At 36.9% G+C, this 72089-nt stretch overlaps 4 protein-coding genes across 5 annotated transcripts; 2 read left to right on the top strand and 2 right to left on the bottom strand.

The window, feature by feature from the left end:
- The first annotated feature begins 32923 nt into the window (after positions 1–32923).
- Positions 32924–35388, top strand: LOC104222835 (large ribosomal subunit protein uL16). Its single transcript, XM_009774152.2, has 4 exons — positions 32924–33286; positions 34010–34511; positions 34962–35043; positions 35183–35388. The coding sequence occupies exons 1-4, from the start codon at positions 33277–33279 to the stop codon at positions 35246–35248; spliced, it is 660 nt and encodes a 219-aa protein (XP_009772454.1). The 5' UTR covers positions 32924–33276; the 3' UTR covers positions 35249–35388.
- A 1253-nt stretch (positions 35389–36641) lies between these two features.
- LOC138873610 (uncharacterized) lies at positions 36642–38855 on the top strand. Its single transcript, XM_070152081.1, has 4 exons — positions 36642–36964; positions 37209–37440; positions 38613–38669; positions 38796–38855. The coding sequence occupies exons 1-4, from the start codon at positions 36642–36644 to the stop codon at positions 38853–38855; spliced, it is 672 nt and encodes a 223-aa protein (XP_070008182.1).
- Positions 38856–53563: 14708 nt separating this feature from the next.
- Positions 53564–57195, bottom strand: LOC104222837 (uncharacterized). The gene is made up of 10 exons (XM_009774153.1): positions 57117–57195; positions 56014–56283; positions 55845–55941; positions 55636–55760; positions 55475–55547; positions 55256–55391; positions 54908–55064; positions 54442–54814; positions 54155–54343; positions 53564–53810 (listed from the first exon to the last, which is right to left on the bottom strand). The coding sequence occupies exons 2-8, from the start codon at positions 56201–56203 to the stop codon at positions 54711–54713; spliced, it is 882 nt and encodes a 293-aa protein (XP_009772455.1). The 5' UTR covers positions 56204–56283; positions 57117–57195; the 3' UTR covers positions 53564–53810; positions 54155–54343; positions 54442–54710.
- A 2794-nt stretch (positions 57196–59989) lies between these two features.
- On the bottom strand, positions 59990–64528 carry LOC104222838 (KH domain-containing protein At3g08620-like). Of its 2 annotated transcripts, none has more exons than XM_009774155.2 (7): positions 64317–64528; positions 64137–64225; positions 63770–63933; positions 61642–61761; positions 61227–61343; positions 60918–61061; positions 59990–60494 (listed from the first exon to the last, which is right to left on the bottom strand). In XM_009774155.2, exons 1-7 carry the CDS (start codon positions 64400–64402, stop codon positions 60348–60350), a joined length of 867 nt encoding a protein of 288 aa, XP_009772457.1. In that variant the 5' UTR covers positions 64403–64528; the 3' UTR covers positions 59990–60347. The 2 variants fall into 2 exon arrangements, with proteins under 2 accessions (XP_009772457.1, XP_009772459.1); XM_009774157.2 differs by having other exon boundaries at positions 64137–64211; positions 64317–64443.
- Between the last annotated feature and the right edge of the window lie 7561 nt (positions 64529–72089).

Below are 72089 nucleotides of genomic sequence, written 5' to 3'. Positions count from 1 at the left end.
ATGCTCACTCCAAATATCTGTAGTTGTTAACGCCCAGATCTGCACAAAAATATGCAAAAGCATAGTATCAGTACAGGATATCGTATACTCGGTAAGTATCAAGACTAACTTTGATTAAGTAGTGTAATAGTTCGGCCGGTCATTTTGAGTATTTTAGTTTTTTCCTCCTATTAGGTGCTTTACATATGTGTGTTTGTGGTCATGTGACTTGCGGGTTGATTGGTTTAGTTTCGGGAGAGTTTTAGATTGATTTGGGACACTTAGTCCCTTGGTTGGAAGTTTAAGTTGTAAGAGTCGACCGAAGTTTAATTTTTGTGTAGACGCCTCCGGATTAGTATTTTGATAGTTCCAATAGTTTCGTATGATGTTTTGGACTTAGGCGTATGTCCAGATTTGGATTTAGAGTTTCTTAGGTTGTTTTGGCTTGAAATTGCGAAAGTTAAAAAGTTGAAGGTTTGGAAGGTTGATAGGTGTTGACATTGTTGATATCGGGTTCGAATTACGGTTTTGTTGGTATTGGTCCATTGTGTCATTTGGGACTTACATGCAAAATTTGAGGTCATTCCCAGTTGATTTGGTAAGGTTCGACATAAGTTTTGAAATGTGAAAGCTTATTAGTTCATAGCTTGAATTGAGGTGCAATTCGTAGTTTTGATGTTGTTTGGCATGATTTGAGGCCTCGAGTAGGTTCATGTTATGTTTTGAGATTAGTTAGTGTAATTGGATGGGGTCTCGAGGCCTCGGGTGTGTTCGGATGGGTTTCAAAACATTCCACCTTGTTTTGGACTGCTGTTTTTCTCAGCTCCAGTTTCCTTCTTCACGATCGCGACATGGAGGTCACGTTCGCGGAAGGTTAGAGAGGGCTGGGCAGTCTCCCTTATCCGCATTCGCGAAGCAGCTAGGAGTAGTTTGGACTACGCGTTTGCAAGGTCCAGGCCGTGTTTGATGTGATTCTTCGAGTTAACAAAGAACCAACTGTAAGCACGTGATTTTTGCCCTATGAAAGAATTACTCCAAAAAAATTCAAAATAAAACGATTTTCCTTTGTGTGCAATTTTGAGAATTTTCGCGGCATTCTAGGATAATTATTTGTATTTGTCCATGCATGTTTATTTGTTAAATTAATAAAAAAATACAAAAATATGTCACATTTGCATTTAGGATTTAATTCTACAATTAGGAGTAATTAAGTTTGCTTTACAAGAATGAAAATTACAAAAAATATGCATCGTTTACATTTTTAGCATTCAATGTCAAATTGTGCAATTTTGTTTTAATTGGTGTTTAATTATGTATGATAAATGTTGCTAGGAATTAGTTAGTATTTTTGATAAGTTAATTTAGTTTATAACTTAATTAGAATTTTAGTTTTATTAATTAGAAAGTAAAAGAAAAGAGAGCAAAAAATAAAGAAAAATCGGAATTGGGCCTCTACCCAAACTAAATAACCCCTTATCCAACCCAAAGACCCACCGGGTCGACCCGACCCGGTCCGCCCCATAACTCCAAATGAACTAACCCCTCTTATCTTCATTTCATTTTTTTCTAACCCTAAAACTAAACCCATCCGCCCCCTCTCTTTCTCTCCATCTTCTCCAAGCTTCCAAGCTCCCAACCATGGCTGCCACTTCTCCTTCACCATCTCCAAAACTCCAAAACACACATACACACTCACACCTCGCGACCAAACGACCACCTGAAGCAGCCACCTGCTGCCACTGCTTCGTTTTCGCCACACCAGCCAGCCACCATCGTCTTCATCGTTGACCACCAACAGGCCAAGAACCCATCGTCTTCATCGTCGACTGCTTGTGGAGTGTGTGTTGGTTCGAAGGAGCTCCAGTTGTCCAGCTCCAGTCATCGACATCCCTGCTCCTCCCATGAACGACGTGAGCTCCAAGCTCGACTGTGTGTCGCACGCACACACACAGTCGTTGGCCAGCCTTCACCGGCTGCTTCGTCGACGTCCAGCTCCGCCAACAAACCTTCCCAGCTCGCTTCTGCTGCTTCTGCTACGTCCAACCATGTCCATCACGTCCAAACAAACCCCATCGCTACTGCTTCACCTTTGTTCGTCGCCTTCAGTCCAAAAACGAGACCTCACCATCTCGTTTGTTCGAGCTTTGGTCGGGGTCGTCAAAACAGTTCATACGCAGTCGAGGTCCGGATTGTTAGAGGTTTTTAAGGTACACAGTTGTAACCTTGGTCATTTGTAAGCCGAAAATATAAGCATGAATATACATGAAGATTTGAAGCTTTAAGTTTGATCTAGTTTTTCTACTGATTTGTATATTAGGATGTCTCATTCATTAATATCGCGCAAATGCTCGCCGAATGCATAAAATGGACTGTTGAATCTATTTCTACAAACATGTGAATAATGTTAGTAACTAATATTCTCGAATGTTAGTGATTGAAGTTAGCCTAATGTCGGTTTTTAAGCATTGACGCATTTCTTCGACAAGTCGTAAAAAGAGAAGAAAAGAAAAAAAATGGTTTTGTCACACACATAGTCAACTCCAATAGTTCAAGCCATCTAATAATGTTAGTTTAAATTAATCAAAGAATAGTTAATTTGTTTTTGATATTATTGTGCGTCAATCTCACGTTCTAGTGTTATTAAATAATAGAATATAGAACGAAAGCAATCTCTCTTTGTACAAACTCGATTGCAATTTTCCATTTTGCATTTGTCTTAGACTAATAACTAATAAGTCACGTCCCCTTTTTTAAAAGCATGTAATTAATTTGGAGATTTTATTTTAGAGACAAACTTAATAAAATGTAGTCACTTTAGGATTGTCCTTTTAAAATAAATGAGATGAGCCTCGCTGGATAAACACATAAATGGCGGGGCCCTCGTTAAATGTATGTATTAAATACTTAGATTCCGGGACGGGCCGTTTAGCAAATTTCACGGCCCTACCCAAAATAATGATACGCTAGTCGCTTTAGGCGCGTATTTAATAGTGTTATCTTCCTAAACTCGAGTGCGCATTTATGTGACCCAAATCCAAATCTCAACGGAGTCGAAATGTGTCGCTAACCACGGGTGCATTGATTGTGACGCGGTTCGAGATGCATGTCCATGACGTTGAAAATTCCTTTAAAAAATAATGAATGAGACGAGACGCGACGAACAAGAAAACACAAATTGCGGGGCCCTCAACGGATAGTTATTTCGAATGTTTAGATTTCGAGACAGGCCGCATAACGAACTTTACGGTTTTTCTCAAAATAACAACGCGTTAGTCTTTAGGCGTGTATTTAATAATGTTACCTTCTTAAACTCGGGTGCACATTTATGTGACCCAAATCCAAATCTCAACGGAGTTGAAATGTGCCAACAACCACGGGTGCATTGATGTGACGTGGTTCGAGCTGTATTTCCACGATGTTGCAATTCTTGATAAAAATAATAATAATGATAAAAGCGGTTAAAAGTTAAAATTCGCACATAGGTTCAAAATGTATTAAATCAGATAATCAAGCCGAATATGACAGTTGAGCGACCGTGCTAGAACCACGGAACTCGTGAATGCCTAACACCTTCTCCCGGGTTAACAGAATTCCTTATCCGGATTTCTGGTTCGCGGACTGTTAAACAGAGTCATTCTTTTCCTCGATTCGGGATTAAACCGGTGACTTGGGACACCCTAAATCTCCCAAGTGGCGACTCTGAAATAAATAAATAAATCCCGTTTCGATTGTTCTTTAATTGGAAAAACTCCTTCACCCCTTGCGGGGACGGAAAAAGGAGGTGTGACAGCTCTGGTAACTCTACTGGGGACGACAACCCAGGACCACTGGTTCAGGGTTAGAAATTCGAGCTTAGAATAATTGTTTTATTTGGCTTTGTTTATTATCTGATATTGTCATGAGATATGTGCTTCATATGCAAATGATGTGTGTTACCGCTTTGATATTATTTGACTGTATATATAAACTGTGTCGAACCCTTCTCTTCTTACCTCCGGGGATGCTGCTCACTGGTTTGAGACTCCCTATTCTGTTAGTGTCATACCCAAGTAGAAAGAGGCTCGGATAAGCTACGAAGCCGGACGATCTCGCAGGTCCTCGGTAAGTTGCCCCCTCCTCGACTCGAGTTGTCCGCTCGGGTAAGCCAGGTCTAGAACAAAACCCAGTTTTGAAACTTAGTAAAACATGACTTCATGCCGGATCCCTAGTAGGAACGTTTGTTTGCATCACGTGCATTTGACTTTGGAGGCTCAATATAGGGGTTGGGTCTGTCTAGGACAGGTGTACCAAAAAATGAAAATGACCATCCCGATGCATCTTACTTGCTTCTACTTGTGCATTTATTTGATTCGGACTTGTGTGTTGACCGGCTTTTGAATATTTTGAGGAAAGAGAGATAGAGGTATGAGGGTTAAAAACGTTAAATATGCCTATTTTGAAAACTAGTGTCCAAATAGTATCGGAACTCTGCTGAATTTTTTAGAAAAAGAAAACAAAAAAAAAAGGATTTTTGTTTATGAAAAATAGTTTTATTTGCCAATAAAAAAAAACAAAAAAGAGTCTTGTTTCAAAAGAAGTTTGTTTTTATCGGCCCGAACTACGCGGGTCTGATTCTCACCGGATGTGAGACACGTAGGCAAACCTCTTCAGTTCCGGCCCACCATATTCCAAACAAATCCAAAAAATATTTTCCATTACTCAGTCTTTTAGACCTCAATTAAAAAATAATAAAAAAATATTTCCTTTTAATCTCTCTCAAAATCCAAAATATTTGTTTAAAAATTCAAAAGAAAATTCAAAATTCAAAAATATTTTTTCTTTTCTTTTGTAGTATTTCTTTCAGAAATTCAGAGTAATAGTCCAAAAATATTTCCTTTTTCTTTAGAAGATTTTTCGAACTTCCCAAAAAAGAAAAAAAGAAGTTAAAATCCAAATAAAAAAATATTTCTTTAGTCGTCGTTTCTTTTCAAAAATAATAAAAAATAATAATAAAAAAAAATCGAAATTCAAAAATATTTTCTCTTTTCTTTGTAAGTATTTTTATTCGAAAAAAAAAGAGTTAGTTTATTTCCTTTATTTCTGATGCCCGAACTACGCGGGTTTGATTCTCACCCGATGTGAGATACGTAGGCAACCCTCATCGGGTCCAACCTCCCCTTTTGCTAAAATAGCCAAAAACAAATAAATAAAAAAGAACATGTCAAAATTTTAATTTTGTCATAAATAAGTCGGGTGATGTCCAACCTCCCCTTTTGCAAAAAATAGCAAAAAAAATAATAAATATATGTCAAATTTTAATTTCATCACAAAGAAGTCGGGTGACGCTGTTTTGTCAGAACATAGCCGAATGTTCCCGAAAGGGACGTCGGAAGGCTGACTTTGCATAAACAACCACATTTGGGTCATTTTTTAGATTTGGTCCAGTTGACCCACACAGCCTTAAAAATCTTCGTCCCCGAGGCGTTGAAAGGCCGTGTTTGCAATATTGAGTTTTCTATTTTGAAAAACAAGAAAAGGTCATAAATATGTCGGTTGACGCTGTTTTGTCAAAACATAGCCGAATGTTCCCGAAAGGGACGCCGGAAGGCTGACTTTGCATAAACAGCCACTTTTGGGATCATTTTTTAGATTTTGACCGATTGACCCTCACAGCCTTAAACATTTACGTCCCCGAGGCGTTGAAAGGTCGTGTGTGTAATATCGGGTCTTCTATTTTGAAAAACAATAAAAAGAGTCATAAATAATCCGGGTGATGCTGTTTTTGTCAAAAATAGCCGAATATTCCCGAAAGGGACGCCGGAAGGCTGACTTTGTATAAACAGCCACCTTGGGTCATTTTTTAGGATTTTGGCCGGTTAGCTAACGCAGCCTTAAAATCTCTGTCCCCGAGACGCTGAAAGGCTGTTTTTGCAACACCAGGTCTTTTATTTTATTTTATTTTATTTTATTTTTAAAAAGAAACAAAGAGCCAACGGCCAGGTGAATACTGTTTGGATTTTTAGTCAAAATAAGCCGAGCCAGCTTCGGCAGTGTCTTAAACCGTTCTTGCCGAAATAGCCTTAGAGTATCTTTCAGTTGTCGAAAGGCTATTTTCGTAAAAGAACGGACCAGTTTGTAAAGTGTCATAAAATAATCCTATCGGCCTCAAAATTCATGTGAAATTTGGAAGGGGCCACATTTGCAAAAATAACCGTTTGGTTGCATTTGTCAAACGGAGAAAGGAAGCTGACCATTTGTTTTTGAGTTTGTAAATCTTTTGATTAGAATATGTGGGTTGTTTGATTTTCGAGTTTGTAGGTCATCTTTAAACCTTTGAAACCCAGTTTGTTTTATTATGAAAATTGATAATTCCAAAAAAAATGTTTCATTGTTGTTACCCAGTCTATTTGGCCGAACTACGCAAGGTCTGATTCATGCGGGGTCATGATACGTAGGAAATCTCCATAAGATTCGACCACCATTGAAAAAAGGAATAATAGAAAAAAAGGGAAAGAAAAATAAAGGAAAGCGCGGGAGATTTTCAAAGGGGCACAATTACAAGAAGTCGGAACGACGCATGTAACTGAAGTGAATGCATGATAGAACGGTTTAACTGCTTAGGTGCATTGCATCTCTAATATATGATTATCTATCAAATGCCCTAACACTAACGTGACGGCTTCACTTTGCTGTGTTCATATATAGAAAAGTGGTTGGTTGTAGTAACTCCTCCCTGCAAAGCAAAAAAAGGACAATGAAACAGAACCTCAGAACCGAGTGGGTCGGTACCGATGACCGAAAACAACTGGTCGAACGAAACAACGGGTTGGTAGAAGAAGTGAAAATGCTGAGACAGCATGTGGCAGACATGTATCGGGCGTGGATGGCTCGAAAAGCACCACCCCCGCCACCACCTAGCTTCCTGGAATATGTCCTTACCCAAGCACCTAACACCATAACGGATGATCCCCCATACTCTCCATCCCAACCCACTTACGATAGCTTTCCCAGCCACCCGAGTAGCTCCATCACTCGTCAACGCTACTCCCCTCCCCAATGATACTTCTCTCCACGAGACGCCCAAAGACATGCTTCGCTTTCCCAATACCCAGCTCCAAAAAATGCCTATCCACCCTCACAAGCCTACCAAAAGCCATCTGGATCAGGTTTCCGGCCCAATCAAGCATTCAAGAATGAGAGGTTGCTGGAAAAAAAGAAAGGCTTTCACCCCTATTGGAGGATCATATGCCGGTTTGTTCCAAAAGTTGAAGCAATTGGACATGTTGAAGCCGATTCATATAAACATGCCAAACCCTCTGTCAAAGAAGCTTGATTTTTCTAGAAGGTGCGCATATTGCTCAGATGCACCGGGGCATGACACAGAGAAGTGTTGGAGGCTGAAGGAAGCAATTCAGAAGCTTATTGATGCAGGTGACATTGTCGTGCAAAATCCAGATGCAACAGACACTAGCCAAAGTCCATCGCCTATTCGAAGTGAGATGCATAGGTTGAATATGACTTGTTTTGAAAAAGAGTATGAGAATTCTTCTGAGATCCTCGGAGGTCCGCGCATGGCAAAGTTTTCAGTGCTATCAGAGGTTGTTCTTAAAAACGAGGCCGCAAAGGGAACCCAAAAGCAATTTGTTAAGAACGGTGAGACGAAAGTCGGTGGAGATCCCAGTAAGGTTGACGCCGAATTCAGTGGCTAAGATGTCGAGCTTGGCAATTGGAAAGACGCTCCATTCCTTGGTCTGCCGGAGTAGAGTTTTGGTGGTTCATTTTGTTATCATTTCTGTTGTCCGGGTTATTTGTAGGGTTGTAGTCCGGACATTGTCTTGTGTCAAATCCTCTTATCTTTCCATTTTTGTCATAGCGGTTTGTGTAGTTTTGTCCAGGTTTGTTTTAGGATTTTATTCTGGTTTATTTTGTTTGTTTTGTTATTCAAACCATTTCACCGTTAGTCTAATGCAAAATCCGGTCTTTTATTATTTCCAGTCATCTTCTTTGTTTAATTCTTTTTATCCTTTTGTTTTGTCCTCATTCAGCGCCGACTCTAGTGACATGACATGTGCACACAATTTGGGCCTAATCTTAAAAGTTAATCATAAAGCCCTGGAAAGGTGATCAGAACATTTAAAGGAAATAAGGACGGTTTGAGAATATTCGGAGCTCGAGTCATGTGGAACTAGGGCAAGTAAAACACAAAGAAAACCGTTAAAAGCAAGATTTGCCAAAATGACATGAGGGTCGTTCATGATAATGAGAGTGAGAGTGTCGCCCAACGGTGCTTTAGAGATGACAAATGAAAAAGTAAATGTGTGAATATAATTGTCAAGTCCAGCACAATCAGAAGAGGCTACAAATCTTTATTTAATTGTGTTGTTTGCACTTGGCATGTTTTGAAGACTGGAATGACGAAGACATTTTGTTCTGCTACCTAAACATTTTATCCTTCGTTACCCCTTTTGAGCCTTATTTATTTTTCTTTTCATACCCCTCATTCGGAATCGGTAACAACAGGTTAGAAACACAAACATGGAAGATAAAGAGAAAGAAAAAAAAAGAGAAAGAAAGAAAACAACAAAACGACAAAAGAGAAAGGAGAAATGAGAAAAAAAAAAGAGAAAAGAAAAATGATAACAAAAACAAAAGAAAGTCAGAAGAAAACAGAGGAATTGGGAACTACGTTTGACTTGATTCCTCAAAGAGGATACGTAGGCGCTTCACGGCTCGGTCATAGTGTGCATAGTGTGCATAAGTGTGCATAGTGTGCATAGTGTAAAATAAAAATAAAAATCCCCAAGCAAGAAACTGGGGCAGAAGTTGTGCTTGATGTAGAGAAAGCCGGTTCCGAAGGTTGTAAATTTTGAACCCAAATTGATTCGTTTTGAGCCGCTAATACCCTTTCTTTCTAACCCTATCCAAAACCCCACATTACGGTCCAAAGAAAGACCTTTTGACCAGTCTTCGAATGATGCCAAGCCATACAAACGGAAGTCGGGGATAGCACCCCGATTCCCAACAGAGAAGAGGATCATGGACTGGAAATGAATTGATAGCCAAAAAGAATCCCCAGCAGAGAGAGTCATATCGGCAACACTCCAAATCCCCAGCTGGAAAGTGATACAAATGAGAGAGTCTTATTGGTGAAAATCTTCACGGACACCATAAGGCGATAAAAACTGAGAGGAAAACCAAAATGAGAGAGGCTTGATAGTGAAAACCCTTTGGGCACTACAAGTCGAATAAGATTAAGAATCAGATGGGGAATCGCCAAATGAAGATCTTGAAAGACGATTGACGGCAGAGGATAGGCCACATGTGCATGTCATGACCATTAGAGTCGGTATCTGCGTTTGATAGGTTTTTATTTATAGTTTCTTTTGTTAAAGAGTCATCTTTTTCCTTTGTCTTTTATTCGGTTCCTTTTTTGTTTATCTTTCTCCTTTCATAGAAAAATTCCCCAGTAGAGTCTGTTTGGTCAGAACAAGCGAGAAATGATTTCAAAATTTGCCATCAACTTTCCAATTATGCAAGACCAGATCTGATTGGAACATCCAAATGGTCTAAGTCGGGAAGGAACAAGTGTGAGGCTAGTGTCAAGAAAGATATCTCCAGCAAAAGGAGATTGACAAAAGGATGGACGAGTGTCAAGAGGGATATCTCCGCCAAAATCAAAGGTTATAGACCTCAAGGCCAAGGCCCGTGGACAAATCAAGAAAGAACGACGCGGAGAGCAATAGGCATGATTTGGGAAATTCATATGAGACTAAAAGGTCGTGGAAATGCTAGTTTCCGAGCTATGCCACAAAAGAAGAGGGATATCCCCAACACAAAAGGTTGTTTTCAGTGACACGAATAAACAAAGAAAGTGGTTAATCAATGAACATGCAAGATCTGCAAGTGAGGTCAGATAAGGAGACTAGGAAAATGGTCAAGAGGTTTGGGAATAAGGAATCGTCAAGAAGGTCGAAAGGTATCAACCTAAGCTTCAAGATGGACAGACAACGCATAGATGGAGAATGGTTGATGACATCCCCAACAGGAGTATCACAACCAACCACCACGTTTTAAACTGACCAAATTTTCTTTGATTTGAAGCAGGGACAGGGAATGCTACTGATGACAGAAAGATGCGCCACAAGAAAGATTGTCAAACTGGGGCAGAAAATTTTCGTTCATTTCGAAAATTTTCGGGAAGTATAACACAAGTTTGGTGAAAAGCGGTATCCCCAGCAGTTTTTCGGGGAAAGGCAAAACGAGTTTTAAGGGAGGTAGTCTTCGAAGGAAGAAGATAACAAAACAAAGAAATAATAATAATAAAAAAAAAGAGAGAAAAACCAGTTTTGCAAAAAGAAACAGTTTGCAGAGGAATGAAACATCCTACTTAAAGGAGGTAGTTTTGGAAGGAGTAAGATAACATATTTTACTCATCAGAGTTATCCTCAGTAGTGTTATCCCCAGCAGATCATCGAGATGTAGAAGCATCCTCGACATATTTTCGACCAAGTTCCAAGAGGGTCGGACAACCCAGAGCGGGGAAGGAAGAAAAGGAAAACTCATCCCCAGCAAATTTTGATAGCGTAATGAAACACAGAGCGGGGAGGGGAGAAAGGGAAAAACCATCCCCAGCAGGAGTGGCACGACCACTCACCATGTTTTAAAACTAACAAATTTTCTTTGATTTGAAGCAGGAAAAGGAAAACTTATTAATGGAGAAAAGCATGCCACAAGGAAAAGCACCAAAACTGGGGCAGAAAATTTTCTGCCATTGTCGAAAATTTTCTCGGAGGAACAAGGAAATCAATTCAAGTTGTAAGGGATAGCAAGACAGCACGATTTTAAGAAAAATGGCCGGAGGTAAGACAATTTCAAGTTTTGAGGATATTTTGGGTTCATCCGCCCTCGAATAGGATATTTTGGGTTCATCCGCCCTCGAATAGGATATTTTTGGGTCCATCCGCCCTCGAATAGGATACTTTGGGTCCATCCGCCCTCGAATAGGATATTTTAGGTCCATCCGCCCTCGAATAGGATATTTTGGGTCCATCCGCCCTCGAATAGGATATTTTGGGTCCATCCACCCTCGAACAGGATATTTTGGGTCCATCCGCCCTCGAACAGGATATTTTGGGTCCATCCGCCCTCGAACAGGATATTTTGGGTCCATCCGCCCTCGAACAGGATATTTTGGGTCCATCCGCCCTCGAACAGGATATTTTGGGTTCATCCGCCCTCGAACAGGATATTTTGGGTCCATCCGCCCTCGAACAGGATATTTTGGGTCCATCCGCCCTCGAATAGGATATTTTGGGTTCATCCGCCCTCGAATAGGATATTTTGGGTTCATCCGCCCTCGAATAGGATATTTTGGGTTCATCCGCCCTCGAATAGGATATTTTGGGTCCATCCGCCCTCGAATAGGATATTTTGGGTTCATCCGCCCTCGAATAGGATATTTTGGGTCCATCCGCCCTCGAATAGGATATTTTTGGTTCATCCGCCCTCGAATAGGATATTTTGGGTTCATCTGCCCTCGAGTAAGGATATTTTTGGGTCTATCCGCCCTCGAATAGGATATGATGGGTCTATCCGCCCTCGAACATGATATTGAATCTATTCAACCCGAGTGACCTGGCTGGTATAAACATTGCCAAAATATATATTTTCATAAAGCATTGCCAAATGGCATTTTATTTTCAAAGTTGTTGTTGAGGTCAGGAGCCCCCCCTGAAGAACAGAATGGCGTTTTATTTATAAAAAAAAAAGTTGTTGAAATCTCGCCAACCTAAAGAAAGGAATGACATTTTATTTTCCAAGTTGTTGTTGAGGTCAGGAGCCCCCCCTGAAGAACAGAATGGCATTTTATTTTAAAAGTTGTTGAAATCTCGCCAGCCTAAAGAAAGGAATGTCATTTATTTTTTTAAGAAAAAAAAAAAGTTGTTGTTGAGGTCAGGAGCCCCCCTGAAGAACAGAATGGCGGCTTTATTTTCAAAGTTGTTGGTTGAGATAGGCGCCCACCTATATAACTAGAGGAATACATTTCATGTCTTAGATAGATAGGCGCCCACCTGTATAACTAGAGGAATACTTTTCATGCTTAGATAAATAGGCGCCCACTTGTATAATGAGAGGAATACTTTCATGTTTTAGATAAATAGGCGCCCACCTGTATAACTAGAGGAATACTTTCATGTCTTAGATAGATCGGCGCCCACCTGTATAACTAGAGGAATACTTTTCATGTCTTAGATAGATAGGCGCCCACCTGTATAACGAGAGGAATAATTTCATGTCTTAGATAAATAGACGCCCACCTGCATAACTAGAGGAATACTTTTTCATGTCTTAGATAGATAGGCTCCCACCTGTACAACTAGAGGAATACTTTCATGTTTTTAGATAGATAGGCGCCCACCTGTATAACGAGAGGAATACTTTTCATGTTTTAGATAAATAGGCGCTCACCTGTATAACTAGAGGAATACTTTTCATGTCTTAGATAAATAGGCGTCCACCTGTATAACGAGAGGAATACTTTCATGTCTTAGATAAATAGGCGTTCACCTGTATAACGAGAGGAATACTTTCATGTCTTAGATAGATAGGCGCCCACCTGTATAACGAGAGGAATACTTTCATGTCTTAGATAGATAGGTGCCCACCTGTATAACTAGAGGAATATTTTTCATGTTTTTTAGATAAATAGGCACCCACCTGTATAACGAGAGGAATACTTTTATGTTTTTAGATAAATAGGCGCCCACCTGTATAACGAGAGGAATACTTTTCATGTTTTTAGATAAATAGGCTCCCACCTGTATAACTAGAGGAATACTTTTCATGTTTTTTAGATAAATAGGCGCCCACCTGTATAACGAGAGGAATACTTTTATGTTTTTAGATAAATAGGCGCCCACCTGTATAATGAAAGGAATACTTTCATGTTTTTAGATAAATATGCGCCCACCTGTATAACAAGCGGAATATTTTTCAGTCCTTACATTTCAGGTCTTGAAACCAACAACTCACCGGAAAGCAGAAGGTTGCAACAAGAGATCCCAGCGCAAATTCAAGTGCATGAACCAAAAAGAAGATAAGACAAATCACGAGAGAAGCGGCCTTTTAACATCAAATTATGCCCAGCATAACAAATCTGATGAAGAAAGCCATATCCCCAGAGGAACTACCAAAAAGCTTAATGAAGGAAGCCATATCCCCAGCGGACCGAACCAGATAGTGAGAACTGGCATTCAGAAAAGCAAAAGGCCAGCACCATCCCCAAGTCTATGAAAAGGAAAAGCGGTGGAAGATGCACAAGCCGACAAGAAAGCAAGGCATCAAGAACAAATGGAAGATAGATGGGATCTTGTAATCCGTAGTCTAGCCTAGCTTCTTGATTATTCTTTTAAGCACGGTGTAATAAGGAGATCGGTAAGCAGTAATAACAGCATGCAACAGCAGTAACATTGCAGTCCCATGGTAGTCCCAGCTACCAAAACTTCCCGAACTACATTAACCTGATTCCCTTCTAGCCAGGGATATGTAGGAAACCTTTGAAGCAAAGGTTCGGTTAAATCTTTTTCAAAAAATGTTTCACACGGAGTACTCGGATGGGCAAAAATCGCTCACTTTATCTTTGCACGAAAACCCTTCGTGTCTTCGGACAAAGAGGGGCAGCTGTAAGCACGTGATTTTTGCCCTATGAAAGAATTACTCCCAAAAAATTCAAAATAAAATGATTTTCCATTGTGTGCAATTTTCAGAATTTTCGCGGCATTCTAAGATAATTATTTGTATTTATTCATGCATGTTTATTTGTTAAATTAATAAAAAATACAAAAATATGTCACATTTGCATTTAGGATTTAATTCTACAATTAGGAGTAATTAAGTTTGCTTTACAAGAATGAAAACTACAAAAATATGCATCGTTTGCATTTTTAGCATTCAATGTCAAATTGTGCAATTTTGTTTTAATTGATGTTTAATTATGTATGATAAATGTTGCTAGGAATTAGTTAGTATTTTTGATAAGTTAATTTAGTTTATAACTTAATTAGAATTTAGTTTTATTAATTAGAAAGTAAAAGAAAAGAGAGCAAAAAATAAAGAAAAATCGGAATTGGGCCTCTACCCAAACTAAATAACCCCTTATCCAACCCAAAGACCCACCGGGTCGACCCGACCCGGTCCGCCCCATAACCCCAAATGAACTAACCCCTCCTATCTTCATTTCATTTTTTTCTAACCCTAAAACTAAACCCATCCGCCCCCCTCTCTTTCTCTCCATCTTCTCCAAGCTTCCAAGCTCCCAACCATGGCTGCCACTTCTCCTTCACCATCTCCATGTGTGACTCTAGTGAGAATGTTTGCGGTACTAATGAAAATGATGGTGAGCATAATGATGTCACGACTCAAAATTTCACCAAAGATTGTGATGACACCTAACCTCCAAGATTAGGTAAGCCAACATGCAATAGAGATTCAAAATAACAAAAAATGATATAATATATCTTAAGTAACATAAATAGCAGAATAAAGTTTTCACAATAGCTAATATAAAGATACAAGAATATCAAAAAATTTCAAAACCAGGTGGTACAGAGTCATGAGCTCTAAATCTGAATATAAGAAGATATTTCAATAGTATAATATTGTCTGAACATACAAATAACAATATGAAAATAATGGAAGGGGACTCCAAGGGTCTGCATCGATCATGCAACACTACCTTGAATCCTCTCTATCAACAACCAATGCTTACTCCAAATATCTGTAGTTGTTAACGCCCAGATCTGCACAAAAATATGCAAAAGCATAGTATCAGTACAGGATATCGTGTACTCGGTAAGTATCAAGACTAACTTTGATTAAGTAGTGTAATAATTCGGCCGGTCATTTTGAGTATTTTAGTTTTTTCCTCCTATTAGGTGCTTTACATATGTGTGTTTGTGGTCATGTGACTTGCGGGGTTGATTGGTTTAGTTTCGGGAGAGTTTTAGATTGATTTGGGACACTTAGTCCCTTGGTTGGAAGTTTAAGTTGTAAGAGTCGACCGAAGTTTAATTTTTGTGTAGACGCCTCCGGATTAGTATTTTGATAGTTCCAATAGTTTCATATGATGTTCTGGACTTAGGCGTATGTCCAGATTTGGATTTGGAGTTTCTTAGGTTGTTTTGGCTTGAAATTGCGAAAGTTAAAAAGTTGAAGGTTTGGAAGGTTGATAGGTGTTGACATTGTTGATATCGGGTTCGAATTACAGTTTTGTTGGTATTGGTCCATTGTGTCATTTGGGACTTACATGCAAAATTTGAGGTCATTCCCAATTGATTTGGTAAGGTTCGACATAAGTTTTGAAATGTGAAAGCTTATTAGTTCATAGCTTGAATTGAGGTGCAATTCGTAGTTTTGATGTTGTTTGGCATGATTTGAGGCCTCGAGTAGGTTCATGTTATGTTTTGAGATTAGTTAGTGTAATTGGATGGGGTCTCGAGGCCTCGGGTGTGTTCGGATGGGTTTCAAAACATTTCACCTTATTTTGGACTGCTGTTTTTCTCAGCTCCAGTTTCCTTCTTCACGATCGCGACATGGAGGTCACATTCGCGGAAGGTTAGAGGGGGCTGGGCAGTCTCCCTTATCCGCATTCGCGAAGCAGCTAGGAGTAGTTTGGACTACGCATTTGCAAGGTCCAGGCCGTGTTTGATGTGATTCTTCGAGTTAACAAAGAACCAACTGTAAGCACGTGATTTTTGCCCTATGAAAGAATTACTCCCAAAAAATTCAAAATAAAACGATTTTCCTTTGTGTGCAATTTTGAGAATTTTTGCGGCATTCTAGGATAATTATTTGTATTTGTCCATGCATGTTTATTTGTTAAATTAATAAAAAATACAAAAATATGTCACATTTGCATTTAGGATTTAAATCTACAATTAGGAGTAATTAAGTTTGCTTTACAAGAATGAAAATTACAAAAAATATGCATCGTTTGCATTTTTAGCATTCAATGTCAAATTGTGCAATTTTGTTTTAATTGGTGTTTAATTATGTATGATAAATGTTGCTAGGAATTAGTTAGTATTTTTGATAAGTTAATTTAGTTTATAACTTAATTAGAATTTTAGTTTTATTAATTAGAAAGTAAAAGAAAAGAGAGCAAAAAATAAAGAAAAATCGGAATTGGGCCTCTACCCAAACTAAATAACCCTTTATCCAACCCCAAAGACCCACCGGGTTGACCCGACCCGGTCCGCCCCATAACTCCAAATGAACTAACCCCTCCTATCTTCATTTCATTTTTTTCTAACCCTAAAACTAAACCCATCCGCCCCCTCTCTTTCTCTCCATCTTCTCCAAGCTTCCAAGCTCCCAACCATGGCTGCCACTTCTCCTTCACCATCTCCAAAACTCCAAAACACACATACACACTCACACCTCGCGACCAAACGACCACCTGAAGCAGCCACCTGCTGCCACTGCTTCGTTTTTGCTACCCCAGCCAGCCACCATCGTCTTCATCGTCGACCACCAACAGGCCAAGAACCCATCGTCTTCATCGTCGACTGCTTGTGGAGTGTGTGTTGGTTCGAAGGAGCTCCAGTTGTCCAGCTCCAGTCATCGACATCCCTGCTCCTCCCATGAACGACGTGAGCTCCAAGCTCGACTGTGTGTCGCACGCACACACACAGTCGTTGGCCAGCCTTCACCGGCTACTTCGTCGACGTCCAGCTCCGCCAACAAACCTTCCCAGCTCGCTTCTGCTGCTTCTGCTACGTCCAACCATGTCCATCACGTCCAAACAAACCCCATCGCTACTGCTTCACCTTTGTTCGTCGCCTTCAGTCCAAAAACGAGACCTCACCATCTCGTTTGTTCGAGCTTTGGTCGGGGTCGTCAAAACAGTTCATACACAGTCGAGGTCCGGATTGTTAGAGGTTTTTAAGGTACACAGCTGTAACCTTGGTCATTTGTAAGCCGAAAATATAAGCATGAATATACATGAAGATTTGAAGCTTTAAGTTTGATCTAGTTTTTCTACTGATTTGTATATTAGGATGTCTCATTCATTAATATCGCGCAAATGCTCGCCGAATGCATAAAATGGACTGTTGAATCTATTTCTACAAACATGTGAATAATGCTAGTAACTAATATTCTCGAATGTTAGTGATTGAAGTTAGCCTAATGTCGGTTTTTAAGCATTGACGCATTTCTTCGACAAGTCGTAAAAAGAGAAGAAAAGAAAAAAAATGGTTTTGTCACACACATAGTCAACTCCAATAGTTCAAGCCATCTAATAATGTTAGTTTAAATTAATCAAAGAATAGTTAATTTGTTTTTGATATTATTGTGCGTCAATCTCACGTTCTAGTGTTATTAAATAATAGAATATAGAACGAAAGCAATCTCTCTTTGTACAAACTCGATTGCAATTTTCCATTTTGCATTTGTCTTAGACTAATAACTAATAAGTCACGTCCCCTTTTTTAAAAGCATGTAATTAATTTGGAGATTTTATTTTAGAGACAAACTTAATAAAATGTAGTCACTTTAGGATTGTCCTTTTAAAATAAATGAGATGAGCCTCGCTGGATAAACACATAAATGGCGGGGCCCTCGTTAAATGTATGTATTAAATACTTAGATTCCGGGACGGGCCGTTTAGCAAATTTCACGGCCCTACCCAAAATAATGATACGCTAGTCGCTTTAGGTGCGTATTTAATAATGTTATCTTCCTAAACTCGGGTGCGCATTTATGTGACCCAAATCCAAATCTCAACGAAGTCAAAATGTGTCGCTAACCACGGGTGCATTGATTGTGACGCGGTTCGAGATGCATGTCCATAACGTTGCAAATTCCTTTAAAAAATAATGAATGAGACGAGACGCGACGAACAAGAATACACAAATTGCGAGGCCCTCAACGGATAGTTATTTCGAATGTTTAGATTTCGAGACAGGCCGCATAACGAACTTTACGGCTTTTCTCAAAATAACAACGCGATAGTCTTTAGGCGTGTATTTAATAATGTTATCTTCTTAAACTCGGGTGCACATTTATGTGACCCAAATCCAAATCTCAACGGAGTTGAAATGTGCCAACAACCACGGGTGCATTGATGTGACGTGGTTCGAGCTGTATTTCCACGATGTTGTAATTCTTGATAAAAATAATAATAATGATAAAAGCGGTTAAAAGTTAAAATTCGCACATAGGTTCAATATGTATTAAATCAGATAATCAAGCCGAATATGACAGTTGAGCGACCGTGCTAGAACTACGGAACTCGAGAATGCCTTACACCTTCTCCCGGGTTAATAGAATTCCTTATCCGGATTTCTGGTTCGCGGACTGTTAAACAGAGTCGTTCTTTTCCTCGATTCGGGATTAAACTGGTGACTTGGGACACCCTAAATCTCCCAAGTGGCGACTCTGAAATAAATAAATAAATCCCGTTTCGATGGTCCATTAATTGGAAAAACTCCTTCACCCCTTGCGGGGACGGAAAAAGGAGGTGTGACACCAACCGACCGGGACAAGATATTGAAACTAAAGCGTGGTTTATGGGCTGATTTCAAGAAACAACATATCTCAAGTTTTAGGGCTCGGAATCTGATGATTTAAAATGAGGTGAAAGATGACGATCTGAAATATAAGAAAGACTATTTACTCATTCAAAACAAGTAAATATTGATATTGCACCAGTTCGATGAAAGTTATGATTCTATGACATCAAAAGAACGAATTAGATCAAGAAATGTGTTCTTGGAAGATCAAGAACTAAACAAGTTCCTAAAGTCATCACTTGGAATCAATTAACATGATAAAGAAACACCACATTCAATTGAAAACAAGATAAAGACTATCACCACCTTTCTTGGAACAAAAAAAAGGATTGAGAAGATAAAATAGAGAAAACACTCTATTGCAAATTAAGGTAAACCTCCAAAAACGTGAATTGCATTCTACAAGGAAAGAGAACCCTTTATACAGGCCTAGAGTCTCTTCTTTGATGACTACAATTCCTATTCTTATAAGGACATAATATAACTAAAGACAAGAAAAATAAAATCTCTATTCTATAAGGAAAAGAAACTAGAATCCTACCAAAAGGAAAATCCTTTGTCTAAAAAGAATAAAATAAATTCTATTTTAAGAAGGAAAGAGTCTTTGCTTCTTGAAATCAATCTTGAGCTTTTTGTACTTGTTGCGCTTCTTGAAAATAAGTCCATATGTTTGGACTTGAGCTCTAAAATATTATCTTGGCCAAAATTAATAAAATTTAACATAGATTCTTCTTTTACATCATTTTCCCCTGGTTGAGATAGACTCGTCCTCGAGTCTAAAGGCTCCACAAATAGCACAATATTGGAAATTTCCATGATTTGATGAACTCATATTCACCAGGCTCTAAGCTGTATTTTTCTAACTTGTCAAAGAGCTTCATCTTATTGTAACAAAGCTTAGCATGTGGCCGAACTAAATCCCACTTTCTCAATAGTAACTTTGTACCAATATTTCTGCAATAAATCCTCCTAAATAGATTTTCAAACCCTAATCCACAATCATGAGTTATTTTCTTTTTATCTTCAAGAATCTTGAACTTCTCCATGTCAATGTGGTGCTTATGGGATATGCACAAAAAGTCGATTTAGTACCCTAAAAACCCTTAGAAGAATCAAATTCAAGTACCTTGGATCTATCTTGGTAATCGAAGTATATCTTTGTGAAAATTCATCAGCAACAACGCTCTCATATTCACTAGATCATATCCATTAATGGAATTTGTTTTGAGATCTCCTGTTCCAACATATTCTTGAAAATATTCATCCTTTGGGGGTAAGAAAAAAATTGGAACAAAATATAAACTCAAACCCTCCATTATGGACTCTTTTTTAAGCAACCCTTCCCGTTGTGTTTGCAAAATTTCATGGACTTTTAGATTAATGCAATATGTTGCCTCGTTTGAAAGGATAGAATCAACAATCAAACTAATATTATATTGAGCATCTCTATTAGGTGAAAAGTTAATCTCACATATGGGATGCTCCAACGAATCATCATCAAACTTCGGAGGTAAATCCTCAACTTGCAGATCTACTTCATACTCCTTCTTAATTGGACCAACGTTCAAAGGATTTTCTCTATTGATTGGACCAGTTATTTGTAATTTGGTCAGAAAAGAATCATCATTGAGCTTCAGATTTTTAGCAATTTCTTCTGAATTCAATGGTACTAAAATAATCTTATGTCCATCCTTTGTAAAAGAATAGGTATTAAGGTATTCGTCATATTTACCACACCTATCAAACACCCACGGTCTTTCAAGTAATAAGTGACAAGCATTCATCTTCACTACGTCACATCAAATCTGCTATTTATAGATCTTATCAATAGAAAAAGATATTAGGCATTGACAAGTTACCTTTAAAGCACCATCATCTTGAACTTTGATGTTGTAAGGATATGGGTGAAGTTTAGTTGACAAGCCGAGTTTAGAAACCATATCTTCAGAAATGATATTTATGTAACTCCCATGATCAATGATCGATGTGACGATCCGGCCAGTCGTCTCATGAGTTACCATTCTGTTTTCCCCATTTCTGCTTCTTTATGTTTCGTTATCTGTGTTTTATGGTATCGGGTTGGTCGGATCGAATCTAGAATGATTTTGGTAAGGTTTGAGATACTTAGTCTCTTTTAAGGGAGTTTGAGTTGGAAAAGTCAACCGGATATTGACTTATCTGTTAGAGGACTCGGATGTGAGTTCTGATGGTTCGGTTATCTTCGAGAGATGATTCGTGACTTAGGAGTGTGATCGGAACGGGTTTTGAAGGTTCGGAGTAGAATTAGGCTTGAATTGGTGAAGTTGATATTTTGGCGATTTCCAGTTGATAGGCGAGATTTTGATATAGGGGTCGGAATGGAATTCTGAGAGTTGCAATAGCTTCTTTGTGTAATTTGGGATGTGTTTGTAAAATTTCAGGTCATTTGGATGTGGTTTGGTCGGGTTTTTGATCAAAAGCGGAATTTGGAAGATTTTAGAAACTTAGGCTTGAATCCGAGGTATTTTGGTTGTTTTGGTGCTGTTTGAAGTGTTTTGATGATTGGACCAAGTTTGAATAATGTAAAGGGGTTATGTTTGTACTTTTGGTTGAGGTCCCGGGGGCCTCGGGGTGATTTTGAATGGTTGACGGAGGAGTTGAGAAGTTATTGCAGCTGCTGAAGTTTTGCTGCTTTTGGTGTTTTCGCACTTGCGGTTTAGGGATCGCAGGTGCGGCGCCGCATTAGCGGAGATTTGGCCGCATAAGAGGGAGAGGCTTGAGGAATAGAAAACCACAAAAGCAGCTAATGGGATCGCATATGCGGAATCGCACATGCGTAGGAAGGCTCGCAGATGCAGAATGGTGAGGTAGAGTTAGGAACCGCAGATGCGGTAGAGGGACCACACCTGTGGAGTCGCAGATGCGGCAAGTGGACCGCAGATGCGATATTTGGTCCGGTAAGTGAATTCCATATAAGCGGAGGATTAGTTTGCAGAAGCGGGTTTTGGACCACAGATGCGGAAAGGCTTGGGCAGAACATATCAGTCATTTCATTTCGCGAAATTGAGCTATTCCACCATTTTTGACTTCATCCTTGGAGCTTTTTGGGCGATTTGAAAGAGGGATTTCAAGGGAACTTCATTGAGGTAAGGAATTCGGACCTAAAACTCGTTCCTATGCTATTATTTCATGGATTAGATCTAGAAATTGTGGAAAATCAAAGGTTAAAATTGGGGAAACTAGGGCTTGGAAACTTAGGCCTTTAATTATGGATTTGAAGGACCATTTGGGGTCGGATTTAAGAACTTTTGATATGTATGAACTCGTGGGGAGATGGGGATTCCATTGATGTTAATTTTATCAGATTCCGAAACGTGGGCCGGGTTTGAGCAATTTCAGAATTTTGACGTAAAATTGGATATTTTCGATTGGGCTTCATTCCCTTTGCATATTTTAATAATTATGTACTGATTGTGGCTAGATTTGGAGCATCTGGAGGTCGATTCGTGTGGGCACGGCATCGCGGGCTAGAGTTTAGACCAGATCGAGGTGAGTAATGATTGTAAATGATGTTCTGAGGGTTTGAAACCCCGGATTGCACATCGTAGTGCTATATTGAGTTGAGGCACACGCTTGATGACAAGAGTGGGGTCGTGCACTATTGGGGATTGTGACCTGGTCCATCCCGATTGATGATTTTACTGTATATTTGACTGAAATCTATTTGCTATCATCATTATTTGGGCTGAATGCCATATTTGGGCTTCGTGCCAACTATTTGAACCCTTCGGGGATTTTTGTTGATATTGCCTCACTATTTTGACTTTATACTTGAACTCAGTCATGTTATTTTTCACTGTTTTTCAAAACTCAGCCAGGTTCACTCAGTTTTAATACTCAAATGATATTTAAATGATGTTTTGGGATGAGAAACATTGTTTTACTGTTGCCCGAGAGGCTTATGTGATTTTTGACTAAGTAAGGCCGAGGGCCTGTGTTGTGAGGATATCTTCTAGGTCGGGCTGCACGCCGCAGCGATGATACACTGATTTGATTAAGAGGCCGAAGGCCTGAGATATGTACGCTACGAGGTGGCTTGTTGATATTAATATGAGGCCGAGAGCCTATTTATGATGTCACGAGGTGGTTTGATATTGCGCTTAGGCCGTAAGGCGTCCCTCTAGGAGTCTGCACACCCTCAGTGAGAGCGGGTACCCATTGTGATGTGAGATATATCCTGAGGGGCTGGTATTGTTCTATGTGATTGCCCGAGGGGCTGGTATTGTTCTGAGATATTGCCCGAGGGGTGGATTGTTGACACTGTGCCCGAGGGGCGAACCTTATGTGCTTATCTTTCTTATTTGCCTGTCATATACCTGTTTAATTGTGTATTTGTGCCCGAGGGGCAGATTTTCTATGCTTATCTGCACTAATTGTTTGACATTCATTTGCGTAACTGTTGAAAAGTCATTTTAAAAGAAGTTAAACTGAGCTAAGATGTTTTTAAGAGATTTTTCAGCTTCATTGCTTTTTTTACTGGTTTTGTACTGCTTCTATACAACATGTTGATGCACTTTTCGTGATTTCTTACCATTCAGACTTTAGTTATGATTATTACTCACTGAGTTGGAGTACTCACTGAGTTGGAGTACTCACTTTACTCCTTGCACCTTGTGTGCAGATTCAGGTATTTCTGAACCCGGTAACGGGTATTGGCTGACCGAAGGCAGAGTCATTGGAGTTTAGCAGGGTAGCTGCCAGCGTTCGCAATACTGTTTTTCTCCCACTTTATTTCATTAGTCTGTATTTTGTACATTTCAGACTTTTCAGTTGTATTTAGACCCTAGTATATGCTCGTGACTTGTGACACCCCGGTTAGGGCTGTGTTGGGTTGTACTTCCATATTTTTATCGATATTATCTGCTACTTCGTGTTATTAATCATGTCTTAGACTGTTTTACTGCTATTTTAACTGTTTAACATCGAATTGGGAATAGTTAGCTGGCCTTGTCTTCACGAGAGGTGTCATCACGACCGGGTACGAATTAGGGTCGTGACAATCAACTAACAAACTTTTCCATGGGAGGTACATCTAGTGTGAAAAAAAAGATTCATGTTGTCTCTTTTCTTCATCTTCTTGAACCAAGAATCTTCCTCTTGGTTGAATTTTGGCCATGATAAATTTGTCAAACTGGGACCTGTGGATTATAGATCTGATACCAAATTGATGTGATTCTTCTAGATAACAAAGAACTAAGCGACCAAGATCAAGATCTTGAAACGAAAGCGTAGTTTATGGGTTGATTTCAAGAAACAACGTATCTCAAGTTTTAGGACTCGGAATCTGATGATCCAAACAAGGAGAAAGATGACGATCTGAACTATAAGAAAGACTATTTACTCATTCAAAACAAGTAAATATTGATGTTGCACCAGTTCGATGAAAGTTATGATTCTATGACATCAAAAGAACGAATTAGATCAAGAAATGTGTTCTTGGAAGATCAAGAACTAAACAAGTTCCTAAAGTCATCACTTGGAATCAGTTAACATGATAAAGAAATACCACAGTCAATTGAAAATAAGATAAAGATTATCACCACCTTTCTTGGAACAAAAAAAAGGATTAAGAAGATAAAATAGAGAAAACACTCTATTGCAAATTAGGGTAAACCTCCAAAAACGTGAATTGCATTCTACAAGGCAAGAGAACCCTTTATACAGGCCTAGAGTCTCTTCTTTAATGACTACAATTCTATTCTAATAAGGACATAAAATAACTAAAGACAAGAAAAATAAAATCTCTATTCTATAAGGAAAAGAAACTAGAATCCTACCAAAAGGAAAATCCTTATTCTAAAAGGAATAAAATAAATCATATTTTAAGAAGGAAAGAATCTTTGCTTCTTGTACTTCTTACGCTTCTTGAAAATAAGTCCATATGTTCGGACTTAAGCTCTAAAATATTATCTTGGCCAAAATTGATAAAATTTAACATAGATTCTTCTTTTACATCAGCGTTCGTGAAGGTTGAGGTGTTTTATTCATCGCGTTCGTGATAGGGCAAACGCGAAAGCGAAGGCCTTTTCTGGGCAGATATTTTTTTGGTCGTCGCAAACGCGATGAGGGTCTCCCATTCGTGATGCATATGCCTGGACAGAATATTTAAATACTCTATTTCGATGATTTTGATTATTTTGTTACATTTTGAGTTATAGAGCTCGAATTTGGGCAATTTTGGAGGGGATTTTCATGATTTGAATTGGGGTAAGTATTTTTGACTTGGATTTATTTATATTTCATGATGCAAACCTCGAATTTAGCAACTTTTGATGAATCAACTTGAAGAAATTGGGGGTTTTATTTAAAACTATTCTAAAACATAAATTGACGATTTGAGGTCGAATTTGGATGAAACACATATATTTGGATTCGTATTGGAATGAGTGTTCAAAATTTGTGAGTTTTGTCCGGTTCCAAGATGCGAGTCCGAGGTTGGCTTTTGGGTTACTTTGCATAATTGAACCAAGATCATAGTTTTATCGTTTGGGCTTGTTTCTTACGGTTTTTATTTAAGTTGTTTTAGCTAGATTTGAGCCATTCGAAAGTTTATTTGCACGGGAAGGGCTTCTTAAAGTATTGATTTAGCTTATTCGAGATAAGTATCTTGCCTAACTTTGTGTGGAAAAAATTTTCCTTAGGATTTGGTCTAATTTGCAATATTTGTGCTATGTGAAACGACATGTACATAATATGACGAGTGTGTACACGGGCGTATGTGTTGGTTATGATTGGATTAGACCGTAAGCTATTAATATGGCTTAATTTGGAGTTGTTTGTTATATGAAACATGCTTTTACTATGTTGTTCACTCCACACACCCTTATAGTATTGTTATAACTCTTGTACACATTGTTGTTGAGCCGTAGGCTATATCTTGTTATGACATTTGTATTGCTTTTATGGTGATGTTGTGGCACATGTGTACGTGTGGTGCGGGTGATGGTTATTGTTGTGTTGTGATTGAGATGTGCATGTGGCGACATAAGGGTGACATGTATATTGATGCACATGCGGAGAGACGAGGGGGCTTATGCGCGTGTTGCAAGTAAGAGAAAATACTAGATTGTGATGCATACGCGGCGAGGTAAGGGGGCTTATGCGCGTGAAGCTATTTAGGAAAAATATTTTAAAATGTGAAGCTCACGCAGCGTCATAAGGGGTATTTGTGATTATGATTTATGGTTCTTCGGGATGATTTTTGATGTTACTCTTATGTTGGAACGACTTGATGTATTGAGCATATCATTATTTTTCCCTTAAATGATTTCACTTTGTGTTTTACATACTTTGGTTAATTGTATCTTGTTTTCACTTACCTGTTCTTAGTTGCTATTTAATTGGCTATAATTATCGTTGTTTGTTTTATGTTGATATTCTGCACTGGTTATGGTCTAGTGGTGTCTTGATTTGAACCTCGTCACTACTCCATCGAGGTTAGTCTTGATACTTATTTACTACCGATTGTTGTGTACTCATACTACGCTTCTACACATTTTTGTACAGATCCAGGTACCTCGGATCATGCGGGTCGCTAGAGTTTTGAGCTGAGTTGTGGAGACTTCAAGGTATACTTGTTGTTCTGCTCGCAAGCCTCAGAGTCACATTCTATTAATTCATTCTTAATGTTTATTGTATTTCCAAACAGTGTTGTATTTTGAGATTTCTAGTGTACTCTCAGTGGAGCTTATGACTCCGTACCATCGGTTTTGGGATGTATGACTATTGATTGTTATGGCTATGTTATGGCATGTTTCAGTTTTCACTAAATAGTTATATTGTTATTTCTGTTGTTATCATCATGTGTTAGGCTTACCTAGTCTTAGAGACTAGGTGTCATCACGATCCTCAATGTGAGATTTTGGATCGTGACAAGTAATGGCGAGGTTCAAGTCATGTTATACTTGCTAATCAAAGAACCCATGTAGTTTAATACTCCCGGCAAGAATATAAAAAGGTACAATATCAACCATTATCTAATCAAGAGATATCAACTCAATAAGGATAATTCAATCTTGGCTAATGAGTCATCAACAAATAACAGAGACATGGAATAGCATGTAAAAGTTTCACACAAATAACAAGGCATAATGCATTCACTTTCATGGCCAAGCTTCCACCCTTATACTCAAACTCACCATCATCGGAGTGTATATCAAAATCCACCAACATCACTCAACTTAACATAATCTGCATGTACGCCATCAAGAGAGAAATAGGAGAGGACAATTCTAGGGGATGGATCCAAATTTGTATGCTGCACAGTATAATATATTTATGCAAAAACAATAACAATGTCATCATAGCTGCACGACAAAGACCACTTACCACAATATCATTAATCCAAAATATTTGTACAGAAGAGACCTCGTGCCAATACCAAAATTATTTCACTCAATATGTCCATACGCACCGTAATCATAACAATACAACATTCCAATTTATTCATAAAAGAGATATAAGCTCACAATACATCAATAAGGTGCACAAGGTCATAATAATAATAATAATAAAGTCCGGATATATGCTCAAAATGTTAAATATGACTATAGGTAAATCAATTATAACAATAATTTCACAATATCCTACCTTGGCCAATCAAGAGCTAATAATAGTCCTAAGCATGATCTCAAGCATGAAAGGATAAGCACACGTAGTAATACAAATGATTAAACATGAATTATATAAAGCACACAATCCAAACAAGGCGCAATATAAGCCTAAAGTCTAATTCGGTCATAAATCACACATAGCACCTGCATATAATCTCGACACCTTGCGTACACGTCACTTTTGACATATTATTACTAAACAATAAGGTCAAAACCTAAGGGTTATTTCCTCATACAAGTTTAGTGAAGATACTTACCTTAACAAGCCTAGATCAATCTCCCAAACCCTCCTTTTCCTTAGAAACCACCTCCAACCGGCTCGGATCTAGTCAAATACAACTGAAAAACATCAAAAAGGCTAAAGGAATTAATTCTAAACAATAGAGTTACAATCTTTAATCAATTTCTAAAAAGTCAATCTAAGTCATCCCAGGCCCAAATGGTCAAAACCTAAGTCAAGGGATAGATCCCGACTACCCATAACCCTACGATTCCAAATGTGTTATTGGTTTTCAAATCCAAGTCAAAATCTTAGCTCAAAACCTTAATTTTTACTATCTTAGATGTAGGAACCCACCCCCTCCCCTCCCACCCCCTTTAAAAAAAATTTACCTTGAAATTCCATGTTTTGGGTGTTATTAATCCATGTAGATTCTTGAAATAATACCAAAAAGGAGTATAAACTTACCCCAAATCCTTGTGTGAATTTTCTAAGCAAAATTGGCATTCTCCAAGTCTAGGATTAAAAATATAAGAGAATGAGCTAAAAATCTTGAAATACCATTTAATACCCAACTGCAGATATCGCATTTGCAACCATGGGTTCGCAAATGTGACCCTCGCAAACATGAATTGAACCCCTGAGCAGCAAACGTCGCGAATGCGGCCAAGTCCCTCGCAAATGCAACAGTACGATTACCAATGCGGAGCATCCATCGCAAATGCGATGGCTGCACATGCGACACCAGCTTCGCAATTGCGAAACTGGCCTTCCCATCCTTTTATTTTTTAGATTTAGACCTCGAGTTGAGTCGGATCTCGAAACAAATCACATATTTAGACTGAGGGATGAATAGGTAATCAAAATTTGGTCTTAATTTCGGATTTCAACCATGTGAGCTTGGGCTGACTTTTCTAAATGTGATAAAGATCGAATCTTTCTGATATTAGGATAGTTTCTAAATTTTGTTTTGACTTATTGAACAGTATTTGACTAGATTCGAGTTATTTGGAGGCTTGTGCTAAAGGGAAAGCGGTATTGAATTGTCGATTTGATTCCAGAAAGAGGTAAATATCGTGGTTAACCTTAATTTAAGAGAATTAAGTATGATTGGTCTAATTGCTATATGTTCTACATATTGGCGACCGTGTATATCAAGGTGACGAGTGCATGAGGGTGGGACTAAATTATTCATGGTTTTACATATTTCATGTTATTATTTGTTAAATGCATTTGGTTATTTCATGATTTTATTCGTTAAATATTTTATTTGATTTATGCATTTACCTGCTACATGCTCTTACATAATTTTATGCTTTTACTGTTATATGCATTTATATATTACATGACTTTATTTGTTACTTGCCTTACTTGTCGCATGCCTTCATTTGTTTTATACTTTGTTCTTCTATGCGGTATTGGTTGTGTAGCTATTTGATCATGCATGTTAATAACCTTATTTAGATCCTTATTCCATTACATGAGTAAGATTAACTCAAAAATATGGAATTTTCCATTTTTTCTTGTTCGTGTCCATCTTTTCCTTAGTGAATTATGCTATTTCATTCTCCTCGATAGTTAATATGGATTTTGCTATATTTGGATGTTTTGTTGGATAATTTCGTGTGAATTTATATGTTAGATCGGGTTGCCGCTACAAAAATATTATGATAAGAACCGGGTTGCTTGTCGCAACAATAGTATGGCCGTGAGATTGAGTTGCCGCCGCAATAATATATTTTGTGAATCAGATCGGGTTGTGCGCCGCAACGTACATGATATATTCTGGTGTTGGTATGATTTTTTCCTCTATGTGAGTTATAGTTATGCGGTTCTCGAATATTGTTTGTCCCTGTTGTTGAGCTACTAAAAGGGGGTTTGGTTAAGTACTTCAAGAGATTTGATCATTACTTGCGATATTGGGTTCTTTTGGTATTTCTGCCCTTATTTATGCTATTATCGTTGTTATCTCTATTTCAATTTTCGTTGTTTATTATCTGTACATGTCTTCACAGTAAAAGTCTTGTCATAGCTCTGTCACTATCTCATCGAGGTTAGGATCGATACTTATTGAGTACAAGAGATCGATTGTACTTATACTACACTTCTGCACTTCTTGTGCAGATTTAGATATTGGTACTAGTGGAGTCCCTAGAGGTGATTAGCGGATACCAAATTATGTACAGTTCGCAAGTCTTAGAGTCATCTTTCCATCTCTTCTTTACTGTTTATTTTACCATACAATATTGTCTTTCTTTCAGATATCATAGTTGGTTTTTAGACTTATTATGTACGTTTCTAAGTTGCTTTTGTTCGATATTATCATTATATTGTTAAACGTTAGTTTCCTTCTTATTTATCGCTACGTATCGGCTTGCCTAGTAAGCGGTGTTAGGCTCCATTACAATCCCGTTGGTTGGGATTTTGGGCCGTGACACATGTATTGCAAGAAAAAAATTGAACTCAGTTTTAACTACAAAATTTGACTCCAGACTAGTCCAATCACCTCCAAACTTCCTCAAAATTTATATATTGCATTGTCTATGCGTTTTTAACGAATTCGAGTCACATCCATTGAAATTTCTTTTTTCCTAAGGTTCTTTTAACGATGTAAATTATTGATAATTTTTGGTGGCCAAAATGTTTAAATGCTTATTTTCCTTAAAATAGCAAAAATATTTAAATCCCCCCCCCCCCCATAGAAACCATCATCCAAGAAATTAGGTTCAATTTCTTTCAATAGTATCCGAAAATTTCCCAAATTTTTCTAAATTATATTCTAGTTTTCTTTTACTTGTTTATCCAAATATATATAACACAATAATAATTATATTATTTGTATATCAAAGTGTATAACATACTCATAATGTTTATGTCAAAATTATACAAAATTTTATTTTTCTTTTGTATAACACATTTCAGATTGAAAACTCAAGTTTCAAGATGACTCCACCTGTGTATCCCCTATTGTATCCCAAGTATATCTTCATGTACGTCGGTGGTATCTCATATATATTTGTATATATCCATGAAAATCTGTGTTATACATGATACACACAGACGTCGGTAAAAAATCTTGTGCTATATACACGATATACAATATGATATACACATGTCCACCAAAACCAGTGTGTGATATACAGGATATACAATGTTATATACACATGTAGCATTTGGATTTTTAGGTATGATTTTTTATCGGAAACAAGTCTAAATTACTTCTAATCTTGCTCAAATTTTGTATATAACCTCGTTTAGGTATTTTCAATCAATTTCAATCACACCCACTCATTCAATCTAACACAAAAAAGTGAGAGAAGAAAAACAAAGTTGAACTCTATATTTTCCTATTTTCTCTCTTAGTTTTTGCTTCTAATTTTCTCTGATGTGAGATAAACCTTACCTTTTCACCAACTGATTTAATTGCAATAATTTTCGCTAAATTGTGAGAGAGAAAGGGAAGAGATAGAAGAAGAAATATAAGGAGAGAAAGGAAAAAAGAAATGAAAAAGATACGTAAATAAGGGGTTATAGAGAGAGAACATAAATAGGAAGTAGTTTTTTTTTTTTTGTAGAGATTTGGCTATACAATGCAAAAATTTTTGAGACTGCATTTGCAAACATAATTTAAGGTCAACAATTTGCCATTTCCTCTTGTATGTTGTTACCCGGTCTCAAATTTTTCCTTTTTAAAGGGAATTTAATAGGTTTACTCATAAAAACTAAACTAATGACCCTTGACTACCCATTTATTTTTCTACCCATTAAACTAACTGTATTTCCTACCCATTGTAGCTGTTGTGGCCAATTGGCTATTTTTTTCTCCCTTTTCTTTAGTTTTTCCCTTTTTTCTCCTTTTCAATTCTTTTTTTAAAAATCATATTATTCTTTATTTTATTATTTCAAATAATCAGATTCCATACTCAATTTGGCTCCTTTCTTTTGTTTTATTTTTTTTTTCTTTTTTCTTTCCTTTTGTTCGTTTTCTTTATTTCGTCTTCCTTTTCTAATTAATTTAGCTCTTTTTTCCTTTTACTTTTTTTTAATACATAATCTAATTACATTCACTTTTTTTCTCCATTTCTTTATTCTTTTTTTTATACAATAATAAAAGATAACTGATATAGTAAATATTTATTCACCCTTTTTAATATAATTGATAGTATAATATACTATTTGTCTTTCTTTTTTATCTTTTTCTTCTCTTCTTTAAATCAACTATTATAACAACTTATACATTATACATGTTTTCTCTTCTTCTTCTTTTTCATTGTATTTTCTTTTTTTCTTTTTTTTTTTGTTGAAAATATATGTATTACTGTAAATATTTTTCGCACATAAGATCCAAAATGATGTATCATTATAATAAAATGGTATATTAGTATAATAAAATGGCATATTGTAAAATACTTATCACAATAGTATATCAAAACTGCATATAAATATACCGAATACGTATATTGCTATTTTATCTGTTCCGACACCTACTTATTATACAATAAATATTATTTTCATGCAACTCCATCAAAAAACTCAATTTAAGAAAACATGTGCAAGGACCTAGTTGAAACAATTAAAAAAAATAAAAAATACTTATTTATTACGATATACTGTTATATTTTATTGTATACTATAACAATATAATGTTACTATAGCTATGACTTTAATTTTGCACAATAGCATCTAGATGTATTGCATATTATTACAATATATCATTACATTATATGATATACTATAATAGTATATTGTTGCAGTATTGCTATATACTCCTACAGTATATTGTATACCATAGCAGCATACTATTAGGTAACTTTGTTCTTCTTTTATTATTCTAGTATACCGTTGTAGTATATTGTATACTTTAACAATATACTATTGCAGCTATATACTCCTACAGTATATTGTATACCATAGCGATATACTATTGTGCAACTGTGTTCTTCTTCGATTTTTTGCGGAAAAATTCGATATCAATCACCTCAAATCAGCGCCAAATGCGATCAAATTTCAGTATGAACTTCCAGAAAGTACTATAAGCCATATTTAATAACACCCACTTTGAATCAAGCAAGAAATATTTAAAATAAAATTTTTAAATTCAAGAGCTTCAAGCCCAACAATGGTAGATATTGAAATGCACACAAAAATTCAGATTCGGGAAGCATCCTTAAAGGTACTATAAGCAATATTTTATCGCACTCACATCGAATCAAATAATAAAACTTCAAAATAAAATTGCAAATTCAGGAGCTTCAAGCTCAATAATGGTGGGTCTTCATACGCACACAAAAGTTAGATTTGGGAAACTTAATATATAACCACAACAACACATGGATTCAAAAATACAAAAAATACACAAAAAAATATACTAATATAAAAAAATAATTTTGGAGTGAAACTCATGTACAATAATATGTAAACTTGTCTTTTAAAATTTATATAGAAAAATTCTATTGTTTTTTTTTTTGGAAAATATATGGGCTTGTACTGGATTTTCATCATCCACTAAAAAGACTAAGTTATGAATGGCTTTTGAAAGAGAAAAGGATCGTTTGGAGTGTGAGACTCTGTTTGTTTAGGAGAAATTTACAAGGAAAAGGAGATTGGGTAGGCGAGTAAATAGTTTAGATCGTATAGGTAGGAAATTAAATTTTTTGGGCTTGAATATTAAAGGATAAACAGTTTGGACTTAATGGGTATACAACGAGAATTTTCCCGTTTTAAAACTTTTGCCCATTTCGGTCCAGCTAGATATACCTGACGCAAGCCCAAACAATTTTTAGCTTACTTGCAGTTTCGTATATAGAGAACGTCAACTAGGGCATTATTGCAGTAGCATTCCTCTAAGCCGCAGGTCTTAAACGGGGACGAAGCCATGGGAAGAAGTAAGCTTAGAATTCTCTTTGATTATATTAATTCTCATCTTTCCGTACAATTTTTTTCCGTATAAGTATTCTAATCTGATAAAAATGGTGCTGATTTATGCCCCTTGTATTGTCGCATGTGTATATGATGTTCTTTATACAATCTCCAGTATATGGATAAATTTATTTCTCTGTTTTATAGAGTAGATTAATCTTTTTTGTTTTCTTTGAGCTTTTCGCTGTTGACTTAAGTGAAGTATTTGTTTAAATCTTTTGTGTGTAGTGGTCATACTATAGTAATCAAATGTGGGGTTCATTTGATTTAGTTTTCTTTATACCGTTTTTTTTGTTCGTGTGTCTGATAGGAGTTAAAAGAACTTTTAGTTTCAATCTCTAATACACTTAATCTAAAATTACACTTAGCCTAGTTGATATTCAACTGAGGGGCAAGATTTTAAGCGGTCATCCAACAAAATTGAGGCTTTTTGTTAGGGGGTTTGGTATATACTACAGTACGTTTTTTGCAGTATTTTCGAGATTTTCGGGTGTGGTGTTTGCACATCTATCCAAAATGCAGTCTGGATGGTAGCTAGTATTGGCTTGTTATATATCACCATTGACCTCGGCATTGCTAGTATCAGCTCATTTTATGTCAACACTGACCCTTGCCAGAGTGTACTTGCATTTGCATTCTTTCTTTACATCATCGGTGAGTTGTAGAATGTTTTCAATTATGTTGCACAGGACCTGCAAGATGTTACCGTCAGATTAAGAACAAGCCATACCCAAAGTCACGGTTTTGCCGTGGTGTCCCAGATCCAAAAATCAGGATCTATGATGTAGGTATGAAGAAAAAGGGAGTCGATGAGTTTCCATTCTGTGTTCACTTGGTCAGTTGGGAGAAGGAGAATGTCTCCAGTGAGGCGCTTGAAGCTGCCCGTATTGCTTGCAACAAGTACATGACCAAGTCTGCTGGGAAAGATGCTTTCCACTTGAGGGTCAGAGTTCATCCCTTCCATGTTTTGCGTATTAATAAGATGTTGTCGTGTGCTGGAGCTGATAGGCTCCAAACTGGAATGAGGGGAGCTTTTGGTAAGCCCCAGGGTGTTTGTGCTCGTGTTGCTATTGGTCAGGTTCTTCTCTCAGTTCGCTGCAAAGATGGCAACAGCAACCACGCCCAAGAGGCTCTGCGCCGTGCTAAGTTCAAGTTCCCTGGTCGACAAAAGATCATTGTCAGCAGGAAGTGGTATGCCCTAACTTTTTGATTTTCTTTTTATGTATTGCTTTGTGCATTTCCATTCTTTTATTATTCATCAGTTTTTTAAAGATTGGTGTATAGGGTGCTGCTTTACTTCATTAGCTTGGTTAACTTTAGGAAGGTACATTTTAAAGCAGATATGAATTTCTGTGTGTTGATAACTTTTTCCAAACCAATTCTTGGAGTGCGTGTTCCATCCGAGATTTATTAAGTACCAAAAATCCTGGTTGTTTCTTTGAGCTGAATTCACCCATTCTTCATACAGAAAGGCACTCAACATGAATGTGAGTGTTGACATATCTACTTTTTCTTAGTTTCTAAAGGCGGAGGATTAAACATTGTGTGATTTTAGGTAGACAATTGGAGAAAGTCATTTGTTTCAGAAGTTTGTTGATCAAACATGTTTGTATTTCATCTGTGCTGTCTTTTTAATTTCAGGGGGTTCACCAAGTTCAGCCGTACTGATTATCTGAAATACAAGTCAGAAAACCGTATCGTCCCAGATGGTGTGAATGCTAAGGTTTGTTTCCTTATTGTATAATGTTCACATCTCAAAGCTAATAAAACATACAAATCATGGCTTGTTTCCAGTGATAGTTTGCACTGGTTTGCAGATGAGAACTTACAATTTCTTTTTCTTTTGGTGGTTGCTTTTGCAGCTTCTTGGGTGCCATGGTCGACTTGCTGCACGACAACCTGGAAGGGCTTTTCTTGAAGCAGTTTAGGAATTGGAGCACATTTACTTTTCTGCATCCGACTGAATGAAATTTGTGGCTTGACCTTCTCTCTACGTGTGAACTATTATTGGAGTTGTTATCAAGTTGAAAATTTGAGCGTATCGAGAGGATTTACTGTTCTTGATTAATTTTTGTTATTCTTGTGCTGTCCCTTTCCAGTTTCCATCTCTGCTTTAGCTGTAGAAGGTCAATTTCGTTTGCTACTTATTTTAACTTCACCAACCACATTAACGTTGTGCTTTTATTGATGTATAGATTTTTCTCTGCACTCTAGATTTAGGAGTAGGAACTTAGCATAAGCGTTCATTTATCTTGAAAAATATTAGTCTGGGAGAATTGGTTTTACTCTTAGGTGGGATATTTCTGTTGGTTGGATTTTGTTCTTTATTTTTTCAATTACTTTTTAGTTTAAACGGTCGGGTGGAAGGGATTTGGGGTAATTCTTCTTCATAAAATTGTGAGTCTCCCAACTAGATTGGTCTTAGCTTAATATCCAATAATTGGTGATTTTTAATAAACTCTGCTTTGCCACTTCAGTTTCTTCTCTATCTCTTCTACTTTACCAAGTACACCATAATTTTTCAATTTTTGAAGCTTAAAATTCTTTTTAGGGATTGATTATTTGAAGTTAATGGTTAATTACTGTTATAATCGTTTAAGTGTTGATTATTTGTGCTTATACTTTTTGTTTAAACACTATTTAGTTATTTGTTTTAAAATTTGAAAACCCCATTATTGGTCTTTAGAAGGTGTTCAAAAAGACAGCGTGTGTTTCTTGATTTGGTGCTATTTGATTAAATTGGTGACTGGGGATCATTTGTGCAGGTATTTGGAGGTTTTATTTCAAATTTGAGATCATATGGAACAGATTCGAGGTGGTTCGATCAAAATTGGAATTACTAATTCGAAGAATATTTTGTTGAACAACACATAAAAATTATGCCAACCAGTAGACTTTGATGAATAATTTAATAGATAAGTCGATTGCAGATAATACAAAATTACACCAATCTGGTAGTTTGATGAACAATTTTAACAAGCACGAAATTGTGCTAGTGCATAGAGTTTGTGAATAATTAATAATAGGTAGAGTAAATATAACATAAACTCTATCGACTCCGATAGAGAAATCCCTGCAAAATTTGCATGGGTTTGGAGGTCATTTATTCAAAAACAAGAATAATATTTAAAGACCAGCTTTTATAGGGCCATTCCTGGCGACCATCCCTCACCAGCGAGTTGGACGGGTCAAATAATTATGAGTTAAATTTGACGCCACTACTTTTAGCTTGCCAACATCAACCTCAATCAAAATATTGATCTTAGTATTCATGATCCGTTCCTAGCACCTAATAAAATTAGTTCATACCCACGGTATTGCATGGAGAGGTATAAGAGGGCTAAGAAGGAGACGAAGTTAGCGGTTGCTGCGACTAAGGCTGCGGCGTTTGGGCGTTTGTATGAAGAGCTTGGGACCAAAGGCGGGGACAAGCAGCTATACAGACTAGCCAAGATGAGAGAGAGGAAGGCCCATGATCTAGATCAAGTTAAGTGTATCAAAGATGAGGAAGGTAAAGTTTTAATGGAAGAGGCTCAAATTAGACGAAGATGGCAGATGTATTTCCATAAACTCCTAAATGAAGAGGGTGATAGGGACATTGTGCTGGGCGACTTGGAGCACTCCGAGATGCGCAGGGATTTCGGGTATTGTAGCCCCGCATAAGAGTAGAAGAGCTTCGAGGAGGCTATGTGTAAGATGCACAGGGGTAGAGCTACCGGGCTAGATGAATTACCTGTGAAATTTTGGAAGAATGCGGGTAGGGTAGGTTTGGAGTGACTCATTAGGCTGTTCAATGTCATTTTTAGGACGAAGAAGATGCCCGATGAATGGAGTTGGAGTACAACGATTCCTCTGTATAAAAATAAGGGCGATATCCAATAATTATAGGGGGATTAAGCTGCTAAGTCATACTATAAAAGTTTGGGAAAAGATGGTTGAAGTAAGGGTGAGGACCAGTGTGTCCATTCCTGAGAACCAGTTCGCTTTCATGTCGGGCCGTTTGACTATGGAAGCCATTCACATTGTGAGGAGATTGGTGGAGCGATACAGGGAAATGAAGAAAGACTTGCACATGGTGTTCATTGACCTAGAGAAAGCATATGACAAAGTCACAAGAGAGGTGCTCTGGTGATGCTTGGAGGCAAAAGGGATCCCAGTAGCCTACATTAGGGTGATTAAGGACATGTATGATGAAGCTAAGACTCGGGTTAGGGCAGCGGGAGGAGACTCGAAACACTTTCCGGTTATGATGGGGTTGCACCAGGGATCAACTCTTAGTCCATTCCTATTTTCCTTGGCGATGGATGTGTTGACGAGACACATTCAAGATGAGGTGCCATGGTGTATGTTATTTCCTGATGACATAGTTTTAATTGACGAGACACGGGGTGGTGTTAACGAGAGGCTGGAAGTTTGGAGGCAGACCCTAGAATCTAAGGGTTTCAAGTTGAGCAGGACCAGCACGGAATTCTTGGAGTGCAAGTTCAGCAACGGTACCCAAGAAAGATGTAGAGGTGAGGCTTGATACGCAAGTCATCCCCAAGAGAGGTAGTTTCAAGTATCTTAGATCTATAATACAAGGTAACGGTGAGATTGATGAAGATGTCACGCATCGTATCGGAGTAGGATGGATGAAGTGGAGGCTCGCTTCCGGTGTCTTGTGTGATAAGAATGTGCCGCTGAGACTTAAAGGTAAGTTCTACAAGGTTGTAGTTAGACCGACTATGTTGTATGGAGCAGAGTGTTGGCCATTTAAAAACTCTCCTAACCAGAAAATAAAAGTAGCTGAGATGAGGATGTTAAGGTAGATGTTTGGGCATACCAGATTGGATAAGATTAGGAATGAAGTTATTCGAGAAAAGGTGAGAGTGGACCCCGTGGAGGATAAGATGCGTGGGGTCAAGGTTGAGATGATTCGAGCATGTTAAGAGGAGAAGTATAGAAGCCCCAATTAGAAGATGCGAGCGGTTAGCCTTAGTGGGTAGCAGGAGGGGTAGAGGTAGGTCTAAGAATTCTTGGGCAGAGGTTATTAGGCGGGACATGGTGCAGCTGGAGCTGACTGGGGACATGGCCCTAAACAGGAGGGTGTGGAGGTCAAAGAATTAGGGTAGAAGGTTCGTAGGTATTCGAGCGTTTCTCTTTGTCTTACTCAGTTCGCTAGCATTAGTGTTCGTATGATATCTTATATTCATAGATTGCTGTTACTATCTAGAGTTTGACTGCATTCTTGGATTTAATATTATTTCATCTTGCTGTTATTCCTACTTGTTGCAATTACCTTTTCTTTTTCAGTTGTTCTCTAGTCGAAGGTCTATCGGAAACAGCCTTTCTGCCCTTCCAGGGATAGGGGTAAGGCTGCGTATATCTTACCCTCTCTAGACTCCATTTATGAGAAGCTACTAGGTTTGTTGTTGTTGTTGTTGTATATTTCTTGACTAATTTTATCAAAATATCTGTTATCTTCCACCAACATAGGTATCAGATAACGCTGTCAAACTTAGCTTGGACAGAGGGAAAAGATTTACAGACATATGAGATGAAAGTGTTACATAAGAGAACTACTAATTCCTTGTTGAATTATGTTCGACAAAATATTGCTGTTAAGTGAATGATGCTAATTATCATAGCCGCTTCACGTGCAGATGCACTTTTGTAACAACGAGGTGGAAAGAACTCTTGAGCAAGTATGATATACTTCATATGACTAACTTAAAATTTTGTATCCACTTTACCAGAAACACTCATGGCTAGATATCGGATATTAATCCGATATCGAGCCTATGAGGAAAAAAAGCATAAATGCGCACACAGATACTGTTCATTCTTTCCGTTAGTGATATTCACGAAATGCATGTTTTGAGCTTCTGTTGAACAAAGTTCATTAGTCATACCATGTATTCTATAAATCTCGATTTTTCTAAACTCAAATAGTAAAAGGAAAATTAAACTTCTATCTACAAAATCTTTTAAACATTTTCTTGCCATCTCTTCTTTCATTTTCTTCTCCTTTACCTTTAGAAATCCTTCAGCAGCCCATAATTTCACAAGCCTATTAAAAAAATCTATTCATCCTCCGAAAAGATAGCATAATAGAGAAAGCACATGTTTAGGTGATGAGGCAAGTGATGAATACTCAAAGCGAGCATTCTCTCTCATGCATTGTACGTTGAGAATGTACTACAACAACAACATACTCAGTATTATCCTACACTGTGGGATTTGAGGAGGGTAAGTGCATGGACGAAACTACATTCACTTTAGGGTGGTCAATTGACCACCATTCGTCGGAAAATAATACGGTATATATAGGTAAATTATTAAGTCTTTGTTGGCAATTTTTTTTCACTTCGTTCAAGTTTGAAGACCCTTGGAAAAATTCTTGGCTTCATCACTGGTAGTGTGTACGCAGACCTTACCCCTACCTTGTGAGTATAGAGAGGCTTTTTTCAATAGACCATCGGCCCAGGAAAGTATAAGCACCACATTAATGAAAATATAGACAAGAAGGGACAGTACCAAAAAATCATATAAAAGCAGAATAAAAATAACAAGATAGTAAGGTTGTTTCCAATAATCACTATGCATTGTACATCGAGAATGTATAATGATTAAATTTTTATTAATTACTCATAATCAAGTGATAAACTAATATGAGAATTAGGGGTGTACTGTCACGCCCCAAACCTAGGGGGCGTGGCTAGCACCCGATGTCTTACTGGCCCGAGCAAAGAACTCTGTAACTCATGACTGTTCGATCAAAACGAGAACATACATTGGTTGGGTTGACTGAACTAATTCCTTTTGTAACTATCATGGTCCAACATGGTCACAACTTATAATATACAATTGTAAGTGGGCAAACATTGTATCAACGATCTATCGTACTTAAAATATGAATACACACGGAACGTCAAGGACTCTGACATACTGTACATAATGAACCTGTGTATACAAAGCCTCTAAGAGTATTCGGCATCAAATGAGACAAGGCCCTGGTCTACCCACAAGTCTGTAGCAAAACTCTGACACAATGACTTATAGACTTGGCTGCACTCCGAATGAAGTGGATTCTTACCGATCCTTTACTGAATGCTAACCTCGTATATTATGAGGGCTCGTCAAACTGATTACCTACACCTGCAACATTCACAACAAGAAGGACGCCAATACTAATACTATACTGAGTATGTAAGGCAGAATTGAGACATAATAATAATTAACATTAATGAGAGAGATATAAGAATCAACCTGACCCTCTGATGTGCCACCGAATATGCATACTAATTATACTTATATATAATGCCTCTTTTTGGGACTACTATCCATATCGTAACATGACTTCCCAACTAATCAGTGGTAACTGCCCGATCGGCCGTAGCTCGATGGTAATTGCATGATTGCCCGAGCGGCCGTAGATCGGTAGTAAATGAAGATGCATGACTGCCCAACCGGCCGTAGCTCGGTAGTATATGCATGACTGCCGGACTGACCGTAGCACAGTGATAAATGAAGATGCATGACTGCCCAACTGGCTGTAGCTCGATGGTAAATGAAGATGGATGACTGCTCGACTGGCCGTAGCCGGTGGTAAATGAAGATGCATGACTGCCCAACCGATCATAGCTCGGTGGTAAATGAAGATGCATGACTGCCCAACCGGCCGTAGCTCGGTGGTAAATGAAGATGCATATAACAATACAATATGAACATTAACATAACACAGACCTACTCGAGGCCTCAAATCACACATAACAACATTGAAACGATAAATCACACCTCAAATCAAGCTTTATGAACTTTCAACTTCCAAAACTCGTGTTGAACCATATCAAATCAATCCAGAATGGACTCAAATTTTTCACACAAGTCCCCAAATGACATAAAGAAGCTATTTTAATTCCTGAAACTATGATCCGAACCCGATATCATCAAAATTAACACCCGGACAAACTTATGAACATTCCAAACCTTCAAATTGCCATCTTTCACCAACTAGAGCCGAAACCTTCAAGAAATATCCAAATGCAAATCCGGGCGTACGCCCAAGTCCAAAATTATCATCCGGACCTAACGGAACTATCAAAACTTCGATCCAAGATCAAATACTTAAAAATCAAACTTGGTCAACTCTTCCAGCTTAAAGCTTCCTAGTTTAGAATCATTCTTCCAAATAATTTTCGAATCACCTAAAAACCAAAACCGTCGATACACACAAGTCATATTACATCATATGAAGCTACTCAAGACTTTAAACATCTGAATGAAATGCAAATACTCAAAACAACCGATCGGGTCATTACATCTGTGACACCAAATCTTGGGAGGTTGTGCGAACAACGTTTAGTTTTAGACTTATTTATATATATTTCTAAATTTTACTCTTACTCTATATTATTATGTTGTTAACGGTTAGACTAGTTTCCTTATTTATTGTTAAGTGTCGGCCTTAACAAGTGATGTTAGACATCATCACGCATTCGTTGATTAGGATTTTGGGTTGTGACATTAGGTCATGCGACGTGGCAGGCGTTTAGCGTGCAGGTGAAGAAACCTATGGCTAGAGGTAGGCTTCATAGACTCAGAGTACAAGCTCTGTTGATTTCATCCCAGCGGTAGCAATCCTTCTAAGACTCTCATATCTTTTCCATACATTAGTAGTTATCTCCGGGAAATGCCCTATAGACTTATGTACTCAGACTTGCAATTAGAAGCTCATGTCTTCGTTAGTGGATTCAGTTATCAGATATGTTAACGTTTATGTTAGAATTGCATTTTTAGATGATTATTATCTTAAGAACTATTTATGAATTTCTTGAGTATGATGTTCAGTTTAGACTTTCAGCTAGTTAGAACAGGAGAGGTTAGGTAGGTCGGCTGTCATCACGTTCCACCCGAATTTTAAGGCGTGACATCTTCCAAACTTATATGTAATAAGTACAATATACATAACAATGCTTACTATTAACCATAGGTTTGATTTAGATATAATATTTATTATGAAACAATTGTTTATTCAGTTTTAACAAAGTTTTAAATAGATCATATATTAGTCTGTATCTTTTGCTTATATAGTAGATGATTTAGTGTATAGAGTTTAGCTTATACACGGAAGATTAAATCATCGATTCTTATAAGTATAAAGTTTGAGTTCACAATCTAATGATGAAATTGGACAAACAACCATTAGGAATGATTGTAGCACAAGATTAAATATAATTTATCTTGATTGTGGGAATGGTTTAATTCCAACTTCTTGTGCTAGTACATTTTGTATGTATTGAACGGACCAAGTAGAGATAAGTATTTTATACCGACTTAATAAAATAAACTCTCTAGCCATTAAATGTACTTATACTCTTAATCTTGATATAATTATTATTAGTTGTGTACATTATTATTATTTTGATTTATTAAAAGGCGAGATTCTTTCGTGAGTCAATATGCCTGGTAGATTGGATAATAATAATGTACATTGGCAAGATAATAGTTAGTTGACGGAATCCATGTCTCGGTTTAGAGATTGATGATACACTTTTATGAAAGCTTATAAGTTTTCATGTGTAAACCCGGCCGGTGGATTTTATATCCGACACATGAAATAAGTTAAGCGAAAGTCTAAAGGAAGTAATCAACAAATTAAATCGTCAATAATTTTAATTCAATTGATTAGTATCTGAATCTTAACATGGGGAGTTAAATAAGATTTAATGGATGAATTTCAAAATTGAATAAGGAGTGCAATTACGAATTTTTAGTGGAATAATTCGTAATTAATTATGGTGGATATTAATTTCAAAAATTACAAATTAATTCCATAATTGGAAGCCTTGTTAATTAAATTTTGCGGTCCCTACTGTGCGTAAATAATAGAAAATAAAGGATTCCTTTTTCTGCTGGAAAAGAAAACCCAACAAGTTTTGGAAAAAGGGTTTTAACCCTTAAAACTTGTGCTATAAATATATAAGGTTTTCCACCTAGAGGTGAGAGCACATGGCGGCCGAATTTCAGCCCCTTTTCCTTAGAAAATTTCGCCCACACGAAATTGCTATTTCTGGGTATTATTTGGATAATACAGTAGAAGACTGTGAAATGTTCGGAGACCGTGATCGTGCGGGTGGTGGAGAATTCATTGAGTTGCTGTGGAATTGAAAGCTCACGTGATAAAGGAGCTTTGTTCACGCTTCAAGAGTTAACCCATGAAATCTTATTTATGCTAGTTATCTAGATTACATGTGATTTTGATACTGAGATTGCTTCCGCAGTTTGTTATAATCCATCACCTTGTACAATCAAATTTACTCTAATCTCAATAAAATGATATAAATAGAACAAGATAAAAGATACTTTAGAACTCTATAAGCTCACACTTCAAGGAAACTGTGTTGCATGCCCAACAACACATGTCCTAACATTGTGTTGCATCCCAGGAATCCTTTTTCATTTGTGTCTTTGCTTCTTTTTCTTTTTGTTTAGATGTTCAAAAGAGTCACAACCTTATTGTGATTTAAATTTGTTGTTTATGAGAAATTAATTTTTTAAGATTTTAAAATATGCAAGACTTACTATTGCTTTTTGTCTGAATGATAATTTTAATCGTGAATTACTTTTTCACGATAATATTATATTATTCAGTTGAGCATAACTACTGCCATACTTTTTTCTTTTGTGGATATTGCATATTCTTTCTTTTTTTAATATTTATTTTGCCAGAAAGTTGTTTATAGGATAATCTCTCACCCTTTTGACACTTCCATTATAATTTATGTGTTTAATCAGGGGTGATGTAGTATCAACCTTACGGGTTTATTCAAACTTAGTCAAACATTAACTTTTGAACTTTGTATATCAAATGGACTGTGGTAGAATTCAAATTCGAGCTGATAAAGGTCGAATCCAAATTTCGCCCTTGTGTTCAACTGTAATTTAATTAAATGAACCAAAATAAACTTCTGAACCCATTTTTGATACTTGTCAATAGATGATACTTGCTTTTATTTATTTTTCACTTCAACAAACTTCCTTTTTTCGTTTAGAAAGTAGTGTCTTCCGCCACAATGTTGAAACATTTTTTCATAACCTTGCCAAGTGCAGAGAAATAAGTTTTTGACGTTTTTCCTTCTTTGTATTTCACTATAAGAATTATATTTGGACATTTAGAAAGTGTTCTTACAAATTTTAAAAATGAATCATAATTCGACAGGTTTTTCCTTTTTAAGTTTTGTTGTTATTCCAATTTTTCCGAAAAAACAGAACCTCATGAGTACTTTTTTTTCCCGGTCAACGGGATAATATATTAACTAGTTAAACAAAAGGGGTTACGATGCCTTGGGAGTTACTGGGTACCTTAAGTCCCCCATAGATGCAAAGTTTTGCATAATTGTACTTATATTGCAACCCACAAAAGTTTTAGGTAGTTCAGTTCCTAGGGTGTCTGCCCAAAATACATCATTACATCGGAGGAACTGCTAGAGATATTGATTTGTTCAAAAAAATTTCCTTGGCTGCTTCCTTCGCCAGTGCATCAGCTACCCTGTTTTGCTCCCTGTATGAGTGCCTCACTACCACGCTGCCTATCCTTTGAATCAGTAATCTGCATTCACAAATTAGGGAGTCAAATATTAGATTTCCATTCAACAACATATTGATTACTTCTGCTGAATCAGTGTCTACTTGTAGCGGAACTAAGTTGTTTAGTTCTGCTAGTTGTAGGCCTCTGATGAGGGCTCTAAATTCAGCTCCTGTGTTAGTTGTTTGGGGTAAGTTTTCCATGAAGCCCAACATCCAACTTCCGTTATGGTTTCTGAAGATGCCCCTAGCTCCATCCATTCCTGGGTTGCCCTTTGCTGCACAATCAGTGTTTAATTTGTAGGAGCCTCTTGGTGGTGGAGTTCATTTAAGCATGATTTGGTGGGTGCATTGTTGTGAAATATTATTATTAAGGACATGATACTCAGTAGCTTTAGCAATGGTGTTATTAGCATTGATGGATTCTTTTTTGTTATTGAACACATTAGTATTCCTTGCTAGCCAAATGTGCCAGAGACAGTAGGGAATGAGATTCTCCTAGTTAAGGTAGTCATTGTACTTTACACCTTTAAGAGTTGTCAAAACTGTTTGCCAAAGGTGACTACAACTGAGAGGATTGGAGGGTGATGGGGCTGAAGATATTGAGCGGATGACACTCCAAAAGTGGACAGCATTGGGGCATAGGAAGAAGATGTGGTCAATATCTTCTTGTTCAAAACAACAAAAATGGCACTGGGTGGGGCAGTTTATTCCAATAGAGTGTAAAAAGCTCCTGCTGGGTAGTCTTTTGTGCGTTAGGAGCCAGGTAAAGTACTTTATCTTGTTTGAGGTTTGGAGTTTCCAGATCTACTCAAAGTGGTCCTCTTCTCCAGGAGAATGAGCTTGTGTACTTTTGCTTATGATGGAGTATGCAGAGCTGTTGGTGAATTGCCCATTGGTTGTGATGCCCTATATTAGATTATCTTCCTTAGTGGCTACCCTAGGAATAAACACAACCTTAAGGAGGTTTTGGATATGGGGAGGGAGGTCAAATGACAGGGTTGATGTGTCCCAAGTGCCCATATTGTGGATTGTTTTCACTTTAATTTGGAGGTTATTCTGGGTTAGGGGTCCCTCTATCAAATGCCTGAGGGCAGGCTGATTAGGAATCCAGGTGTCATTGAAGAAGCTGACCCTATCTCCTCTATTAACTACCCATTTACTGGCTTTGCTACATGTCTCCCAGCCTTTTAGTAAGCTCTTCCAGGTAGGTGATTTATTGTTCCCATGGTGTCTCACAGCCTGAGCAGGTCTGGACATGTTGCAATTTTTGTGGATAAGGACTCTAGCCCAAAGGTTGTTGGTATTCTTGTAAGTTCTCCTTGCTAGGTTTGCTAAAACAACTTTGTTTTTAAAACTAGCTTTTTGCAGCCCTAACCCTCCCTCAGCTTTTGTTTTAGTAACTACATCCCACTTAATCAAATGAAGTTTTTTCTTTTTAGGGGTGGTACCCCAGAGGAAGTTCCTCTGAATTCTATCAATTTGATTTGTTATTTTGGTTGGCAGTGTAATGTATTGCATTACATGGTTTGGGATGGTGCCTAGGGTGGTTTTTGCCAGGACAGTTCTCCCAGCCATGTTGAGGAATCTAGTTTTCCAACCAGCCAACTTGTGTTGCATATTATCAATGATGAACTGGAAATCTGAGGCTGATTGTTTTTTTGTGAAAGATTGAAAAACCAAGATACTTTCCAAAGGAGGTGGTGTGTTTGATGGATAGGAGGTTGGAGAGTTGTTGGGAGGTATCTTGGGTAGTATTTGAGGAGAACAGGACTCTGGATTTGGCTAGGTTTATTTTTTGTCCTCACTGGTTGTTGAAGCTATGTAATATGGAAATGATTATAGTACAGTTCCTGATGTTACCTTTAGCAAAGAGTATGAGGTCATCTGTAAAGAAAAGATGGGAGATTTTTGGTCCAGACCTACTTATGTTGATAGGGTGCCATTGGTTTTGCATGACTGCCTTGTCAATGGATCTGGATAGCCTTTCCATACACAGAATGAACAGGTAGGGTGACATAGAGTCCCATTGTCTGATGCCTCTTGAAGGGTTGAAAGGATCAGTTTTCCCCCCATTGACAAGGATTGAGATGGAGGAAGTACTTATGCAGGACATGATGAGTTTGGACAGACCCTTAGGGAAATTGAAGGCATCTAGGGTGTCTCTGATAAAAGACCATTCCAGCATGTTAAAGGCTTTCTCAAGGTCTATTTTTAAGATCATATTGGCACTCATTCCCTTCATTTTCCTGAAGTGGTTGATGTATTCTTGGACAATGATGACATTGTCACAGGCTCTTCTATTGGTTAAGAAACTAGCTTGGCTTGGTCCTACGATGAGGTGCAATATAGGTTTGATCCTATTCACTATTATTTTTGTGATAGTTTTGTAGATAGTGTTGCAAAAACCAATGGGTCTGAAGTTTTTTACCGTTGAAGCTAGACATTTAGGGATTAGGCACAAGAGGGTTTGATTCATGGTGTTATCCATGGAGCATGTGCTAAAGCATTTTTGGCAGAATTCTGTGACAGAGTCCCCAACAATGTTCCAGTATTTTTGGTAGAAGAATGGGTGGAGGCCATCAGGTCCTGGTGATTTGAACGGTTTGCTGGAGAAGACAACCCTTTTTATTTCACTCATATGGAGGGGCCTGTCTATGAAAGCCTTGTGGCTTTACTGTAGGGTAGGTCCCAAACACATGGACAAATGAAACCACTACTAAATCTAACACCAATTCTGAGCCTAAAGAGGAAATCCGCTCCCCCACAAGTGCCAAGTCTACCAAACCAATCGAGCCCTCAAGAGGGAGCTCACCAATCACCCACGTTCCCAATGATAAACTACATCATATGGAATGTTAGGAGTGGTAATAGTGCCGAATTCAAAAGGCACTGCACATAGATGGTGAGGATGCACAAGCCAGCGATGTTAGTCCTTCTTGAAACTAAGATGGCTGACCATCAGACCTTGGCCCAGACACTAGACTTTGATATGATCATTCGATCCCTTGCGGTTGATCTTTCTGGAGGAATCATGTTCATGTGGACGGAAGATCTTGTAGCTGTGGAAGAGGTGGCCACCCCCCCCCCAAGGTATTCACGCAATGGTGAAGGTAAGACCTAATCACCCACCTTGGCTTTTTTCAGCTATCTATGCTAGCAACATCTTAGCAGAAAGAAAACTCCTATGAGAGCAGCTTATCACCATCTCTAATACATTAGGAAATAACTGGTTCATAGGTGGAGACTTCAATGAAGTCTTGAAGGCCAGGGACAAGTTTGGGGGTAACCATATCAACCTGAGCCGCAGTAACTTATTTTGAAACTGCATAAATAGGTGTCATTTAATCGACCTAGGGTATAAGGGAAGTAAATTCACATGGACTAACAAAAAGTATTCTAGCAGAACTTCTCTAATCCTAGAAGGAATTAATAGGTGTTTTGCCAATGAAGGTTGGATTGAACAGTACCTTGAGGCAAGTGTTCAGCACCTACCTAGGACCCACTCAGACCACTGTCCTTTAAAGATTCAAATGGAAGGGCCCCCAAGCAATAAACCATCTAGGCCCTTCAGATTTGAAACAATGTGGGCTAGCCACCCTCCCTTCCCTAGCATCATCAATCAAGCCTTCTCTGGCCAAACCCCCTACTCCAATCCACTGCCAAATTCAAGGATCTGGCAATAGAATGGAACCAACAAGTCTTTGGAAAAATTTTCCATAAAAAGAACAGACTCCTGGCCAGAATCTATGGCATTCAAAAGTCCCCCAACTACCATCTCAGTAGCTTCCTCCAAAAGCTTGAAACAGACCTTAATGAGGAGCTAAACAGTATCCTCAGGAATGAGGAAGACTTTTGGAAGCTGAAGTCCAAGATCAACTGGCTCAATGAGGGTGATGCCAGCACCAGATTTTTCCACACTTATACCTTTAATAGAAGGAGGAGAAACAGAATCCTCTCCCTCAAGGATGACAATGGCAACTGGATCAATGATCAAAAAGAGATTCAGTCAACTGGATTTAAAAGGATTAGTCCACATGGCATAAACTTTTGACTCAAGTAGAAACATAAAGGACATCACATTTGGTTAAAATCTTACTTCAGCTCTTGTCTCGAACGAAAGTTAATATGGGTGCACCAACTTGCACAAAATATTATTTTAAGTAGCTCCAAAAGAAACCACATAGTGACTTTAATCTTGATAAATTCCCATCCTTCCAAGTAGGCCACACGCAACAAATAGAACCTGTGCAATAGCAAATATGATGGCTAAATAATAGCCTGGAAAAATTATCCCTCGAGATATACTCAAGTCCAGAATAGGAAACTACAATTCTCTTAAGTAACCAAGTAATAATCAACAAAAATATTGCACCTCTAATCAATGGTTTAACGCAAAAATAAAAATACCAATACTAAAGAGAAAATGACATAGGTAATTACTTTTGTTGGTATCAAAATAACAATATTTGATAACAGGTAATTACTTTTGTTGGGGCTAATATTGGGGCCTACATATGATGGGAGAAATTAAAAAATAGCTAGATTTACAAGTGGTCGTTCAAAAATAGCCTAGCTTCAAAAGTAATCGAAATTTAACCACTTTTCATATAAAGATAAATATGAATGAAAACACTGTTCAAAATCCAAAAAAATACTTCAGCATAATATGCTGGAGTTCCAGTATAATATACTGGAACTCCAGTCTAATATACTGGAGTTCCAATATAATATACCGGTTCAGCATAATATACTGGAGTTTGGAGCACCGGTGCTCCAGTCTTCAGTATATTATACTGGAGCCAACAAAGTATATCGGTCCAACATAATATGCTGGAAGTTCATACACAGATGCACCGAACTCCAGTATATTATGTTGGACCGGTCTCTGTTGCAGCAAAATAGTAACTATTTTTCATTGACTTTGTAAACGCTGGCTATTTTTGAATGACCAATCCGAAAACTGGCTAGACCGTGCTATTTACTCTTTAAGGCCAGATGACAGTACTATTCTAAAAAAAATTTCAATAGCTGTGAAGATAGCTTACACGTATGGTGCTCTTCAACACCTATAAACAATTAAAAAAAATATTAAGTTTTTGTGTACATTATATAAGGTATAAAAACATCATTTTATACATATGATCAAGAGTTCCTTTTTTTTTTTTTAATTTTGCTTTTCAAATCAGCATGTTCGGGCCAAGTAGAGTATTTCCCCACTTTCCAGTCTAGTGGTTTTAGGCTTGAAGGAACAGGGGTCCTAAGCCTCACTAAAATTGTATTTTCTATTTCTTTGACATAGCCATTGTCCGTTTTACATATTCATTGATGAGATATCAAAAAATAAGATTTTTAGGTGTTGCAAATATTATAGTTAAAAAGTAATATGAAAGTAGGAAAGACATGAAAATCACTAACCTTAACCTCATCCAGGTTGACTCCATTTTCCTTGAGAAATGATAAAAGGCTGTCAAAACTATCATCATTTGGCCGATAACGCCCACTATATGATGAAATAGACTGAAAAGAATAAAATGTGAAAGCACAGCATAGAGCCAAGCTAAATGTTGTGAACAGTAATTGAGTTTAGCTTCCAAGCTACACGCATATGATTCAGGGGACACTACCTATATTATTTCTTACCTTTCATTTGCAAATAATACATCTTAGGTTTTGAAAACAGATATAAAATACAAAAGGGAAGGCAACCTTCTCTTCATATAGCTTCTACTTCTATATGCAATTATGGTTTAACAATCCAAATAAAGTTTGCAATGTGGTGTGACTGAACAATTTAAGTATACTAATTTGGACCAGAATTAGAATTTCAAGACATAAATATTGTTTCATAAATTTGAGAAGAAATGACTCGTGCTTTTTGGCAGCCCTCTATTTACATCTCATCATAGTTTCATTGTCAGGACTAATGTCATATGTAATGTAAAGGGAAAAAAATATTGGCCTAATTGCTTTAGTTTTTGAGCTATCGTATAACTATCTGACGCAACAGTTCAATACAATGACAACAAATATTTACCTTAAGTATCCCATCTATTACCCCTAGTCTTTCAGCTGCTAATGTATCCCCACCAGCAAGAAAGCTAGAATGATGATATATTCCTCTTTTCTTCTGAAAGGCATTAGAATAACAAACATTTCGCATTATTAAAAGAAAAACAAACCTTCTTTTTGTAGGATAATGATCAAAAAAGCATTTTTGCATTAACTTTTACCACCCACCTCGCCTGCATAGAGTTTTTTTGAGGTGCTCATTACAAAATTCATTTTGCCTATGGCAAACCATTGGTTGTATCAAGACGATTTCCAATATGCTTATGCGCAATTTTCTCTTCAGCCACTATATATTCATAATGTTCTCTCTCTTGAGAACATTAAGAAAACGATGAATAATTAGAGCTGCATGCTAATATCGAACAATGAAAGTAAGGAAATTATGTAGAGTTCACTCCTTCACTTAACAGACAAAAAGGATATATTGGCTCCTTTTTTAATCAAGGACAAAAGAAACATATGGAACATGCCATAAAGGTAATTAATATTAGTAGTGTATAATAGAGCAGATCATATATATAAAGAGAAACTAATGTCTGTGCATGGATATGAGAAGCCATTTGTATATTGATGCTAGAAATTATGATTTGCATTGCAATAGGTGACAAAGATTTTGCACATACTGGTCCAAGATACTTAATACATTGTTTCTAAAGCGTAGATCTTGGACATTCTTTGAGATCAACCTTTTTTCCATCTCCACGATTCCTACTTGGAAAAATCTTCAGAAGTTTAATGTGTTCCACATCTGCTTTGAGAAATAACAGTTTGGCTGCTTCATGTCTAACAATTGGATGCTTATTGATATCTTTAACAGACCTGGATAGTGCATCTCTAGTATTTTTGGTATGTAATTGACCCAATACATAATTGACTTCATGCTTTACTAAAGTAGTGTTTCAAGTTACAGATTCTTTATCGTGTCCACCATTGTTATAATGTGAAAACAGAACAGAATAACAATGATACATGCCTTGTTTTTCTTTAAAAAGAACGTACCTCAAGTCTTGGACAGGGTAAAAGCAGAAGGAGCAGATGGTCTGTGGATAGAAAGGGTGATAAAATCATTGTTCAAGAACCGTTATTAGTTCCTACATTCTTCAACTCTTTCATATGTCTGACAACCAGTTAATTTGTTTTTCTGAACTATTGAGCTGAAATTGTAGCCGAACTTCTTTATATCAGGAAAATATTTCTTTATAAACCAATTACATGAAGAGTGTGAAGAATAATAAGAAGAAAATGAACTGTAACGCACTTACATTCCGGATGTCATTAAATTTTAAGAGAATAGCACTATATTAAGAGTAATAACTTAATTAAGAAGCCGTGTTAGCAGTTATTTTAAGTCAAGCTGTCAAAGAGAAGAGCCATTCTTGATTTTTATGGGTAAAAAGGAAAAAACAAATACACAATCTAAAAAATAATGAGGCCTCACCAGCCAATGCCAACCACTTAGCCCAATAGCCTTTTTGACAACTCCCAGAAGCCCGACAAAACAATCTTGGTTTTGTTGTTTCCAGTTACAATAACTTTGGTGTGTCTCGGATGAACAGACAGTTCCTTATCACCACTCTCTTCACGGAAAGGCGATAACACCCGAGATGGACATAGTTGATTCTCCAGCATTTTGCACTTCTAAACAACTAACTAATCACAGTGAATCCAATGACGATAACAACAGAGATCAGTTTAGGTTAGGTACTGCTACTCTACCACCAAACTGCAGAGCTCTACATGATGAATAATCTTTTCTCCCTTGCTCCTCATTTCGATTAGATAACCAAAAAACAAATTTTCCTAGCCGTGAGAACAAATTAACAATTCGAACATTAATTGGAGAAGTCATCAGTAATGTATTAGTGATTTTGATCATACATTTCCTATCAAAGTAAGAAAGAACATAATCAAATAATGAAGTAGTAGAACTTAGGAGTAAGCATATTGAGAAAGAATTCTGTTGTATCACAACAGTAAAAGACAAACAAAAAAAATGAGTAGATCGATTAGCACTCAAAAAAATAAAATAAACCAAAAGATAAATTAAACCACACTTTCAATTTCCTCGCCGAGAATGGATTCAGTCAGTTTCCTTTTTTTCCATATATTGACGCTGCATTTTATAATAAAAGCATTTCTTTCCTGCTCCTCAATAACAGTTGTACAATTGACACCTAAACTCTATCTCCATGACTCATACTATGACATGTAAAAGTGGTTGTTGCATTTCATCTCTTAGTAGTGAGTTCCAGGTTTATCATATTCTATTGGGACTACTTTAGATGTATGAAATTATTTTTGTAATTGCATTGAATGTTACTGGCTTACTGCTACTATGATGTAATCGAATTTGAAGTGCTAACAATGCTGCCTCATCATCAGCACCTTTAATGTCATGCCATAAAAGTTCAGTTAACTTGAAGTAACTAACGTGTTGCATCAAAAACCTTAATAGAAAGATTGAAATAACTACTAATTAAATTCATGATTAATAAAGATGAATGTAGATCAATATTTAGACGATTCGTCTCCACATATAATTTGCGCAAATAATAAAAATCTTTACTTTTTTAATTGCATAACTAAAGGCATTTCAGTAGCCAGTCATAGATTCTTTTCCTTTTTAACGACTCTGTGAATCTTGTTGCTAGAGAGTTGAGAATTGAAGTCATCATCTTGTCCTACTGTTGATGACTTATTAGCGGATGTACTCCTCTTGTCATACGTCTTCAAAGGAGATATTTTTGCATTGCAAGCATTACCATCTTCTAACACGGACGATCCACTTTCTGATACACTTTTCTCGATGAAAGTTTGTCAAACAGACTTCATCTCACTTTCGGCCATAACATCCTACAAAATAGTAAACATTTAATAGCAGTTGGAGAGCAATATTACCATTGATTGCATAATTTTGACTAAAAGTTTTTTAGCAAGTAATGTTAATTGGAGGGCGTATATAAGGTTCATGAACTGGATACCAGATGGACTGAAAATGCCTGAACCTGAGCTTATTTACCATGTGGGGTTGGACTCTGTTGTCTTTTTCCAAAATGTCTTGCTAGGGTATGTCTTTCTAATTATTGATATCACTTTTGGAGTCATAAATCAATATGCCTTGTGTTATCATATATGTGCCATTGCTTAATAACCACACTATTGATCAAGATAAAACCATACCAAATATTGATACTTACTACCAAGGCTGGTGGTAGTCCACCGAGAACATCACCTAGCCCACCAGTGTCTTAAACTAATATCTTTTTCATCTTCTTAAAAGAAAGGATAAGGAAGATCTCTCCATCTCATAAAAGTTTTAATTTCATGAAATTTACTCCGAAAAGCTTCTCTCCACTTGAGCTTTGTCCATCAAAAAACTGTGGATCCTGTTAAAAAACAAAGCCAAAAAAACATTCATCTTATGAGTGTAAAAGTATTTATATTTTAATTTTGTATTCATAGGTTTGTGAGTAAAAATGTTTACAGTGATAGTGTCGTCGAATTTGCCGTATTCCTCCAGAAGTTCATCATCATCAGTAATCTTAAGAAAATTGTAGATTTCGACTTGTGACTCAATATTCTCTTTCTTAACAATAACCTTGAACATGAATTTTTTATAAAGAATATCGTCCAGTTCAGTTAGATAAGAACAATCAGCATCCGCAATTGAGGTCTACACCAAATTTCAGAGGTTAGAAATATTATAATTGACAACTAAATTATGTTTAGTATTATACCTCAACTAATCCTTCCTTAAGTTCTTTTGCGGACTTCCCTATAAGTTGCATAGCATCGCGATTCCAAAACAATAATGAGATAAAAGCGGTTCCATCCATAACACGAACTTGAAGCCTTACCTGCAACTCAATTTTGATAACTTTATGCATATTTTATATATATATATATATATATATATATATATATATATATATATATATACTAGTAATTACCTGTGAGTAATAGAACATGCTTCTTCTTGCATTTCTTACAAAAGTATGTAGTACCAACTTTGTCAACCTTTCTAGTACACTTGTTGCATGCCAAGTATGACCATCCCCGGTCAAGTTCCAAATTCACCAATTTTTCCGCAATCCAATAGCTACAGTCCTATTTAACATAAAGAAAAATTATTGTAAATGCAAAATAAAATATAAGGTACATATAATATTATAGTAAATTAAACTCATTTGCATGCACTGAACTAAATAATTATTTTAAACAATACAATTTCTTTGTCATTGTAAATGCAAAACAGAAAACATAAGGTAAATAAAATTGTAACATTAAATTAAACTCACCTGCGTACACTGAACTAAATTCCTAATAGTTTTAAACAATACAATTCCTTTGTCTAACTCATCTCTAACAGAGTAACTTTGCTGTGAACTTGTCTGAGTGATCCGCTCAAAGTTTGATTGATGTACTGCCAGAAACCTGCATAAGTCGAAAATTGTTATTTGTCAATACAATTTTTATATTTTTTGTACATATAGAAAAGGAATATACACTTGACAAACCTGGATTTAAACTCAGTTGATTGCGGCATCGTAGGATTAATCCATATCTTTGTCTGATACCAACAGCTACACACTGAGTAATTACATGTGTATCAGATTTACTATAATTATAAATCTGACTATAAACTAAAATTGAAAAATATATGTAATTAATGGTAAACCTCGAAATTTTTGAGCTTTCATATGTTGGAAAACAACAATCAAAGGTTCATCAGTAGATTCATTCAAGTGATGTTGAATTTGATCCACAAGTTCACTCCATAAGGTTGCCAAAATCCTGTTCCTCCTATACGTTTTATGGTAAAACTTAATCAACAACAATATAGGTAGTTTTATTGTAAAGTATTGTTTTTATTTCTGAATGACTCACTGATCATCCTCGAGTACAAAATTAATAAAGACACTTTTGTCGTCTCCTTGTTTGTAGGTCTTAACATCTTCATAGGTCACAACCTGGCCAACAACATCTATAAATATAAAAGTTAGTAACATAGATTTACAAAATCTACTATTTGAATAAAAAGGAAAAGAAGAATTACCGAATAATTCTGTCTCATCGACATTATGTTGATTTGTTAGTTGGTCAAAAGGACGCAAGTTAAAGATGTTCATATGAAATGAAGGATCAGTTATTTCCTCAACAAATGTCTTTTGTGTAAATGTCAGCCTCAGGTTGTGTGTCGTAGTCCTCAACTTCAAATTATTTGGTCCGACAACAAAGTAGCTCATACGATATAAGCGAAGTTCCTATATCTTGTTCCTAAAAAACTTAACAACATACTTTCTGATTGAAGCATGTATACGATCACCTGACAAAATCATATTCCTTATTAGTGCAGAATTATGAAGCCAATATTAAGAGAAAGAAAAATGAATACATGTAGTACACATATTTCATATATAGGCGTAGTTTATGTATATTCATCCGATGATAGTCTAAGCAAGGCAACCAATATGTAATATATATGCCGGTTTTTTATATTTTGAACAAAATAGATGTTATTAAGTATAAAACTGCAAAATATGTGAGTTTTATATGTATATATTATGGCAAGCACTGCCTAAAGTTTTCCTCAACGTTTGAAGTCAAAAAACAGAATGCTACAGTTTCTTCTATTTCAGTTAAAGAACACTTTTGGTTGGAAGTGAAATTATTAAAGGAACTTCCTAGATAGTTGAGTAATCCGGAAGAAAGAATATTGATTGTGAAGCCAACATTAAGATACAGAAAGATGAATACTTGTACTAAACATATTTCATATATAGGTTGAATTTCTGTATGTTCATCCGATGATAGTCTAAGCAAGGGAACCAATATGTAATAGCTGCCAATTTTTTATATTTTGAACAACGTAGATGTTATTAAGTACAATACTGCAATATAGGTGAATTTTATATATATCCATTATGACAATCACATCCTAAAGTTTTGTTCAACGTTTGAAGTCAACAAAACAGAATGCTAGAGTGCTTCCATTTCAGTTAAAAAACTCTTTCTCGGATTGATTTGATTATCTGTGATGTGAGTTTCAACTGATTTTTCTAAGTAATCAGATTTGTAGTGATATGACTGGTACATGCTTTCACCGTTCACTGATATGCATAAAGTAAGTAAAAGAATGAAGCAAAAATAACATGTTACCTTCGAATCTTGTAAAACCAATTCAATTGAAAGTGATATTTTCGACTTAAATCGATCAGGGATTACCCACATTCGAACGACTCTAACTTTGATATTCCATTGCATCGAGTTGCCTAAAATTTGTTTGATATCATGAAGTTATGCAGCGATAGTTGCAAAGCAATTTTAATCAAACTCAGTAGATAAAATAGAAAGTTGAAAAGGATTCAAAAATATAAAGCGCATAAATCAATCAGTTATGGAGACGTAGATAGAATAGGGAGTTTTGGTTGGAAGCCCACGTTTGGGAGCACGATCAATCGTGGGATTATAACTGACTGCTTTCCTAAAGTTTTTTCTCAGTCGTGAGCAGTTGTTGATTAAAAAATAAAAACTAAAAAAGTGTGAGGATTTTATTTTTTTTATAAAAGCCAATCAAAAAAGGGGAGGAATTCTATTTTTAATAGGTAAGTGTAATAATAAATAATAAATAAATGAATAGAATAACTCAAAAAACTCAATCGTGGGAGGATTGAAAGTTCTTGAAATTTGCTAAATGTAAGTTTATTTATCTGATTTGTAGTTTGTTGCTGATTAAAAATCAAAAACTAAGAAAGTGTGAGGATTTTTTTTTTTATAAAAGCCAATCAAAAAAGGGGAGGAGTTTCATTTTTAATAGGTAAGTGTAATAATAAATAATAAATAATAAATAAATGAATAGGATAATTCCAAAAACTCAATCGTGGGAGGATTGAATGTTTTTGAAATTTGATAAATGTAAGTATATTTATCTGATTTGTAGTTTGAATTTGAAGCTCCAAAAATCTTGAAGAGTTGTCCTAATTTTTGATATGTGTTAGATTGTGGGTATTCCACTTGGCAGCCTAGCATTGTTTTGCTTTTGTTATTCTATATAGATAGATAGATTAAACACTATCTACAACTGCTGAGGCCCAATAACATTATGCTAAGCATTAGAATATAATTCTTCTCTTTTTTAAAAATATCATGATTTTCTTGGTCTAAGACAAAATCTAATTTTTTTTTAAATACCATGCTTTATTAGTAACTATACAGTCTATTCTCTTATATAGTGATTCCAATTATTAACACCAAATATAGATCATATTAGTCTTTTTGATTTTAGGATTTCAAATGATAACACCTCCTATTTGGATTATGCTCTGTTATTAGTAGCTTTGTTATTTCTAAATGTAGAGTCATAATATTAAAAAGAAGTGGGAAGGAAAAAAGAAGTGAAAACAACATCTTCAAGGATTCCATTTAAAGGCTTTTTGTAAGTAATTATTAAACAGAGAGAGTTCATATAACAGATGGATAGAAAAGCGAAAAAGAAAAAAAGAAAGGCCCTTCAGTTTCTTCATGCCACGTAGAGCATCAAAAAGTTGTGGCTTTTGAATAGCTGATGAATAATGAGATAAGCAAAGTGGACAAGGGTCAAAAATACCCCTTTACTATTCAAAAATGATCATTTATACTATTAGTCTATCATTGCCCTGACGTCATAAAACTGGTACAAAAATACCCCTTTACTGTTAGGATCCTCCACCATGGCAACATTATTCCACGTGGCCTGGTATATCGCTGATATGAATGCCACGTGGCATGCCACCTCATCGCACCTATTCCATTTTACCCCTCCCTACTTCTTCTTCCACCACCTCCTCCCTCTTCCCTAACCACCGCAATTCATATCTCCCCCAGCTTTAGCTATGTTAAGAACTCTTTGGAAGCAGCACCTGCAGTTAGAACAACCGTACAATTCCTCTTTTGCTATTCCCATTTCTTTGTCTCAAGGGTTTACCGAGTAAATCTTGATATAATACACTTTTTTCATTAGTTGAAGCATAATTCATTTTCATTCTCCAGACTAACAATTTTATTTATTTGCCTGTACTCTGATTTTTGCGAGTTGTTTAGTATTCCTCTGGTTACCTTTGAGGCCTTTTGTCCTGTCTTCATTTTCTTTAGAGGTGGTGTTGTCATCATAGGAATCAACGATCCAGCATAAGTTTGTCATATTGGATTTAGGTGTCTTTGGTCTTGCCATTTCGTGCTATATTTTTTATTATGTGTATACAGTATAAAACTCACTTTGCAGTCATCCTCCAAGATACGGCTGATTAAGAAATTATTCTGCTTTCAGGGACATAAAACCTTATAAGCTTAGACCAGAGAAATGGCCATTTAAAGCTTTTACATTTTGGCTTATGTAAACCCCTGAAAAATAAATAATACTTGTTAATATTATTGGAAGATGAAGATCTTACTAATGCAGAGTCCATTAACGGGGCTGAAGGGCATTCTGGTGGTGATTAAAGCTTCATAGACAATGCCAAAAGAACAAATACAGTAGTGGCAACCATTGTGCCTTGGTTCCAATTGTGATGGTTGGGTGAAGAAGGAGGTGATGGTGGAAGAAGTAAGAACGGGGTAAAATGGGATAGGTGCGATGAGGTGGCATGCCATGTGGCATCCACCTCAGCGATAATCAGGCCACATGGGATAATGTTGCTATGGTAGAGGGTTTTAACGGCAGAGGGGTACTTGTGTACCAGTTTTATGACGTCAGAGGCAGTGATGGACTAATAGTATAACGAAGGGTATAAATAATCATTTTTGAATAGTAAAAGGGTATTTTTGACCCTTTTCCATAAGCAAAGGGGCAATTTGGTCAAGGTACACAAAAGTTTGTACTGCATTCAACAGTTATATTTCTTTTTGGCCAATCATGATGTTCCATTTTATTGAAATGACCTGATTATCCTTTGAATCTCAAGCAGCCATGTTGACAGACACGGTGGTGAAGAAGCTCAATTATATATATATATATATAAGAGAAAAATCTAGCTACTAATACCCACACCAGCAGCTTTAATATAAACCAAATTATATATTTGGACATAGGATGTAATGAATTACACTTGAGACTAAAGACGAAAAAAGGAAAAAGAAGACCACACTTATCAACAGTAAGTCAATAACAAATAAATCAAATAATAATTCTACACTAACAACAAAAACAACTAGAAGAAACTAGAGTCACCAAATGAGTAAGAGGTTATCGACCCATATGCTGTTTTTGTTCTGTCACATATTTTTTTACCACAGCCAAAGTCCACAAAGCCACACTGGCTTCAGGTGCAATAACACCATATGCATCCTTAAGTCTGGAATTTGTCATGCAGCTATCTGAATGCACCATGTCTAGAAAGAAAGCCTTGGCATCTGTCACCAGCCAGTTTTCGCTCGCTTCATCCCACTTGAACTAAAAGGAGATAGACTACCCCTTGGTTGGGGACTCTCTTCTCTGAAATTGTTATTCAGCAAAGCAAGTTCTCTAAGTTGGTGCCTTTTATATAAGTCCTGCGACTCGTCCTGCAATTCCAGGAAAATAAACACTAAATCAGCAAAGTTGATTCATTGTACACCAATGAAATCAGTTGGCTTCCAGTGCCTCAAATCTTTTGAGATTATAAATAATAAGCCTTTAATTTCAGTCATGTTTATTCATCATAGACTATTGACTAGGCAAAAGAAGATACTCCATAGGGAAACAGTCGTTACATTACACCCTTTTCCACATGAACGTTCAAGTTCAGAGATAAATTAAACAAAGTACATAACCACACAATATATCTGCTTGTGGAAGGAAAACTATATGACAGTTTTCTACCCGAAAAGTTCATTTTTAAAGTATGTTGGTTTCTACTGCAGCCACATAAGGACTAAAACCAGATTGGCACATGACAATGAAGGCTATCTTCAAGCTCTATACATTGAACTCAGGGAGATACTTACCACAGGTTTTAGTAGTTCTTCAATAATTTCCCTTGCTTGTTTCAATTGTGTATCAACGATATTGATGGGTAACTCTGCCTCAAGTAAAACATGCAGCGGCTCATTGAGGTGTTCATAACCTGGTCGCCCCCTTAGACTCTCCTCCTTCAATTATACAAGACATTAATAAGAGAAGTTAAGCAAATTACTGGCAGTTTACAAAATTAATTACCGAAATGGTATGTAGAGGATCATAGAGAGAGAAAGGTTTTTATAAACAAACAGAAACAAAGAGCAGTAAAATGTGCAGAAAAGATAGAAAAACTTTACCTTGTCAGGGTCTTTAATTGAACCCTTTCCTCTTATAAATACACGACATCCAGTAGAAGCTTCCACCCGTTTCAGGGAATTGCCTCTAGGTCCCAAAAGCCGTCCGACAAAGTTGAACTGCATCCCACAAAGCATGTGACTTAGTGCAATCATTATAGGAATGTGTGTGTAAACAGATTCATCCTTGTGCTACTTTCTATCTTATATGAACTACTATTATGCTATGTAGTCAAAAATCGATCTGCAGTATGCCTCCAAGACTTGACATTGATATCATATACTAATGGATTATAATGATACCTACTGCCTAAATCATTTTATGCACACCCAATGCAACTATCACTATCTAAGTGACAAGATTGCTGAAAAAGTAAAATGAATAAAATACTATCAACAGATTTCCAAGCCAGCTTACATTCGGATATCTTTCAACGGGTATATCTAACCGTAAAATCCTCTTCACAACAAATGAACTTGGACTTCCTGGCGCTACTTGCCAGTCGATGGGCATTCCCTGCGGTCCACCTAATCTTTGCTGCAAAACAAATTTCCCGCTAATCAAAACGCATATATCAAAACAGAAAGCAGAGCAGCGAAAAAACTGGAGAGGGACATGGACGGGCTAACACAAAAGTGCTGATCAGCAATTATGCCAATGTCTCCATGGAAATGGCTTGAGAGCATAGAGTAATCACCAATGGATATGAAGGTTAGTCACTAAATTTTCCTGTGGAATTTTCTGATATTGGAACTCCCTGCTCAGGACTGGGGTTTAGTTGTTATTATTGTATGAAACTGAATCATAAGAACCAAATTCCGATAACAATGAATGGCAAACAAAAGATTCACCAAGCCCTCGCACCGCCTTAAATATCCTTTGCAAGTCAAGGAAACCAAGAAAAACAGACATATGAAGTATTGAAGGCTGTAGAGGAAGAACAACACTTGGACCAGCAAGAAAAAGGAAATGGGATAGGTTGAAAGCACAGTGCTATGACAAATAAATTTATTAACGTCTTAGTAGTGTCATTACCGGATCTACGCTAATTTGCTTTTTCCTACAACCATATAAAGTTTCATGAACAAAATATTGGCAAAGGACAAATAATAAACATGGAAAAGTGAAGCCTCAGAAGCCTATTCAATGCGTCAAACCTCCTTTGCATGTCTGAAAGATTACAGAAACACATGTTCGAGTGTTTCAAATGCTTTTTGTTTAAATGAATCATTCCTTTGCATGAATTTAAAGGGAACGGGACGGATATATTTCAGTCCTAAGCATGTCAAACAAAACGAACTGGTTCATTCCTTGGCATGAATCTCTTTAAATAGGCTTTAGAGAAGTCTAACATCAAAGATAGGGTATTGATTGTTTTTGTTTAAAGCAAGACTGAAGATATTGCCAAACTCTCACTGTATATGGATATGAGCTAGCTGAATAATTTAGAAGGAAGTCATACAAAGGAATACATTATTTTCTTGAAGTACGATGTTTTAGCATCCCTAAAAAAAGATGATGAAATGTTGTACTACAATCCCTAAGTAAAACAGAAAAAGCTGATAGTTGAAACTTTTCTCATGAGTCTAACTTCTTTCTTCAGTTCACAGATTATCTATTCTTTCAACAATTTTTCTTCACTTCACTGTTTTGCCACCCCCATTGCGAAAATCAAAGTGTTGATTGTTAGCTGAATTGATAAACTTTCTGAACTACAGGCCAGACAGCTCACAGTAGTCCTCATCAATCTCTCTCACGAGCATTTAACCTTTTAATTGTTTTGATACCACAGAGCCACGCTGACAGAGGCAAGTATACAGCAGTATATAGATTTTCCTTTTTATTTTTTTATTTTTTGACAAGTATAAAGCAGTATATAGATAGACACAAATTGTCATAGTATGGATGTATCCATGCATATTTTTCTTTTAAAACCTGAAGGCAAGATCTCAATTACATACTTTCTCACCACATACACTTTATATTGCATCACAAGAATCAATGTATCCGTGTATCCAAAATTTGTGTTCTAATTGTAATTTATGCTTTTTCTTATGTAGGTTAACTTGTATTCTCAATATTAATTTGAGCACTTTCTAAGTCTCTAAGCATTATTATTCATGGAAACTGTTGTCGGTTTTATTCTAAGGAGCATGGTTTCATAACTAGTACTTATTTGGCTATGCTGAAATTCCGGTTCATTTGGAAGCTGTACAGCAAAAACTCTGCACAGTGTCTTTTAGGTGTAAAGAATAATTCTGCCTAATCTTAATCAACTTGATCAAAGGCGATGAAGTCATAAGAGAGCAATTGTGATGTCGAGATCTTTCTTTGGACTTTAATCTTCCACTTTTCTGTTTATAATGATGATTAAACTGACTATAATCTTTTAGGTGTGCCACGATGATACTCATTAAGTGAAGGAGCAAGACATGTCACTTTACTGTTTTTCCTTACACCATGTCGTCTTTGAATTTTAGCTAACACTTAATAAGCAGAAATGTGGGAAGTTTAACATATCATGTCGTGTTACACATATGCTCACCTCTTGAGGAGTGTTCCATCCATTCCCAGTCCAGCCACCTAAGGGTTTTCCTCCAATATCTTGCATCATGTCAAAGGAAGCCATAGGACTAGGGCTGCCGCGCTGTAGTCTGTCATAGTCACTAAGTCCTTGATTGGGGATCATTCCAGAAACTCTTAATATTTCTGTAAACGTGATGAAGTGGACATTTGCAGAATTAATGCACAATGCTAGTAAGTCAAAGTAAAATCAACTTAACTACGTACTCACTTGAACTTATACATCTATATAGACAATCATTTTAAAAGGGGTGTGCATATGAATCATATAGGTTTGCTGAGATGAATCAATGTGAAAAGTAGCAATTTAAATGGAAAAGAAAAGAAACCTTGATTCAAGAGTCGGCTACATATAGGAAGGACTTGAGTAAAGGGTCCAAGCTTCTGCCTTTCTGCTAACAGCTCTGTCAAGTACTGACTACAAGAAATTAACAAGACATGTATAACATATAACATGCTAAAGAAACGAATTGGGCAAAACACCACACAAACAAATTGGGCAAAATTACCTATCAACATCTAGGTTGCTCCTTATATGAGGAGAAACAGCTCTTGCAGGTGAGAAATTCAACTTCTGATTGTACAAATTTGACATCACCCCCTTCACTCAAACTTCTAGTTTGAACGGCCTGTATAGTGAAACCCTGGAGAACAGGAAATGAAATAAATATTATTAGAAAAATAGATCAAATTTCTGCTGAAATGAATGGCCTTTTATTGAGTTAAATATATATACGTGGGGTAGGAATAAGAACACGTTTTTTGTTTTGGTATGTGTAAAGACCCAACTGTAATAATTCTTTCTTTTTATTTACTATATTTAACTGTGTGCAGTAGAAAGGAAGGAAAGAGAATGCATCCCCTTTTATAGGTTCTTCGCTGTAAGATTTCTTTTGGTAATAACATTGTTGTTCTGTCAGCATCACTTGTCTTTTGTTCTCACGTACATGAAAAGTACGCCTATTATACTGTGCGCACGCGCCACCTGGTAAAGCCTGTTCATTTTTAAAAATATGAGATTTTTTTCATTATTTATCTTATTTCCTATCGGACCTTGTATCGAATTTTTATATCAACTCAATAAGTGACATATTTATTCAAAAAAATAATTATCACTAAATTAATATATATTCTTATCTTAATTTATTACTTAACTATGATAATTAGTATGATTTTTAGTATAAATTTTCGGTGTGAATAAGGTTTTATCATATGGTATTCGTATTACATGCCCAGCTAATAAATGGGGCTTGAACCCTTCACCTACTGTGTAAAAGATAGAGAACTCAGTGAACTAGCCCTTAATCTCTGTCTAATCTGTATTCACTCAATCATCCAATTTTATTTGCACAAACGTAAAATAAATAAATTAAAAAAATTGTACATCGGCGTAAAACTTTTATACGCCATCAAATTAAATGACCTACGATAGTAGATAATTATCTATATTAATTTAATTTAATTTAATTGTCTAAAAAATAAAGTACTAGATCTAATATTTATACAAGGACTGTATAAAGGAATTTACAGTATTAATGTAGCTTAAACTATAATAACAAATTAGTCCAATTTTATTATGTTATCAGTCAGTATTTATCTTGTCTCTTACGATGATGAGGATGTTGCGAGTGGCTCCGGGGACGGGGAAGGTGAAGAAGATGTTCCCGAGGGAGAGGAGGCTCCTGAAGATAGAGCTGTCGAGGGTGCAGTTTCCGAGGGAGCTGCTTCCGGGTATGTAACCCCAAAATAGATTAGGTTCTTCTTCCTTTTTTTTTGTGTGTGTAAGGGCCCCTTGTGGGTGTTGTAAATATGTTTTGTAAAACATCCCTTATGAGTAAGTATATTTTTTTTGCTCTATCTCAACTTGTGCTGAATTTTATTTTGTTCTCATTTGTGGAAGATTTCGATTGTACAATTCAAATAATCAGTCCAAGTATCGGTTCGGATGATAAACCCTTAGGTTTTTTATTGATCAATATAATACCCCTTAAGGTTTTGTTAATCCTCGAGCTAAGTTTAAATTAATTTGATGTGAGGTCGGGATGTCGGAATTCTCGAGTCTGAGTTGAGTGAGAACGAGATCTCGACCTCTACATGTTTTGGCCCTTAAGCCTTTTGAAGTTGGCCCTTAGGCTTTATATATCAGCCCTTAGGTTCTTATACTGTCACGACCCGGAATTTCCATCCTCGAGAGTCGTGATGGCGCCTACTCGTGAAAGCTAGGCAAACCGACAATTACAGTTGTTACCACCATTTTTATTAATCACACAGAATCAGATATTAGCTAAGCAAAATAATTAAGAAATGCGGAAGTAATATAACAACACCATAACTCAAGTACATAACTATCCCATAGAATCTGGTGTCACAATCTCATGAACATCTAAAGATTTCTACAAATACTGGTTTAGAAAGAAAAGTACAATTGTTCTCGAAATGAAAAGAGACAGCAGATGACTAAAGCGGGGAAAGGGACTTCAGGCTCTACGGACGCCAGCAGATCTACCTTGGTCTCTCTGAACTGAAGACAACTACCTCAAGCTACTCACAAGGTCCGGCACTGAAATTTGCACAAAAAGTGTAGAGTGCAGTATCAGTACAACCAACCCCATATACTGGTAAGTGTCGAGCCTAACCTCGGTGAAGTAGTGACGAGGCTAGGACACGATAACCATATAAACCTGTGCAGTTAAATCATATACAAACAGAACGATAATAATAGGAAATAACAAATAAAGATGGGAAGGGGAACATGCCGCGGGGAATATCAAATTCTAACAGTAATTCAATAGAGAAGCATAATGGACACCATATTTATATCAACAGGAATAAGGAAAACAGTAACACGTGCACGACCTCACCCTTCGTGCTTTTACTCTTATTCTCATCATAAGAAAACAACAGAAACGACACTGCATCACCCTTCGTGCATTAACTCTCATAATATCGGCACGACATCACCCTTCGTGTTTTAAAACTCACAATAACGGCACGACAACACCTTTTGTGTATTAACACTCACTCACAATATCATGCACGGCATCACCCTTCGTGATTTACACTCTTCCTCACCCAAACAATATAAACAACACGTCCCAGCAAGGGATCAACAATAGAAATAATAACATCCCGGCAAGGGAATCGGCTATAACCAATATCGTTTCAACATTTACTTCACAAAATAAATCTCAACTTGAGCTAATACTCAACAATGATCAATTACCTAGAAATTATCACAAGCCTTGTTCAACATTGATAATCATCAATTTAAGCATGGGCAATACATAATAAGAGTCACAATAATCATGGTATAAGACTCACGGGCATGCTTGACACTAACCTATAGATACTCGTCACCACATCTATACGTCGTACTCAACACTAACACGTAGAAAATAAGACCACAACTCCTATTCCCTCAAGCTAAGGTTAGACCAAACACTTACCTCAATTCTACGGACAAAATCAAGCCTCAATTACCGCTTTACCTCTCAGTTCCACTTCCAATCCGCTTGTATATAGTCATAATTTGCTTAATAACATCAATAAATGCTAAATAAACCAATTCTAATGCATGAATATAGATTTCCCAATATTTTTCCCAAAAAGTCAAAAATCGACCCGGGCCCGCTTGGTCAAAACTCGAAGTTCGAACCAAAACTCGATTACCCATTCACTCACGAACTCAAATATTCAATTGATTTTGAAATCTGACCTCAAATTGTGGTCCAAATCCTCAAAATTTAAAAATCCTAATTTCTACCCAAAAACACCAATTTCCCATGAAATACCCTAGATTTTGAAGTGAACTCATGTAAAAGATGAATTAGATTGAAGAAGATGAGTTAGAAATCACTTACCTATGATTTGGAGAAGTTTGGGTATTTGAAAAATCGCCTAGGGATGTTTAGGATTTGAGAGAATTGAAAAATGGTGAAAATCCTGTCTGAAATCTCACTTAACAGGCTATAGTTATCGCAATTGCGATCAGGGGTTCGCAATTGCGAACCCTATAAATTTCTGCTGCCTTCGCATTTGCGATATATGCGGCCTTCGCATTTCTGGCCAGAATATGGCATTTGCTAGGATGGCCTGCCCAGGCCTGGTTCGCATTTGCGACACTATTGTCTCATTTCCCAAGCCTACGCATTTCGCAATTGCGAAGCCTGATCTCGCAATTGCGAGATTAGGGGCATTTGCAAAACACCAGATGCATCAGCTGAGTTTTCCTAAGTTCTAATCACTCTGTGGCCAATCCAAAACTCACCCGAGCCTTCGGGGCTCCAAACCAAATATGCAAACAAGTCTAAAAATATCATATGGACTTGCTCGTGTGATCAAATCATCAAAATAACATCAACAACTATGAATTTAGCACCAAAATTCATGAAATTCTTAAGAACATTGAAATTTTTATTTTCTCAACTATGGGTCCGATTTATAGCAAATCAACTCCGATTCTTACCAAATTTTACAGAGTCAACTTAATTATTATTTTAAACCTGTACCGGGCTCCGAAACTAAAATACGAGCCCGATATCATCAAGATCACACACCATTTTATTTCCAAAAGTCCTTATATTTTCCAGCAAACAATTTTCTTTAAAAAATCTTTTTCTCGGGCTAGGGACCTCGGAATTCGACTTTGGGCATACGCCCAAGTCCCATATTTTACTACGGACCCTGCGGGGCCTTCAAATTATGAGTCCAGGTCCGTTTACCAAAAATATTGACTGAAGTCAACTTTAATCAATTTTAAAGGCGAAAATCAATCTTTTTCTTAAATTTCACATAAAAGCTTTCCGGAAGCATGCTCGGACCGTGCACGCAACTCGAGGGGAAAGAAAATGAGGTTTTCAAGGCTTCGAAATACAGATTTGACTTCTAAAACAAGAGATGACCTTTTGGGTCATCACATTCTCCACCTCTAAAAGAACCATTCATCCTCGAACGGACATAGAAAAGTACCTGCGTCGATGAAAAGATGGGGATATCGGCTCTGCATATCGGACTCGGACTCCCAGGTCACTGCCTCAATAGGCTGACCTTTCCATTGCACATGAACTCAAGGGAAATTATTCGATCTCAACTGTTGAACCTGCCGGTCTAGAATAGCTACCTGCTCCTCCTCGTAGGTTAAGTCTTTGTCCAGCCGGACGATCGATGTTTGGCAACGGGAAAGAATCTTTTGGACATGATTTTTTAAAGTCCTTATAATCTACGTACATTGTAAGTTCGTTTCCTTTTTTAGGAACTACAACTACATTGGCTAACCATTCGGGGTACTTTACCTCCTGAATAGATCATATTTTAAGAAGTTTGGTTACCTCGTTCTTTTATGAAAGCATGCTTTACCTCGGACTGTGGCCTCCTTTTTTGCTTCACCAGTTTGAACCTAGAATCGGTGCTTAGCCGATGTGTGGTGATTTCTGGTGGAATCCTTGTTATATCTAAATGGGACTAGCAAAGCAATCCATATTACCAATAAGAAATTGAATAAGTTTTATCCTGAGTTCGGGGGTTAATCCTGTTCCTAGGTATACCTTTCTCTCGGGCATGTATTCGATCAAAATGACCTACTCCAGCTCCTCGATAGTTGATTTGGTTGCATCGGATTCTTCGGGAACGACGAAGGTTCGGGGAGTAAGGAAATCCTCATCTTCGTCTTCGATTACCTGTTTCTCCGACTCTATCGATGTTGGAGACGGTGATTGCTATTTAGCCGCCTGCTTACCTTTGGTGTTAGATTTCTCCGAGGTCAAAGGCTCTGGTGTCGACACCACTTCCTCGATTGCAACATCACTTTTGCAACATGTTGCTCTCCGTAGATTGTTTTCACTCCTTCCTCTGTTGGGAATTTCATCATCTGGTTGAGAGTTGAAGGTACTGCCCTCATGTTGTGTATCCATGGTCTCCCGAGGAGTGCGTTATACCTCATGTCACTTTCGATGACATGGAATCTAGTATCTTGTATGGTCCTGACTACGTTTACTGGAAAGATAATCTCTCCCTTTATTGTTTCGCTTGCCATGTTAAAGCCATTTAGGACCCGAGATGTAGGTACAATCTGATCTTGTAGGCCGAGTTATTCCATGACCCTCGATCTGATTATGTTTGCTGAGCAACCTGGATCCACTAAAACACATTTAACTTGAATTTTATTTAAAATGATATAGATTACCAGAGCATCATTGTGAGGCTGAGATATGCCTTCTGCTTCCTCCTCACAGAATGATAAGACGTCCTCGGGCACACAACTCCGAGTCTGTTTTTCTCTGGTGATTGATACTTTGGTGCGCTTTTTACTTATAAAACCTACAATAATTATCCTCCAAATTATTTTTATGGTAATTTAGTCATCTAAATTCTATATTTATGCCAAAATATTTTTAGTACATTTTTTTATAATTGTATTTACATTTTTAAAGCCAATTTGCATATGTTTGCAATACTAGCCTTATTAATGCATAATTACGTTATTAATGCATAAAAGGGTCTTTATATTTTTAAAATGTTAAACAACTATTTTAAATCATTTTAGTACGAAATTATTTTTTTCAGAAATCATTTATTATTTATTATAAATTATTTAGTATTAAATTACCCAGGCCCAAACCACTACCTACCCGACCCAATCCCGGCTAAATCCTGGCCGTTGATCGTTTTGATCAACGGCCCAGATTTTCCCTTCCCTAATTAAACTAGCCTATACCCCCCCAAACCTAATTCATTTCACCACCAACCCCGCCTCCCTAAAATCCTCTCATCTCTCAAACACTCCCAACCCTAACCCTAATCTCCAAACGCCGACCTCCATCTATGGCCATATCCGGTGACCTCTCATCATCTCTCAAGCCTCCAATGGCTTCCTCTCATGTCATTCTTGCCATCTCTAAGGCCCTCAAGGGACCAGGTCCATGCCGACTTGCATTTAGGGTTCATCTCTCGTCTGTTCTTGGAAATTCCAATGTGATTTCAGGTGAAATCGTTCTATATTAGCCACAGTCTAAGGGTTTTTCAGTATATCTCTTCATCTTTGTATGGTTCTCTTCGAAACCCTAATTTCATTTCTAAACCTCCTAGATCTGTACAGATCTAAGGCAATTTGAGTTTGTTTCTTATGTGTTTTACAATAGCCTTGAGATTCTTTACAAGAATCATATGATTTCAAGTGTCTTTCATCATTTTCTACAATTAGGGTTTCCGGAATTTCTTCTTAAACTTTGTTTGATGATTCTTTGTGTTTAAACTTCTGATTCACACAATTTTTGACTAATTTTTATAAACTTGCTGCAACCCTAGCCCGTTTGTACTGAAAAACCTAATGTTTTGGGGGTTTTCGTTTGGTTTCTGATACGGGTATCTTTAACTGTGTTCTTGCCTTGGATTCTTGTGACTTCTCATGATTTACCTGTCCTAGTATGCTTCTACCAAAGTTTTCTTAGTTCAAACCTTCACTGATATTATGAACTTGTATTTATACTAGCCATTCATGCAAAACTTGTGTGCTTCTCTTCGAATCAGTGTCGTTTAGACATGGGTTTTGTTTGTGAAATTCTGCCTATAGAATAAAAATCAATTTAGTTACACAATTCCGTCTAATTCATGTTAGTTTACTTTGAAATTGGCTTAATCAACTATTATCACGACCCGAATTTTCCACCCTCGGGAGTCGTGATGGCGCCTACTAATGAGAGCTAGGCAAGCCAATCCTTAACTGCTTACATCATTATCAAATTACTTCTTTTAACATTTAACAGTGATAGCATGAAAACATCGGAATTAAATATATAAGCGGAAGACTTAAATTAAAGAAACTAAACGTAAATGCGGAAATCAACATAAGCCTCTACCCAAGAACTGGTGTCACATTACTCACGAACTACTAAGAGTACTAAATACAACCGTTTGAAAGAAGATATAAACAGTTTGTCTCGAATACATGAGATAACAGACCGAAACAAAAGATAGAGGAGACGCCGGGCCTACGGATGCCTGCAATGATACCTCGGTGTCTCACTGGACTGAAGGCTGGCTCTCAAGCTACTGCTGCGGTCCGATACCTAGATCTGTGCAAAAGAGAAAGAGTGTAGTATCAGCACAACCGTCCCTGTGAGCACGTGATTTTTTCTTTTACGAAAAACTACTCCAAAATAAATCAAAAAATAAAATAAATTTCTTTTACTGTGTAATTTTTGAATTTGCGTGGTGTTAAATACTTGTGTTATGTCCGTAAGTGTTTACATTGTCATAATAAAATGAAAAAATAAAATAAAATACAT

This window comes from Nicotiana sylvestris, chromosome 7 (genome assembly GCF_000393655.2).
Source record: "Nicotiana sylvestris chromosome 7, ASM39365v2, whole genome shotgun sequence".
Classification (NCBI taxonomy): Eukaryota; Viridiplantae; Streptophyta; class Magnoliopsida; order Solanales; family Solanaceae; genus Nicotiana; species Nicotiana sylvestris.
Note: the sequence above shows the minus strand (reverse complement) of the source record. Positions and strands in the feature narration are given on the sequence as shown.

Coding starts and splice junctions, on each gene's coding strand:
- LOC138873610 (XM_070152081.1), top strand. CDS start 36,642: ATGGAGAGGTATAAGAGGGCTAAGAAGGAGACGAAGTTAGCGGTTGCT. Junction 36,965..37,208: donor GAGATGCGCAGGGATTTCGG/GTATTGTAGCCC, acceptor CAATAATTATAG/GGGGATTAAGCTGCTAAGTC. Junction 38,670..38,795: donor CTGCCCTTCCAGGGATAGGG/GTAAGGCTGCGT, acceptor CCACCAACATAG/GTATCAGATAACGCTGTCAA.
- LOC104222835 (XM_009774152.2), top strand. Junction 34,512..34,961: donor ATCATTGTCAGCAGGAAGTG/GTATGCCCTAAC, acceptor TTTTAATTTCAG/GGGGTTCACCAAGTTCAGCC. Junction 35,044..35,182: donor CAGATGGTGTGAATGCTAAG/GTTTGTTTCCTT, acceptor TTGCTTTTGCAG/CTTCTTGGGTGCCATGGTCG.
- LOC104222837 (XM_009774153.1), bottom strand. CDS start 56,203: ATGAGCTACTTTGTTGTCGGACCAAATAATTTGAAGTTGAGGACTACG. Junction 55,548..55,635: donor GAAAGCTCAAAAATTTCGAG/GTTTACCATTAA, acceptor GTAATTACTCAG/TGTGTAGCTGTTGGTATCAG. Junction 54,815..54,907: donor GCATGTTCTATTACTCACAG/GTAATTACTAGT, acceptor ATTGAGTTGCAG/GTAAGGCTTCAAGTTCGTGT.
- LOC104222838 (XM_009774155.2), bottom strand. CDS start 64,402: ATGTCAAATTTGTACAATCAGAAGTTGAATTTCTCACCTGCAAGAGCT. Junction 63,934..64,136: donor TAGCCGACTCTTGAATCAAG/GTTTCTTTTCTT, acceptor TCACGTTTACAG/AAATATTAAGAGTTTCTGGA. Junction 61,344..61,641: donor CCGTTGAAAGATATCCGAAT/GTAAGCTGGCTT, acceptor TGTGGGATGCAG/TTCAACTTTGTCGGACGGCT.